The 72,089-nt window shown below is 35.7% G+C and overlaps 2 protein-coding genes and 2 non-coding genes across 7 annotated transcripts; 2 read left to right on the top strand and 2 right to left on the bottom strand.

The window, feature by feature from the left end:
* Positions 1-34,836: 34,836 nt before the first annotated feature.
* TRNAV-AAC lies at positions 34,837-34,910 on the top strand. The gene has a single exon. It is a non-coding gene; the product is annotated as a tRNA-Val (tRNA).
* Positions 34,911-34,953: 43 nt separating this feature from the next.
* On the bottom strand, positions 34,954-35,025 carry TRNAC-GCA. Its single transcript has one exon. It is a non-coding gene; the product is annotated as a tRNA-Cys (tRNA).
* Positions 35,026-46,885: 11,860 nt separating this feature from the next.
* On the top strand, positions 46,886-48,810 carry LOC116026142. 2 transcript variants are annotated; one of them, XM_031267598.1, is made up of 4 exons: positions 46,886-46,970; positions 47,059-47,912; positions 48,013-48,168; positions 48,280-48,810. In XM_031267598.1, the coding sequence occupies exons 2-4, from the start codon at positions 47,679-47,681 to the stop codon at positions 48,577-48,579; spliced, it is 690 nt and encodes a 229-aa protein (XP_031123458.1). In that variant the 5' UTR covers positions 46,886-46,970; positions 47,059-47,678; the 3' UTR covers positions 48,580-48,810. The 2 variants fall into 2 exon arrangements, with proteins under 2 accessions (XP_031123458.1, XP_031123457.1); XM_031267597.1 differs by having other exon boundaries at positions 46,932-47,912.
* A 6,121-nt stretch (positions 48,811-54,931) lies between these two features.
* On the bottom strand, positions 54,932-59,827 carry LOC116026141. Of its 3 annotated transcripts, XR_004099784.1 has the most exons (6): positions 59,460-59,827; positions 58,923-58,993; positions 58,644-58,801; positions 58,123-58,541; positions 55,622-57,525; positions 54,932-55,359 (listed from the first exon to the last, which is right to left on the bottom strand). XR_004099784.1 is itself a non-coding variant. In XM_031267596.1 (4 exons), exons 1-4 carry the CDS (start codon positions 59,686-59,688, stop codon positions 58,190-58,192), a joined length of 810 nt encoding a protein of 269 aa, XP_031123456.1. In that variant the 5' UTR covers positions 59,689-59,827; the 3' UTR covers positions 57,886-58,189. The 3 variants fall into 3 exon arrangements, 1 of the variants encoding a protein (XP_031123456.1); XR_004099783.1 differs by having other exon boundaries at positions 54,932-57,525; XM_031267596.1 differs by lacking the exons at positions 54,932-55,359; positions 55,622-57,525 and having other exon boundaries at positions 57,886-58,541.
* Positions 59,828-72,089: the final 12,262 nt, after the last annotated feature.

Genomic DNA, 72,089 nt, shown 5'->3' with positions numbered 1-72,089 from the left:
CCTACCATTATTATTTAAAAAATTTTAATTCTCCGATTCACTGGCCCTAATCCCGAATGAAATAAATAATAAATAATAAAAACCCTAAATCTTGATTCCATAGCCCCACCTCTCCCCGTCTCACCGTCTACTCATTTCTTCATTGCCATTCTCCTCTATCTCCCTCACAAACAACCAACAGCAACAACGAAACAACTTTTTCAATACCGCCCTTTGACGTAGATTCAACCTTGGTGAACAGTGACACCTTATGACTAAAGTAAGATATTCTCTTGCTTTGATGGTGTTTGTTATTAGCTTTTATATATTTGTTTTCAATTTCTTGTTGTTGATTTCATTTTTGGCATACATAAGTGTACTATGCATTTATGTTACATTGTTAATGTACTTATTTCATTTGTTTCACATTGTATTTGTGTTGATGTGGCTTGCTTTGATCTAATTTTTTCATTTTATTTTCTTTTTAAAAATTATCAGTGGGCAAGGTGGGTTGAGGTTTTTAATGAACGTGCCCTAATAAATTAATAAATTTGTTTGTGGTTTGACAAATCTATAATAGTAAGATTATAGATCTACAGAAATGTCTTAATGAATATGTAGTAGTGACTTAATCGACTTTAAGCTCATTTTTTTAAAGAGACATTAAGTTCATTTAAAATCGAAAATAAAAAACAAAATCAATATGTGTGTCGTTTATTTTTAATAATATATAGTAATTGGAGGTTATATAATATATTTGAATATGATTTGAGTTTATATTGCTAATATATTTCTTCTTCCCAATTTCCTTTTCTTGCAGGTTGAAGAATGGATGGTTTAAAACTTTAAACTTTTGATCTAATTTTGAAACACCTCGCCTCATCATTATATTACACCTAATTTAATTTAATGTCTACTCATCGTCGAATGGAAACCACACAACATGAAAGAAGGGATTTGATAAGTGAACTGCCAATAGAGCTAAAACAAAGAATTTTGGAATGCATGCCCACCCGATATGCTGCCAAAATCTCCATTCTCTCAACCCTCTAGAAGAATGTTTCGTTGCAACATGGGTGGCATTTTTTGTTCGTATATAACAAATTATTCTTTAATGGGGATAAAGACCGTAATGGAGTTGGCATGCTTCTCTCGTGCATCTCCTATTGCACAAACAAACAACAAACATAATTGGCTATGACTTAACATCTAATTGTCAAACACCCCTAAGAGTTTTCCAAATAAGGTATCTATAGAATTGAAATGAATATTACATATAAAGATTTCAAGTTTTTTATAAATTAAATAATATTCAATGAAATGAAGGGATGCAAGTATTTGTTTATATCAAAAAAATAACAACATTCTCATCAAATATGCAAGTAATGATTTGATTAAATGATCGAAATACTATAAACAAAGTAAGCTACATGTGCTAGCCCTTCATATAACTTGAAAGCCTGCCCTGCTACGTAATAAGGTAGGTGTAGATTTGGAATTTTGAGACCAGCCAAAAAGTAAGCTACATGTGCTAGCCCGGGTAAGAGGCGAGCTAGCCTGCCATTTTATTTATATAATTATATAAAGAAAAAAGATTTTAAATTCTCTAATTCACCGGCCTAAATGCCAATTCCATAGCCTCACCTCTCCCCCTCTCACCATCCATCCATTTCTACCTTGCCATTTCCCTCACCCTCACAAACAACCAACAATAACACCTAAACAACTATCGTGTGCCTATTTGATTCATATCATGTGCTTGTAATGTACACCTTGTGTGCTTGGCGTGTTTTAAAGATAAGTAGGTAATGAACACTTTACAAATTTAAAAACAAGGATAAACTCCATATATTGTGTGCCTTTACGCATATTCTCAACTTTTTTAAACATTAAACGGAATTTGTTGAATATTTTAGCAACAAAATCCAAAATAAAAGTATAAGTAAATTCATAAATCTAATTGTATTTGGAATTCAGATAGGAAATTTCTTTTGAATATAGTACTACATTTTTTTTGTCAAGTAACTAGTTATGCCTTCCCTTTGTTGTTAGGCTTTGTTTTCCTCTTCGGGTTTAGGACACAATTACGGTTATCGTGGCGGGCTGGTTGTTCACCACAAAAATGGCATTGGCTGTTTGTAAAATTGCACACCTTCATCCACTATTTCAAAACACTGCCCAATGTATGGTTTTTTAGTTTCATCACACTCCGATATAAATTCGTCTATATCTCCTTGACAACTCTGCTCCCCGGACACTTCAAAATTTCCTCGTTGTCCATCTGGGCACACAATTCAATTATCGTGGCACACAATATATCAGTAAATGGCACACAACTTTCGAACAATCATGATTCCGGGGATTGATGTATATTTAGTTTCATGTATATACAAATTGCACTGCTACTAATGAATAAGCCTCTTTATTAATTTTTTTCCCGTCTACTAAAAAATGCTATTAATTCTTGCCAATTAGAAAATCAAAAGCATCTAATTAGTCATTATTTCTAGAATCATCGTAATCAATTGTATTTCGCATCTTTATACTCATGCAACTATCTAATATTCATATTCATGTTTCCATCTTTATGCCACCGTCAATAATTTACATTTATATATCTAACACTATCAGCTCACTCGTGTTCATATGCATAAAATTATAGAACCTAACCTTGTTTTAATATTTAATGTGTTCATTGTCAACTTATATTATACTACACGCTACGCACACAATTTTTACATTTCAGGCACACAATTTTAACATTACAGGCACACAATATAAACCGTATAGGCTCACAAGGGTAAATATAAGCTGTTCTAAACAATCACCACTAACTCTATCAATTACTTACGGATTTTGTGCGTCCAAACCACTCTGCAGGACTATCGTTTACTACCATATTTATTAATTCACTCCAACTCCTTATTTGTTAATGAATCCTAATTATTATCCTACCTTAATTACAATTCATATTAAATATCTTTTTTGCCCTTACTCTAAATATGCAGCGTGAATCCATTGTGTAATGTTAGTTAATCTCAGCCATTTATTATAATGCTATGGATGGTTATGATATGTCTTCATAGTCCTTTATTAATTAGTGTCCTTATGTGAATAAGGGCCTATATATATATATATATATATATATATATATATATATATATATGTATATATATATATATATGTATGTATATACATACATATATATATCGATTCTCGTGTGGTTGGAATGCTCAGGTGCGGTTGTGTGGTGAGAGGAAAGTCATTGATCTGGCCAAAATCAACGTTCAGGATTAACAACGTTTAAAAAAATACGCGGTGACTATTTTTTCATATGGGTCAAACTTAAGGTGCGTAGGTCTTGTGCTTAAGGTGCGACGTGTTTTTTTTTTAGGTGCGTGGTTTCTGTGCTTAAGGTATGCTCAGTTGAGAACTTAAGGTGCGTATGTTTTGTGCTTAAGGTGCGTGGTTTTCCTTCTTAAGGTGCGTCAATTATTTGGTTAATACTTAAGGTGCGTCGGTCTAAACATTTAGGTGCATGGTTTTTCGTCTTAAGGTGCGTGATTTTCCTTCTTAAGGTGCGTCGTTGTATCATTTAAGGTGCGCCATTGTTATAAACTAAATGTGCGCGATGTTATAAACTGAAGGTGCGTTGTTCTAACACTTAAGGTGAATGCGTGTTCTATCACTTAAGATGCGTCATTTTTAACTTATGCTTCTTCCTTCTAAACACACGTTTTTTTTTAATAAAAAATTTCATTGATTTGAGCCGTTGATCTAGATTTGATCAACGGCTCAGATCTAACCACACCTGAAACCTCTTCCACGCCTGAACCCGTCTCTCTCTCTCTCTCTCTCTCTCTCTCTCTCTATATATATATATATATATATATATATATATATATATATATATATATATGAAATTACAAATAAATAAATAAATATTATATTGTAAAATCCCAAAAAAAAAAAAATTAAATCCCTAAGCCCTTGTTCAACAATTTGCATTTGCCCTTCAGCCTTTCGACACAACCCTGATTCGACTATATCTTTCCCTTATTGGTTCTTATTATATTTAGTCGATAATTTATGCCCCATAATATGTCAACTATCAATGTTACCCCTGAATTATTAGTGGTGTAAATGTTACTCCTTAATTTTCAAAAACGGTACAAATATTGCTCCTCCCTTACCGACAGGAGGGACAATATTTACATCATGTGAGGGATAATATATGTACCATTTTTAACAATTGAGGGACAATATTTACACCACTAATAATTCATGGGTGACATTGATAATTAGCATATTATGGAGGGTATAAATTACAATTTTTCCTTTTATATAAAGAATTTTCAACTCATGCTTAATACTTTCAATCAATAAAATAACAATTATATCAATATATAAATGATGAACCGAAATAATTTTATTAAAAAATAATTAACTACAAATTTTTAGTTTAACCGGTGTTTTTTTCCAAATTATGCACGCCCTAATCTAGGCCCAGTAACCTTCTTGCTTAGAGCATCCATATCCATATTAGTTGTTTATTAAAAAAATTTCAGTTCAGCCGTCTCTCCGTCACTCAGCTCCACCAGCGGCCGGCCTTAAATTAGTCTTCTCCGTCTGGCGTCTGCTACTCTGCTCCGTTTCCCTTCGGTTTTCCTAACCAAACCTAACATCAGAGGTGAAGAATAGAACGATTTTAGCTTTTGATTTCGACTGACGCCTCACTGCTCTTTCAATTTAATGGCAACCCTACCGGATGCAAGTAGGGATTTAATAAGTGAGCTGCCGGTAGAGGTGAAGGACAGAATTTTGGAGTATTTACCCACCCGAGACGCCGCCAGAACTGCTCTGCTCTCAAGGCACTGGAATCATGTTTGGTTGCAGCATGGGCGGCTTGCATTCGATGATGAATTCTTGGAAAGTGTCAAATAGAAAGAGTGCCAAGATGATGATGGTAGAGCCCTCGTGAACATAATCAATAATATCCTCTTTTTCCGTGCTGGGCCAGTTAAGAAATTTACTATAGACATACACACTAGATATGATCTTTCGCGGTCGCCGCAACAATCTGATTTTGATAGGTGGTGTCTTTTTCTGTCAACAAATGGTGTGGAGGAACTTAACTTATCTTTATATTATTATAAGGTGCCATATTGTTTACTCTCTTGCAGGACAATTAAAAAACTGATAGTCAAAGGTCCCTTTATTGATTTGTCTGTAAATGCTTGTGGTATATTTTCCAATGTCACTTCATTAGCTTTCTACGATGTTGTATTTAACCGCAGTGTTAAAGGAATTGCCTCTACTATTAGTATTCCTAAGCTTGAGAAGCTGGCTCTCGAGAATTGTTGTGGGATCAATAAGTTTGAGATCAGCCCTCCAAAGCTTGAAATCTTGTCTGTTATTGGTTCTATTGATCATTTTGTTCATTCGAGATGGTTGGTACCGCATTTGAAAGCGATTAAGACTCTTTGGTTGTGTGGCACTTCGTTGGAGGTGAGGATCTGCCTCGTTTTACTTTATGCAAATGGATGAATAGATGCAATTCTTTACCTTTCAGCTTGTTAAAGTTATTGTGGTGGCTAATTTTGTTTCTTAATTCCTATTTTTCAAGTATATGCTTGTATCCACGTTTCCAACTGCAATAAATCTGCGAGTGCTGAAGCTATATGAATTAAATTTTGATTATCCGGAGCAGTTCATCGTTTCTATGCAATTGCTTCAAAAATGCCCCAACCTATGTGAACTGCACATTATGGCGGTTGAGGTAGAGTATATATTTGGCAATCATGTATGATTCTTGTTGTTTTACTTTTTCAAATGTCCTCACAGTTGTGCTTGCTTTTCATTTCTTCTTGAGTTATAGATAGGTTGGAAGTATGACAACGAAATGGACGATGCTGCTTCAAGGCTTTTGGGGGATCGAAAGGGTTGCTTATTTATTCAAGAGCTGCATATGCTTAACACAATTAAGATTGAAGCATTCAGTCATCAAAATGCACTCAAAATGCTTTTTATGAAAACGCTGCTCTCAAAATCCCCTGCGCTAGAAAGAGTTGTTATTGTGAAGTCTTGGTTTATGAATGCCTTCGAGGACAGAAAAATCCAAAGGAAGTTGGAACGCTTCCCTCGTGCATCTCCAAATGCACAAATTGTCTGCACTGGCAATGACTCTGCGCGTATGAGTGAGGACTGGATGGATACCCATGGTATTAGGTTTTTAGACTGATGAGGTATTTAAGAATGTTCCTATATTTGCTTTTGTTAATAACTGTCAACTATTTCTTCTGATCTTTTTGTGGGTACATGAGGAAAGATTGAAGCTCCCACATAATATTAAACTCCTAATTGCATTAAGAATTAAACCTGCAATCCAAGCAGACAATTTGTGCCTTCAAGATGCACGAGGAAAACACAAATAGTCCAACTTGATTACTTGCAAATTTAGTGCAGTTACGTTGGAAGGTTGGTGCAACAACTTCAAGATTTTTATGCTGAAAAATAAAAATTATAATAAGACCCTTGAAAACAACTGATTTCAATGTGTTTCGTTCTTTCATGAAACACAGTTTTTTGCAATGGTGACTGCTGAATTATTATAACAAAAAACTGTTGCAGGTTTGTCAAGGTTACTTGCAAATCATTCAGCAAGTACCACAACCATTGTAGTTCACACACTGTTACAGCCAAAGACGTGTATATTCAGCTTCAGAGGAAGAATGAGAAATTGTAGGCTACTCCTTTGCTTTCCAGGAAATTAAATGATGTTTATCTTCGTATGCTCGAGGATCTCTCATTTGTTAATGTGACAATTAAGACACTCAAGTTCTGCGATTTTCTTTTTGGCTTCCCAACATCAACACTTCATTAGTTTTCAAGCACGCTTGGTTTGAGCGTGATGATGTCAAAGGAAAATTTGTCAAAATAACCTTGGAGGCTTTAACTTCATTAGTTTTGATTGCCTGATAAATGCTGCTGGTGGTATATTTCCTGGCGTCACTTCATTAGTTTTCTATCATGTTAATTTTAATAGCAGAATTAATGGAGGAGTTGTCTCCAATCTTGAGAAGCTTGTTTTCCGTTTTTGTGTTGGGATCAATAATTTTAAAATTTGTACTCCAAAACTTAAAAGCTTGGATTTGGCTTTTATTTTTCATGCATTTGAACGGACATGATTGTGGCCTCATTTGAGAGAAATTAAGACTCTTTGTTAGAAGGCTGCCATTTGTTATCTGCAGTGAGAATCTTTACTTTCTCCTTATCTTAATGCATGTATGCCCACACGAGAACCTCAATTGATGCATGTGTGGGCCCGCTCAATTGGCTGTAGATGGTGTTGGAGTTGTATGTTTCTGAGCCGTAGATTGGACGGACGATGGGAGAGCCACAATGTGGAATTTTCACGTGCGGTTTACTCCTCCACTATCATATTCTATTAGTCTTGGAGCTAGAAAAAAATAAAAAATTTGGCCTTGGCTTGTTAGAGTTCTTCTCATGTCTAATTATTGTTTCCTTTACTATTTTTAAGTTTTATGATGTTGCAGTAGTCGCACAGGTGTTCCCAACAGCAAGAAATCTGCAAGTAATCAGGGTGATATATAGATTTAGACTTTGGTCGTTGAAAACAGATCATTGTTGCTTTGGAATTGCTTGAAAGATCCCCAACCTATATATGCGAACTGAAGATTAAAGAAGAAAACATGTAATCTAGGAAATATTGTTTTTTTTTCCCCTCAAATTCCCTCACAGTGTGTTCTGGAAGATTTATATAGTATTGAGTACTCAAATAATGGTGATTTGTCAACAAGTTTTATCTAGGTTGCTTATATAGGGTGATTAAAAACATGTAAGAACGTGCATTACACACCTAGAATGGTTTGATTATTCTTTGCTTTCCTTAACATGTTTTTCATTCTTGTTAGGTTATAGTCGAGTGGGTCGATTGACAAAGATGACAAAGATGCATTTATGAAGGATTCTTGCTTTATTAATCAAGATTTGGAGATGCTTAAGACAATCAAGATTGAGTCGTTGTTTAACTAATTCATATTGGAAAAGAGTTTTTTTAAAGCATTTCTCTCAAAATCCCTTGGAATAGAGAGTTGTTATACAAGAATCTAAGCATATTCACGCTACTATGACATTCAAAATTCCAAGGGAGTTTTTGAACTTCCCTTGTATATCTCCACAAACACAACTTGTCTTCATGGAGTGCAAGTGTAGTTATAGCCTAGTTACACCTCCCTGGAAGTCTGGAACGTATAGAAATGTAATCAATGCATGGATGTGCTAGAAGCTAAGTTGACAAATTTTTGCAAGACAAGGATAGAATTTTGTTTCCTAGCTAGGTTGGTCAATAAATATTACTCCTTCCCTCCTATAAGACTTTACTCATTATTTAAAATTGAGAAAACAGTCAAATACGTCTGCTAGTAACATATCCTACGTGGCTGTTGATGTGATATAATAAAAAATATTAATATTAAATTTAAAATTGAAAAAACATAGTCATGGTTGTCATCTTCTTCTTCCCTCCTTCATCTCCAAAGTGCCCTTCTTCATCTCCATATATCTGGAGAAGAAGAAGGGAAAGTACCCTTCTTCATCTCCATATATCTGGAGAGGATGAAGGGAAACAAATAGGAGGTTGAAGGCAGCCATGGCCGATCGTATCATTGTACACTACTGAACTTATAGTAAAAATTGAGATGCATTAAATTAAAATGATTATATGTAAACAATTTCTATTTTTGTGGAGGCACGAGGGAAACATAAAAGTTCCTAGTTAAACATCCAATCTCGAGCAACGATAACCTTCTCAATTCTAAGAAAGCAACCAAGTAACGCCTTGATGAATTGCATTTAATTTCAAACCTAAACCCGACCCATTAAATTAGCTAAACTTCAAAGTGTAAAGCATATTCTGTGCTCGAGCCACACTAGTAAGTTCCTCAAAAAGTTCAAATTCCTTTCGACTTAATTGAAAACAAAATGAATAACAAAAACATAAAAATAAACAATCAATCAGTTGATAATATACATAATTAACTTTCATTAAGAAACGCAACAATAATGGATTCAATTATAATTTTATTGAATAGTTAACCCTTGTATATAAATCATGTAATGACACTTCTGAGCTGAACCATGCAAAGTTGATCCTCTTGAAGAATTTAATTTGCTGAGGAAGCTTGTTCAGGGGAGATAAGTGACCACTCTAAGACCATTTAGTGAAAATTACAGGCCGGTGTTTCCCAGGAAATTCATAATCCTATTTTGCATTCTATAGAAGTGAAACAAACGAGTATACTATTGATCCAACATACCTATCCTTATTACAATAAGCAATTAGCAAATTCGCAACTAGACCCAATTTGCTTTATGCAAATGAATGGCATTTTGTTACTATGTTATACTAATAATTTGAGCATATTTGCTTATTAGAGTCTATAATGTGCTATGTTTCTTATCATACTAGCTAGACTTAGAATTTTGTGCAATTAAATAAGCTTATGCCATGTATAAAGAGGGGATTTGAAGCAATATGATGTATACTAAAACTTTTCATGTACATGTCTTTGCATTTTCTTCTTTTGCATTCTACACAATTCATCTTGGAAAAATGATGCCATTACGTCATTATTGAAAATAAAATTCTTATACTTTTATAAAGCACAACAAAATAGCTTCATTCCTTTTGGCATGTTTGTAAATAACTAGCTAGCAACATAAGATTAATTCAAAACCAAAAAATGATTGTGTGCTAGAAGATTCAACTAGTAAGAATACTCGAGCTAATCATCAATTATATAATTCTTGAGTGTTAAACTGCCAAGCCTTGGAGCCTTAATGTTGAAATATGAGGCATTTACATGTTCGCTAACTGAGAGAGTCTCAAGCATAGGAACATCTATAGCACAATCCAAATTAATAGCACCAAAGAAAGTGCCGTCAAAACTAAGTGAAGTGAAATTCAAAAATATGCAAGGGGCATTTATTGTTGGTGCAAGTAATATTCCTGTGAGATCCAACCTCTTGATAGTTAAGCAAGAAAATATGTAATTTGGAAGCCTGAAGAAATTATTTTGTTAAAAACTTATTGGAATTGGAAAAGTTATGTCATTTCTTCAACACCTTTTTGAGTAATAAAAAGGAACCATTGATCGAAGTCAAACTTTCGAGAATTAGGCTTATCACTGATGATTGATAAGTCACCATCAAAATCTAAGGCAAATTTTCGAATAGGTCCATGGTGCCGCATGAGAACTTTGTTGATTACATACATACATGTTGATGTGCTATTATAACTGCCAGAATACTTTTCCCCAACGTAAGCAAAGAACTGAACAGCAATTCTAGATGCTTCTACGATCGGTAATAATCCCAAAATATTGCCAAAAGTATTTCTGCCGAAGGGTGACTGATTCTATCTCTCCTCCTCCCCGACATCATTTACAACTTCAACATATGCAAATTAAAGAACAAATAAATTAAAATTAAAAAAAAATCCTAAAATGAGTGTACTTGGTGATACCGTGATAGTAATTAAATTGCAACACAAAAGGATGAGTACGCCCGGGGCAAATTATATCATGGACCAAAATTTCTCTTGCATTGTGAATCCTGATAAAAAATACTCCGTAATAGATTATGTACATACATCAAGTGCATACACATAATTTTTAGACCAGGGTAACAATTGAGAGAAGAAAACACAAATAAATCATATGTCAAAATCATTTTATTCAATTTCAATAGCAATATGAACCTCTATTGAACAATTCTAAGAATTCAGTATATCACAGTATGAAGTTAGGCGGAAGTATGTATACATACACAACAGATTAGTTTTGAGAAAAGCCTATGATCGGAAAGGCAAAACGGAGAGAGGCGGCGAGCGGCAAACCAGAGGAGATTCGTTTTGAGTTGGGAGAGATTTGCTACATTTCTAACTTTCTAAGCTCCCACAGGACCACAGAAAAAGAAAAAATTAAAACCTAAAAATATATATATATATATATATATATATATATATATATATATATATATATATATATATATCAACATATTATTGGCTCGGCCCGGGCTTGTTTCGAATTTGGGTTGGAATTTTTGGCCCAAACTGGATTAAACGGGGAAATTATTCTGTAGAATGGTAAATTTTTTTTTTTTTTTTGAAAACAAACAAACATCATATATTAATATGTAACCAAACTGGAAATACAATTTGGAGGATAAAAATCCCACACACAGGACAGGAGAAGAACTAGTCGCCCGAGCAAGCACATAGACAACCTGATTCACTAACCTTTTGACATGGCGGACAACTGATATCCCCGATGTCCCTAGAAATCAACTTACATTGCTTAATAATCAAACCAATATATGAGAAGTCTAAAGAGGTAGAATTGAAACCATTACAAAAGTTCAAGCAATCTGATTCAAGAATAACATGAGCCATACCACGATCCTTAAGCCAAGTTAAAGCCTCCTTTATAGCCATTGCTTGAGCAACAAAAGGGTCACTAATACAAAGTAGACGACCCCCACATGCAGACAAATTTTCCATAAGAATCTCTAATCACCGCTCCAAGAGATGCCCCATTTTCGAATAAAGTGTTAGGATTCTGACAATCGGAAATACACAGAAAATGGAAAAACAACAACAAAGCAATACAATGATAAGAGAAATAATCCACATAGGATTAGACAATTACAGAGGAAATAATCCATAAAGGATTCGAAGATACGAGCAGGGTGAACTGTATGGACTTCGGGGTGGTTGGAAGCACGAGTCATGTTGTCACTGTCCTTAAAACCTTATTTACCGCCTCCCGAGAACAGACAATTACAGAGGAAATAATCCATAAAGGATTCGAAGATACGAGCAGGTATGGACTTCGGGGTGGTTGGAAGCACGAAAGATGGCTTGAAGGAAAGAGTGAGCGTGTTTTGTAGGTGTGTTCTGTGTAGCTTGTGTATGCAAATCAGCTGCTCACATTAAATCTGGCATTTAATTTCCCATGTGTAACCTTTCGCGAGAGGTCGACTCCGTCCGCGAGACACCGAACTACCTCTCGAGAGGTTAGTTAATTTTGATGTCTCGACTCCGTACACGAGTCAAGCCTTTTCAGGCTCAGTTTGGGATTTGATTTGCACCCCCTGTGTGTGAGAGAGAGCCTCTATGCCATACAAGTCAATTAGCTTTAAAAAGCTTATTGTATTTATAGTGGTGCAAATATTCATTCCCAACCAATGTGGGACAAAGCTACATAAGCTTTTCCACACTTGAATTCCATCTCAAATGGGTCTACTTTGAGAATCAATTTCTTATTCACCCATTATCCATTTTGAGCGTATAATATATCGATCTCTTCGTCTAAGAACGAAGAACCCGAATCCACTTTGACCCGACCCATACCGGATGTGGACCCCACATATATTTATACCACAAAATGGCCACTTCAAATGCCATTTTTAGTGCTATTTTCCAACATAAAGCAGCGTCCACATTGCATTTAAACTTGCCAGTGGGGGTGGCGTCCAAGGGTCCAAGGGTTGGTTGGAACGATTAAGACCAACAGTAGGAGTAAGGTAACTGTGTTTTCCATGTAGCAACCAGAGTGTCAACCTACCTTCTCATAGAATCAGTAGACTGTAGCCCCCCATTCCAAATCTTATCATTGTGAGCCTTCCACATATAGTCCAGAACCTCACAGCCATCAACAAAACCTGGGTGCAATCTATCGCGCACAACACGGTCTCAACAAAATGAACAAAAGGGAGGCCTTGAAGAATATCAGCAGCACCCCATAATTCACAAGCCAAAGGACATTCACATAGAATATGCGGGACTGATTCAAACACATGAGCACATAAAGTACAACCACCGCCTACGACAACCCCCTTTGTTGGATTGTGCACTTTGTGCACATTGAGGTGAAGAAGAAAGCAGAAATGCAGAGTTGAATATTATTCAAGAAGGAATGTTTGTTACAGATTGAATGAATAATGATGAAGAAGAAGGGAATGTTGGTACAATATATATAAGTAACTAAACAAATGTGAATATACAGAAATGTGATGGATATGCCCAGCTTAGGATGAAACAGAGAGAGTGTGTGTAAGGGAGAGTGTAAGTTGTTGACACAGCATCTTTCCTTATCAGGGTTCACGCTTCAAACATATATGTAGGTCAAAAAACTGATATGCCATAGGACAACATAACATGAAGTCCTTTGCAAATATAAGAGCTAGAGCTGCTAGTCTTATCCAAAAGCTCTCATTGAAAAAGGACATTCTCCACAACAAGTTTCTCAAGTTCCTTATCATCTGCAACCCTCAACATATCTACAAGCTTGTCCATTTCCACTGTCTTCCTAAATGAGTTTTCAGCATCTTGATTGGCTGGCTGCACAAATCAAAGTTCTCCTCCAGTTCCACTTCGACAAATTTTCTATAAGGAATCGTATTCAACTTCTCTCTCCTAACAAGTCCACTCCACATACAAAGGGGAAAACGCAGTGGCGATGAATGAAGGAAGTGCAGAGTAGACACATCAGAGGTTGACACAACATCTAAGCTATCTAATGCAATGCAAGCAACTTGCAACTTATGACCCTTTGGCTCCTGAATTTTCTCCCCAATTGTCAAATTCCAAACAAAAATGCTCTTCCCATACCCAGAAAGTCCCATGAGTGCAAAAACTTCTGAGAGTGCGACTCCTTTAATAACTATCTTGTAGCTCACCTAAGTAAACTTGAGGTTGATTGGTAAGGTAGGTCCAGCTGAAGTACTCCTCTTCTTCTTCGTGCCAACTTCCAGATCTTCAGGGTTCTCATCATCGCTAAATGCTTTGGAATCGGCGCTCTCATCGAACCGTACAGAAAATCTGGTGAAACCTAAGCTAGCACTGGAGGCACGGCTTAGAACGAAGCCACTGCTCAGGTCATCCAAATCCAGTTTCATTTGAGCACTTCTCAACTTCCGGATATGAGTGCTCGTGCCGGCAGCAACAACATCGATTTCATCGTTCTCTTCCTCCTGTTCCTCCTCATAGTCAAAGGCGAACCTATGGCGGCGACAGATTTTATTCACTGCCTTGAGCTCCTCCCCTTTAGCGTCGTCTAAATTCTCTGCTTTATCCTCGATTTCCTCCGAAGAGTTGTCATCGATTTCCACGGATCTGCTCTAGGAACTATAATCGAAGACTATAAACAAGGGATTAACGAGCACTCTGCTCGAAATCTTCATGGTCCGCTCCATGAACGCCATTGATCGAGGACTAACGAGCTCTGCGCTCGTGCTTTCCATGGATCTGCTCTAGGAACGACGATGGCCCTGATGAGGGATTAATGAGCTCTGCGCTCATGCTTTCCACGGATCTGATCTAGGAATTAAAGGCTTCAAATAGAAAATTAATGAGCATTATGCTCGAATTCCTCACAGATATGCTTCATGAGCTTGATTGACTTGGTTTGAAGAGCACCGCGCTCAGATTGCGAATGACTTCGCTGGATCCATCGACAAGCTTGCTGCTGACATCGACAAAGAGAACAAGCTCGGAGTCGAGGGCGGATTGAAGTACTGTCGGATGAGCAAGGATCCTCTGCGGATCAGTTGTCGACGATGAATGAAATGGTGAGTTATCCCCATGCGTTGACTCGTCGGTGCAGGAAGCTGCAGCGACATAGCTCCCTCACCGGCGCTCTGATACCATGTTGGATTGTGCACTATGTGCACAGGGAGGTGAAGAAGAAAGCAGAAATGCAGAGTTCAATATTATTCAAGAAAGAATGTTTGTTACATATTGAATGAATAACGATGAAGAAAAAGGGAATGTTGGTACAGTAAGTAACTAAACAAATGTGAATATACAGAAATGTCCTTGGATATTTTCCTCAACCGTGACTTCATCCTCCAACACCCTTCGACCGTAAAACCTCTAGCACAAGCAAGATATTCCGCGAACAACGCCACAAAAAGTTCTTTATATTTGGCGACACTAGCAAACCCCACAATTTCTTCCAATCTACAAACTCAAGACTATGACTTTGCACTACAAAATGATGGGTCTGAAGATAGTACCCATGCTTAATAGTATAAAAGTCTTTAATATCCCCTTTCCAACACCACGTATCTGTGTAGCTAGGCGAAGTCGGGGTACGGAGGATCCTGGCCACATCATGTTCATAAAAAATGTCCCTGAGCAAGTCAACGTCCCATCAACCATTATTGTCCAACAGATTACTAACATGGATATCTTTCAGCTCCTCAATACAGGGCGTATGGAGGCAAGAGTCATCCAAATCAACTAACCAGGGCCAACCCCAGACTAAAGTGTCTTTCCTATTGCCTACACGACGAATGATTCCCTCACGAAGCACCCTCTTCCCCGCCAATATACTAAGCCAGAGGTAACTCAAGTTATGACCAACATTAATTTATGCCTAGATAATTAGATTTTAATTTGAATATAATAATAATTATAATAATTATAGTGTCGAACAATTAAGCAATTGAAACTCAAAGGTTTCAATTTGGGATAAAGTATAAATAATCCGTTAGAAACAACAATTAAGCCATCAAATTCAAATAACCCCCAAATAAACCATTGAACTCGGGAAAAAAAACAATTAACATTTTTAACAGGTTAACTCCACGTTTTTGCTGACCGAATTGTCAAATATTTATTTTATTTACGTTTTTTTAATTATAATCCACCTACAAATTAATATATTTTAATTATAATCAAAATAGTTTTGTCTTGTCTAGATTTAATTTATTTATTACGGGGTATTATTTTTAAACAAAAGATCTAGTGAAAAATAATAATAAACAAATCAAATCTCGACAAGAAAAAACTATTTTGATTATAATTACTTTAAAATATAATACTATCCAAGTGGATAATAATAGTAATAATGATGAGAACTGTGTTTGTATTAATTCTGAACTTAACCAACAAATATACAAGAGACCAGGTATATATACAAGAGAGTCATAATCAGACTAGAAAAGAGAATTGTAATCTAACTCGAATATGTAGAGTCCTAATACTCCCCCTCAAGCGCAGGGTATGGCAGTAACCTGGAGCTTGTCTCGTAGAAAGGAAAAACGCGGTCCAAGAAGAGCTTTGGTGAAGATGTCAGCTAGTTGATCTTTTGTAGAGATGAAGTTTACTTGAATTTCTCCTGAGGCAACTTTATCTCTAACAAAGTGATAATCAATTTCCACATGTTTTGTGCGAGCATGAATATTGGATTTGAGCACATATAGGTCGCACCTAAATTATCACACCACAATTTTGGAACAAAAATACCTGGCACATGAAGCTCACGAAGTAGAGAGACTATCCACACTACTTCAGCACAAACATCTGCTAGAGCCTTGTATTCTGCTTCTGTTGAGGATCTGGCCACAGTTCTTTGTTTCTTGCAGACCCAGGACACAAGATTTGTACCAAGAAAAACAGCATAGCCACTGGTAGACTTCCGATCTTGAGGACAGCCGGCCCAATCAGAGTCAGAAAAAGCATGGATCTCCCTAGAGGATGAGGCCCGTATACGCAGTCCATAAGAAAGAGTGCTTTTGACGTACCTTAGGACTCGTTTCAGCTGTTCCCAATGTGAAACTGTAGGAGCATGCATCTGTTGACAAAGTTGGTTGACAACGAATGACAGGTCAGGTCGGGTCACTGTCAGATACTGAAGAGCACCAGCTAGACTTCTGTATTGTGTAGGATCATCATACAGATTTGCATTGAAGGAAACAGATTTTGAAACAGAAATCGGTGTAGCCAATGGCTTACACTCAGTCATTCCAGCTCGTTTGAGAATGTCATTCATGTAGCGAGCTTGAGACAATAATATACCATCATTACTCTTGACTGTTTCAATACCAAGAAAAAAATCAGGTTCACCCAAATCTCTAATTTTGAAAGCAGTGGATAATTTCGAGATTAAAGAGGTGACTAGATTCTGATCACTGCCCATAACAAGAATGTCATCTACATACACAAGAAGGTAAACATAGATAGAGTTTTCTGAGTAGTAGAACAACGAGACATCTGTCTTGGATGCCTGAAAGCCAACAGAGAGCAAAAAAGTATGTAAACGAGTAAACCAAGCTTGGGGAGCCTGTTTTAACCCATACAGAGACCGTTTTAACAGGCACACATGATTTGGAAATTGAACATCCACATAACCTGGCGGTTGCTTCATATACATAGTTTCAGACAAGGTACCATTCAGGAAAGCATTATGAATGTCAAGTTGTTTAACAACCCAACCTGATGAGACAGCTAAAGAGAGCAATAACCTGACAGTAGTAGGTTTAACCACAGGACTGAATGTGTCGAAGAAGCCCTGACCTGGAACCTGGGTGAACCCCTTTGCCACTAGCCTGGCCTTGTGTCGTTCAATTGTCCCATCAGCCTTCTGTTTCGTACGGAAGACCCATTTGCAACCGATTACATTCATGTCAGATGTAGTAGGAACTAGACACCATGTCTGATTCTGAATCAAGGCATTGAATTCTTGATCCATGGCTTCACGCCACTCAGGATGTTTGACTGCTTGAGTGTAATAGGTTGGTTCAGCAGGACAAACCTGAGCAGACAGAGTAGTAGGAGGAGCCTGGGATTTACTGCGAGAAGCCATGCCATGAGTACGAGTGGTCGGTGATATCTACTATTTTATACAATAATTCACCCCTTATTTTAATTTTATTTCCCTTATCCTAGTGAAATTGGGAATTGTTTGTGTTTTATATTGTCCAAGTGTTGAATTATCTACAAGGAACTACAAAGGAGGAATTTTGGAGCATTTTGGACAAGTTCTGGAAGAAAAGGGAATTACAAGGAAGGAAGAAAACAAGAATACAAATTGGAAAAGAATTGAAAGTTGCCTAATGGGCCAAGGCCCATCCACCTCTTATATATTTGACTTATTCTCTACAATTAAAGGAGGTTCCCTTACAGAGTTCTAAACCCTAGCTTTTAGTTTATATTTTCCTCAGCATAGTTTAGACTAGTTTTACATTAGATTATTTTATTTCAAGCTTGGAATCTTGGATTGAAGTTGGATTTGTTCGTTATCAGTTAAGTTTCTCTTCCCTTTTATTTCTTGCAATATTTATGATTATTTATTATTGCTTTGCTATGTTTACTTCCATCATGCGGGAGTAATTCGCTTATGGGTTTAGATTAGGGATCCATTGATAATCTTGATGTTCAATTTATGATTAATTGCATAAAGGGATTGAATCTTTTACCTAGGGTTTATGTTGATTTGGGGATTTCTTTGCACTAGTTATTGGTTTGTGGCCAGAATTAATTGCTAGTTTAGGAGAGGGATTCATCACAACGACAGTTGGGTGGAGACCTCGAGCCTTACCAATTTTAACCTAATTTTCCTGCTATGAAAGTAGAGGTAATTTTGGGGGCTTACAATGCTTAGGTGCTTAAGGTTATGATTGATGCATCACGACAGTGGGGCAATCTTAGCCTAATTCTCTTATTGATTACGAAAGTAGCTGAGTAGAATTCTTCTGTGCATTGCCCATATATCCCTTGGTTAATTATTTTTTCCCTAATCCTGAGTTTGTTAGAACATCAAGGTTACAATCCCCCTAATCTGGCCCATACCTTTTATCATACAGTTTACACCTTAATCAATTGCTTTCTTTTATTTCACATCATTCAATCTTTGTTGCTTGGATTCTATAAATTCATATACTCTAGTGTCTGGTAATTCACACAATTACGTGCCATAGCCTCAATCCTCAGCGGAACGACATTACACCCTTTTACACTCATCATTTGTGCTCATCAGTCGGCCGCACAGACTTGCCACGTGGGCGGCCACGCGGTCGAGCAATGGTGGCAGGGAGTACAGGAGGCGGTGGTGAGTCAGGCACAACTGGTAGCATCACAGATTCAGCCCAGGGTTGGGCACAAGTATCTGGTGTCACCTGCAAAGAGAGTTTAGCAGCAAAAGGGAAGCGTTCCTCATCAAACCGAACATGTCTGCACACAAAGAGTTTATTAGTCATCAAGTCCATGCACCTATACCCCCTAAAGGACTCCGGGTAACCTAGGAAGACACAAGGAGATGACCTATAATCCATTTTGTGACGATTATATGGTCTTAAATAAGGGTAGCACAAACAGCCAAACACACGAAGAAACGAGTAAGAAGGTGCAGATTTATGGAGTAAGAAATGAGGACTGGAGTTGTGCAACACAGGAGATGGCATTTTATTGATTAAATGAACAGCAGCTTCAAATGCATAATCCCAATACTTGGAAGGAACCGAGGCATGAGCCATAAGACACAAACCAGTTTCAACTATATGTCTGTGCTTACGCTCAACCCTACCATTTTGTTCATGAGTGTAAGCACAGGACTGACGATGATTAATCCCTAACTGAACAAATGTGTGATGCAACTTTTTATATTTAGCACCCAGGTCAGACTGAACAGCCTTAATCTTCCGATTAAAAGAGCGCTCGACTAGAGAACGAAACTTATCAAAAATAGCATATAGATCAGATTTCAGTTTCATAGGGAAAAGCCAGGCATAACGAGAATAGTCATCAACGAAAAGGACAAAGTAGACATTTAGGTCTCCAGTTGTTGCCTCTGCCACGCCCCCTGCTACGTGAGGACCGACCGCCGCCGCCATGCGAGAAGCCGGTGGAGTCGAACTGCTGTCTAGAACCTGCGCCGGTGTACTGCTGTCCAAAAGAACCGCCACAGCCTCTCGACTGACCGCCGGCTCCAAACTGCTGCGTTCCACGAGGCTGATGTCGACCTCTTTGTGCAGCGAAGGTAGCCAGCGGGGAACCTCCAAAATCGTCGCCGGCGATGAATTCTTGGGCTCCAAGGTGATCAGCTAATTCTTGCAACGTAACCGGCTGCCCACGAACATTAAGCGACGCAGTTAGAGCTTTGAACTCCGGACGTAACCCTCTAAATACATAGAGATTCTGATCGACGAGGCTGATCGGTCGTCTGGCAAGGGCCAAATCTTCAGCAATAACATTGGCACGACTGATGTAATCAGCGACGGAGGAGTCACCTTGCCTCAAGCTGTGCAGCTGTCCAAGAATATTCAGGGTGCGTGCGTGAGAAGATGAAGCCAAAGAAGTCTCAATAGCATCCCAAACAGCTTTGCTGGTGTCACGACCGAGAGCAAGAGTCATAGTTTCATCAGACAAGGATGACACAAGCATGGACAGTAGGGCCTGATCTTGCCGAACCCAAGAAGCATATGCCGGATTTGGAGTGGCCGGAGTGTCTTTGGTGGCGGTAGTAAGGAATGCAGCAGGACATGGATACGTGCCGTCGACAAAACCGATTAACTCATGCCCCCGAAGAAAAGGAACAACTTGAGCACGCCAAAATAAATAGTTCTTATGAGTCAGTTTAATGCTGATAAAATGGTGAGCAGCAGATAAAGAACTGAGCATCGAAGGAGCCGAAGAAATGGCAATGTCAGAGACGGTCCGTTCCGAAGAATTAACAGATCCGTCGGCCATGGTAGGAAAAACCCTAGCTAACTAATACCAGATGAGAACTGTGTTTGTATTAATTCTGAACTTAACCAACAAATATACAAGAGATCAGGTATATATACAAGAGAGTCATAATCAGACTAGAAAAGAGAATTGTAATCTAACTCGAATATGTAGAGTCCTAATAATAATAAACGTAAATAAAATAAACATTTGGAAATCCATTCAGCAACAACCTAGAGTTAACCTGTTAAAATGTTAACTGCTCTTTTTTTTTTTTTTCTGAGTTCAATGTCTTATTTGCTCTTTTTTTTTTTCTGGGTTCAATAGCTTATTTGGCTTAATTGTTGTTTCTCAAATAATTCAGTTGCTTATTTGTACTTTATGCCTTTCAATTTTGATTTTAACTGCCCTGTAAATGCTACTAGCGACACTTCATTAGTTTTCTATTAGGTTAATTTTAAGAGAAGAATTATATTAACGGATGAGTTACGTTGTGTCTAATCTTGAGAAGCTTGCTTTCCATTTTGTGTTGGGATCAATAATTTTAAGATTTGTCCTCCAAACGAGCTTTACTTTGATTTTCATTTAATGGTGATTGGTGAAGTCTGCCTTGTGATCCTAGTCATCAAAAGATTATACGAAGCTAAATCATCTTAGTTTGCTTATAACTTCAAATTAAGAATCACAATAAATAATTTTTACGATAAGTCAAAATGGTAAGTTTGTGATATTGACTTTGGCAAATTACTAATTAATAGCGAGTATGTAGTATATTATGTATAGGGAAAATGTACAAATATGCCACTGAACTATTTGGGGGATAGCAATTAAGCCACCAAACTCGAATAAGCTCCAATATTCATCCCTGAACCTAGAAAAAAAAAAAAGAGCAATTAGCATTTTTAGCAGGTTAAAAAAATACACATGGCATCCTAATCAGCACAAAGTTGTTGTTAACCTATTAAAAATGCTAATTACTCTTATTTTAAGATTCAGGGATGAATTTGGAAGTTATTCGAGTTCGGTAACTTAATTACTATCTCAGTTCAGTGGCCTATTTGTATATTTTCCCCCATGGTTGTGTTGGAAGTTGAAATGTTTCCTTGTTGTATTTGTAATCAGCAAGCATAGACTCCAAGAATGCTCCTCTATTTGCTTTTCTTAATTGTACTTGTTATTACTACTTTAGATGATGTGGGTTCTCACTGCTCAAATCAGTTGTTTCTTGTGACTACATCACAATGGCATTTCCATGAAATTTTTACTTTCTTGAAGGTTTAAGGGATAAAAGTGAAGAGAAAATATCATTTTTAATCCCTCGATTATAATACATGTATTAATTTTGGTTCATAACTATTAAAATTTTCAAAATTAAGTACATGATTCAATATATATCACATTTGCTCTTTGACTATTAACATTTTCAAATTAGGTGCACTACTATTCAATTTGTATCACATTTTATCATGCCGTTAAATTTTCTGGCCAAATATTCGACAAAGTCACTGGTTATCGACTAATTTACTTAATTTTTATTTTAAAAATCATTTTACTAATTTTTCAAATTAAAAAAAAAAACTTAAAAAAAAATGACAGTCACCCCCAACCCTCCTCCTTCGTCCCTAGTGGAGACAAATGAAGAGGGGGTTGGTTAGGGTTCTCTTCCCACCACCCCCCCCCCCCCTTCGTCNCCCCCCCCCCCCCTTCGTCTCCAGGAAGGAGGAATGGGGTGGCCGGTAACTTTTTCTTTTAATTTAAAAATTATTAAAGTAATTTTTAAAATAAAAATTAAATAAACTAGTCGGTCACCAGTGACTTTGTCGAAAATTTAACGGCAGGGTCAAATGTGATACAAATTGCATAGTCATGTGCATAATTTGAAAATGTTAATAGTCAAGGACAAAATGTGATACAAATTGAATAGTCATGCACCTAATTTGAAATTTTTAATAGTCAAAGACCAAAATTGATACATGTATTGTAGTCTAGGGACTAAAAATGATATTTTCTCTCAAGGTCAAATAGGCCATTGAATCAATTACACAATAAATTGCAACTAGGCCATCAAACTCAATAAAATTACAATTAGGTCCCTGAACAATACAAAATAATGCAATTTAACCTAAAAATGACCGGTTGACTTGGTAACATGTTGATGTGGCAGTTATTGAATTAAAAAATAATTTTTAATTTTATTTTAATAAATCTAAATTAAATAGTTATTAAAAAAAGAAAGCAACGCCTTCTCCATGAAGGCAACCCAGTGAGTCGCCTTCTCCAGTGAGAAGGCGGTGAGCCCATGGTAACAAGTCATAGATTGAATTGCATTACTAATTGTAATTTTTTTGAGTTCGATGATTTGATTGCAGTTTGTTGTGTAATTGAATGACCTATTTGATCCTTATTCTAAGATTCTATAAAGTAATTCAATTATATTGTTTTTCTTATGACAAATTTACCTCTTGTGATCAATTGAGCTGACAAACTGTGCTACCTTTTCTTGCTCTAACATTATTGAGCGGTTCATTGTGTTAGTATATATGTGCGCGCATATTATTCTGTTTGCAGTATGTGTATATAATATAAAAAGTATATATTTTATATATTATATATGAATATTTTTTTTTTTTGAATATGGTATAAAAGAAATTGTTTTTATAATTGCAGCGTATATGTGTGCTATGTGTAGTAGTTCAGATTATTGAGCAACCCATAGATAGTATTCTGAAGCATACCAGATTTACTCAAACCAAAAAGAACTTTTGTGCACCACTATATTCAATTTTAAAGGATAACCATTAGATATAAATAATGTTTACTTTTCTTAAAGCACTATTAAGGTTTTATGTATTTAAGTCAGATTATGACTCATTAATCTAGTTTTCATATGATTTTTTCATTACATATATCCTTATAATCTGTATTTTTGAGATCCTTGTAATTTGTATCTTTGAGATCATCTCATTCAATACGTACAATTCATACTGTTCTCATTTTAATTGATTCTCTCCGGAAACTACTTTTCTAATTATCAAATTCAAAGCATGATGTCCAAATATTCCACCGCCATCACTAATTACCCATCTTTTAGTTATCATTCTCCACCCCTTTATTTATTTTTTAATTTTCCAAAATAGACAAACAGTTTATCATCGTCATTAAGGTGCATGCCTGGGACTACATATGTTGATCATCGCCTTTTTTAATTCAATGCTGCGTATGCTGGCTATCGGCTTCTAGGACACAGCCCGCATATTGCATTAAATGACCGATTAATTAGTTGAGGAGGCCGGAATATGAGATCGGAGCAACTGCATTCCGGTAACGTGCGGAGAGAGGTGCAGCACCACCACCAGCGTCACGCTGCAGCATGCTTCAGGGCAGAATCTAGGCAGCGACAGTTAGAGTCGTGGTAGTCAGTATCGAGGTTAGCAGCGTGACAAACATGACTTTAATGTCAATGTCACATTTGTGATGGTTTCGGTCACACGGGAGCCAATTGTTTTCGACTCTTTGATTATCAATGTCAAATTTATAATGGTTCCGGTCACACAAGAGCCAATTGTTCTCGATGCTTTGATGATCAATGTCAAATTTGTAATAGTTTCGATTACTCGGGAGCCAATTGTTTTCAGCGTTATTCCTTCGGGTCCTCAAGCTAATTTGGTGTTTCAGGATGGTTTGGATGCTGACGCTTCGTCAAATTCTCATACTTGATTTCTGGGCATCGGAGCCACAAATCATGCATGCAACTCCGGATATAGCTGCTATTTCTACCTCGAAAAAGTACACGGATAATGACACTTTACGTCTCGGTGATGATACCTCCAAAAGTTTCAAAATAGCATCTTTAATTAACAAGTAGGTTACATCGAATTTAAGAAAGCATAGAAAATGTAAAACTTGATCAATTCAACATTTACACAACAAACTTGCTTTGATTTGATTTTATAATTTGTAACCTTACAGGTATGATGAATGCAGTGGCCAAACTTGATCAATTCAACATTTACAGAACAAACTTGCTTTGATTTGATTTTATAATTTGTAACCTTACTGGTATGATGAATGCAGTGGCCAATCGATCAGATGATAAACTCTAGATGATAAAATGGAAATGGAAAAATTAGAAGTATACTACTATATCAAACATAATCTCTAAATATTAATATCGTACTCGTGCATACATGAAATATATATAAGCTAAGTATTGGATCATATGAGAACAAGTCCGAAGAAATAAGAATCAATCTTAACTTTATATCTGGAAAATTGAACACACTAGATCAAATTAAAAAAATGCGGTGATATTTTCGTAATTATCATCGACTTTACTATGTAAACTTGAATACTAAAATATGTCATTTTTAAACTTTTCAAAGCTTGCACATTTAGTATTAATATTTTGCATATTTAGTATTAAAAGATTGCACATCAACATATATGGTCCTTGACAATACATATTTCATTTGCCTTCCATAGGCTTGTGGTATAAAACCAGCATCTAGGCGCCCATAAGGCTGCCAGTGAACCTACAATAAAGCCAACAACTACAAAGTCATACCTACTCTTTAATAAATTCATGAACAAAGAAACAAAATATAACATCATTGACAGGTTAATTGGGTAAGTACTCGACCCGAAACCACAGGTAAGTAGGCGGACACATGGAAGTCAAGCAGTCACATAGCAGTTACACTAACACATTGAAGAGAGAAGATAATTACTCCAACAGCTCCCCATTATTATTACCCAGCAATAAATGTAGGTTCGCCATTATGAGGAGTCCTTTACACTCACAAGAAGAGCCGTTACGCTCATAGTATAAATAGTAAACCTTGTAGTAGAAGGAGTATACGCTGAACATTCTATACTGAAACTATAGCAATATAATCGATTCACTTTCCTAATATACCCCAGTAACATATTTACTATCAAACATAACACATTTTATCAATAAAAAGAAACTTACGTCATCTACTATCAATCTACCCAGAATATCTAGGTATTTAGACTTCTTATCATAAGTGCGCCTAATGATACGTTTATTGAGAATTTTGCTTCACTAACACATTAGAGAAAAATTCATTGGCAAAGGGTTGACCTTTGATAGAGGATGAGAAATTTTTCCCCCTTTCTCCATGGGAACAAGTTGTATCAAAATTAAAGTTAATACAGAAATCAAAGCAAATGCATAAATAGAGAATAAAATTGAAAAATTTTCAAACATAACTAATACCTAAAATACTAATCATAAGTGCTGATTTGTCTATATTTTTCCACTTTCACTAAGTCATTTTGTTTATAGATCATTCCAAGTTTCATGAGAATTAGTGTTTATTTGTCTTATTTTGCAAGGAGTATGAGTTGGAAAGCATTGAAGCAAAGATGATCATTTTCATGCATATTTTGGTGGGCATTGGAGTCAAATGGAGACCAAATATGAAGATATGGAGATGAATGTAACACTCCCAAGGAAGCCTAAGAGTGGTATTTTCAATGGTGTTGGTTATTTGGGCAAACCAAAACAAAAGAGAAGCAAAAGATCAAAGTGTTGCAATTCTCGCATTGCAGGTCGACGTCTTAATATTTTGACCATATCTCGACCTAGAAAAGACCAAATGAAGTGATTCTTGAACCATTGGAAAGAAGACTCGATGGGCTATAATTTTCATGAAGATAACAAAGTCTAAATCAGAAAGGGAAAAGAGTCAAAATCAGCCTGCAAGTCGGATCTTCGTCGCAGGGTAATTCTCGACGTGTCGGGAATTATCCTAGACGCATCGAGAATAGGCAGAATGCCTCCTTTTTCGGTCCAAATTAGCTTGACGCATCGAGCCAAGGCCTCGACGCGTCGAGGACCCCAGATATGCAAATTTTCAGCACGTCCCTGCTCCTATTTAAGTGGTTTTCACTCATTTCTCCATGGTTCCGACCCATCTTAGAACCCTAGCTATTTTCTACTCTTTCTATTCATATTTTAGAGTTAGATTAGACTTATATTTAGGTTATTAAACATTTTGGAAGCTTGGATTGTAGCATTTAAACTTGGGCTTCAAGGTTTCATATCCATTTTCACTAGATAAGTTCTTCTACTCTTTATTTCATTTCTTGCAATTTACTTTCTTGTTTTATTGCCTTGATCTTTTATCTCGTGTTTGTTATGAAATTCATTGTTGATTATGAATCTTTTGATGTTTTTATTATGATTATGTGTGATTAGTTCTCCTTGGAGGTAGGTAGGGATGTAGACTAGGTATTTTGATACGAATCTTCGTAGGGATGATTCGTAACAAGGAGTTATTGCCCAAGATGTTCTCAAATTCAATGGATAAAGAGTTACCTTTGGTGCACACAAGATCACCCTTGAGCCCCGATTCCACGAAGGACCAAGAAACAACCCTTAGCACGCCTCAAGTTCCTCAAGAACGCAATCTTCAAACAACTAGAGTGGGTTCTCTAGTAGTTCCCTTGATTCTATGGATTGATAGGACCACAATTCCTAAAATCTAAGGTTGGTAGAATGCGGGTTTGATTCGATAGGGCCACGAATCAAGAACACTATTCGATAGGACCACGAATAGAAGAAAGAATTCTTACACAAGTGTAAAGAAAACTTGGGAAATTTTTATTGATTCTGAAATTACTTGATTCATCAAAGGAAATACACACCCTATTTATACACATGCTAGGGGACTCCAAATGTCATAAATAGTAAAAGTACATCAAGGATATCAAAAGACATCAATAGTAAAAATACATCACTATCAAGGAGATTAAATGTCATAACTTGTCTAGGAAAGACCAATAGTCTTCCTAATATGCCAAAGCTTGTCCATGTGCCTCAAAATCTGATTTTGGTGAATTATTTCAACCTCTTTTGTACCCTCCCAAGCAAAGCCACGAATTTGGACATCTTAGATGGTATTTTTGGGCTCTTCCAAATCAGCTTTAATGCAAGTAAAGTAGTTTAAGTATCCACCATCATCACTTGGACTCCTTATTGAATTTTCATGACTTTTCCACCAATGTTGCACAAACCCAATGTAAAATTGTCTTAAGAGTTTAGTCTTGGACCTTGTAATGGGACCAATAGGGACTCTTAATGGATCATATGTGGTCTGGTTTGCATCATCATCCCCTTCTTGAAAGAGATTCGACCTCGAATCAGCATCTTCAAACAAAGACAAATCAGCAACATTGAATGAATCAGCATCTTCAAACAAAGACAAATCAGCAACATTGAATGTAGAGGAAACATTGTACTTTCCACGAAGATCAACTTTGTAAGCATTGTCTCCAATCTTCTCTAGTATTTCAACAACTTTGTAAGCATTGTCTCCAATCTTCTCTAGTATTTCAAAGGGACCATCTCCTCTTGGTTGCAACTTGGACTTCCTTTGCTGAGGGAAACGCTCATTCCTTAGGTGGATCCAAACCCAATCTCCATGTTGGAACGTGATCTTCTTCCTTGTCTTGTTAACACGTTCAGCCACCTTTATATTTCTTTGCTCAATTTGTACCTTAACTCGTTCATGCATCTCCTTGATTCTTTTGGCACGAGCTGCTCCATCCAAACTCTCCCTACAATCGATAGGTATAAACCACAAATAATGTTGCTAAGTCTCCATAGCACGAATTATGGCATAAAGTTCCTTATCATATGTGGGATAATTGAGGCTAGGGCCACTCAATTTCTCACTGAAATAAGTTAAGGGGCGTCCTTCTTGCATGAGAACAACACCTATACCTATACCTGAGGCATCACATTCTAACTCAAAAGTCTTATCAAAACAAGGAAGTGCTAAAACCGGGGCAGTAGTGAGTTTCTCCTTCAAGGTTTGGAAAGCGTGTCCCTGTTTTGGACCCCAAGTAAACTTGACATCCTTCTTCACGAGCTCATGGAGTGGTGCTGCAATGGAGCTAAAGTCACATACAAACTTGTGGTAGAAACCCGCCAAACCAAGGAAACTTCTTAGCTCACTAACACTAGTTGGATTTGGCCATTCAAGAATGGCTTGCACCTTTCGAGTGTCAACTTGCACGCCTTGAGAACTTACAACAAAACCAAGAAATTCAACACTTTCAGCACAAAAACAACACTTTTCAAGTTTAGCATATAACTTCTCTTTTCGTAGTTCTTCAAAAAGTAGTCAAAGATGTACCATATGCTCATCTTTAGACTTACTATAAATCAAAATGTCATCAAAATAGACCACCACAAAAATACCAATAAACTTCCTCAAAATATGGTTCATTAGTCTCATGAACGCGCTAGGGGCATTGGTGAGGCCAAAAGGCATAACCAACCACTCGTATAAACCATATTTTGTTTTGAAGGCAATTTTCCATTCATCTCCTTCCTTCATTCGAATTTGATGGTATCCTCTCCTCAAGTCCACTTTGCTAAAGAGTTTAGCTCCATGGAGTTCATCAAGCATATCATCAAGTCTCGGGATAGGAAATCTATACTTTAGCGTACTGTTGTTGATTGCACGAAAATCAACACACATTCTCCAAGTACCATCTTTCTTTGGAACAATGAGAACTGGAATAGCGCATGGACTCAAACTTTCTCGAATGTGTCTCATCTTCAAAAGCTCTTCCACTTGTCGTTGAATCTCTTTGGACTCATCTGGATTGGTCCTATAAGCTGGACGATTTGGAAGTGTAGCACCTGGAACCAAATCGATTTGATGTTCTATTCCCCGAATAGGTGGTAATCCTTTAGGCATCTCCTTGGGAAAAACATCTACAAAATCAGCAAGCAAGTCATTAATGGAGGTATCAATTTCAACACAATCAAAAACATGCTTTTGAAAAAAAAGTAAGTAGAAAGTATCTCCCCTTCTTATTGCTTGCTTAATATCCTTTTTGATTGCAAGAAGAGATTGCTTCGTCACACCACTTGTTACATTCTTGGATTTGAATGGTGTTTTTATCTCCAAAGCGAAAGAATCAATTTTGTTTCCCTTAGTTTCATCTTTCTTCAAGACTGGTTGGCGAGCTTTATTCAATCTCAATTGTTCTTCCTCTACTTCCCTTGGGATAAGAGGTCTAAGCACATGCTTAGCACCATCACATGTAACAGTGTAGGTATTGGTAATTCCATCAAAGTAAATTTGCCTATCATATTGCCATGGTCGTCCAAGCAACACATGTGTTGCTTGCATTGGTACAACATCACATATAATCTCATCATTGTATTTACCAATAGAAAAAGGCACCAGTGCTTGTTTAGTCACCTTTATCTCCCCTGCATCAGTAAGCCATTGCAATCTATATGGATGGGGGTGATCAATAAGAGGTAATTTAAGATGACTCACCATGGCGGCACTAGCCACATTCGTGCAACTCCCCGAATCAATAATGACACTGCAACGCATCCCATGAATCCTTCCTTTTGCATAGAATATGTTTTCTCTTTGGCTCTCTTCTTGCTCAGGAATGGATTTAGTGCTCAAAATCTTTTTGACAACAAAGGCATGCTTATTGGAACCAGGTTCATCATCAGCAGCACGTGTCGGATCAAGGGGCAATAGCACATCCTCATCATCTTGCTCAAACAGCTCAATTTGTTCATCACCCTCCTCCTCAGACTCATACTGGATTGTTGCTGCCACAACCTCCATTTGCTTGGAAACTTTCATATTCATCTTATTAGGACAATCTCTAGCCATATGACCACGACCTTGACATTTCCAACAAACAAGATCACGATCCCGAGCGGGTCTTGGAGCCTCAATCACCTTTGCCTTTCCGCTATCCCTATTGTCCTCCTTAGGCTGTTCACGGGTTGGTCGAACATCCTCACGCCTCGGTGGTGCATTTGATCTTTGTGTTGTCCACCTTGAACTGCTAGCTTGAGATCTATAAGCCTTTATCTCCTTATTTGTCTTCTCAACTTGCCGAGCAGCATACAAGGCATCATCCATGGTGTAGTAACGATGCATGTTTACTACACAATAGATGTCACGATTGAGCCCTTGCAAAAATCTAGCAATTGCTCTATCTTCACTCTCACGCACCATAGCCCGAGTCTTCAAAGTCTGGATCTCCCTGTAATATTCATCAATAGTCTTATTACCTTGATGGATCCCATGTAGTTGCTTCTCAAGCTCAAAGTAGTATGTAGCAGGTCGGAACGTATGCCTAAGCATTGTTCTTAGCCTATCCCACGTAGCAACTGGTGCATCATGAGTAAACTCCCTTTCTTGCTCCTGTTGTTTCCACCAAGTAACTGCAAAACCCTTAAAAGATGAGATAGCTAGTCTAACTTTTGTTAGTTCACTATATCTTTTACAATCAAACACACTTTGTACAACATCTTCCCATTCTATATAATCTTCGGGATCACCTTCACCATTGAATTTAGGTAATTCAAGCTTGAAATTGCCCAAATCCTCTTGTAGTTCCTCCTCTTGTGGCAAGTCTAGCTCATCATGTTCAACAACTTCATTTAGTCTCCTTGGTCTAATATTAACTCTAGGTAATCGCCCTTGACGGACTTGGTTCACCCAACTTGTAGCTTCTGTATTTCTTGGTGCATTATTCACCTCAATAGGTTGATTCTGTGGACGTGCCATTAGATTGTTCACATCTTGACGCATTTGTTCCAACATCCTCATCATGGTGGTCATTTGTTGTTCTAAATTTGGTGGTTCACTCTCTTCAGCCATTGTTAGAAATTGACACAAAATAAAACAGAAAACACAAAAACAAGAAACAAGCAATTAGGAAATCAAGTTAGTATAAACAAAGATCTCTCCCTTGTTTCACTCTACTCACGGGTTTGGGGTTGTTTTAGGTTGTGAAGTTCACTACACACAGCTCACAACTCACCACTCCTCTCGTGTATCCCTCTTGATGGAAAATAGTCTCACCAGTCTTTTGAAAAGGAATGTAGAGTCGTTGCTCAGGTTGTTGTGGATTCGCCCTCAAAGTACAAAAGACTTACCTCCGGAGCCTCGTAGTCTTCGGGAATTGAAGAACAAGGGTAATCCAAATAATAAGGTAATGTTTGAGAACAACAACAAGAAATAGAGCAATAACAACAAAGAAGAATAAAGGAACAAGGAATTTCAATTCAAGAACACTGCTTTAGTCAGGAACAAAAACTACCAGATTCTGCCAAGAAGTTCACGGAATTTTCTGTGTTTATTGGAGCAACTTTTCTACCCAAAATTTTTATGGATTTCAAGTATTATAAGTTGAGGACCTCCACAAAAAATTTCAAGTGAAAAAGAGTATTGGAAGTATTGTTTTTCGAATTTCTTTCCCGACTGCGCCAGACAGAATTTCTGGGCAGTATTAACCAGAAAATTGTCTGCACTTTATGAATTTTCTGGGAACAATTGGTAAGGTATTTTTGGACCAAATTTTCCAGATATCAAGTTCAACAAGAGTAGGGATTACAGAAAAAAATTCAGATAAAAACAACGCTTAGAAGTATGTTTTGTGGATTTTTGTTTTTGACTGTGCCAGGCAGAAACTTTCTGGACAGCCACTGCCAAGTTCTCGAATTTTTTTTTTGAATAACAAGTACAAATAAACAAGGAATACAAGGAAACAATCAAAGACACAATAGATATTTTTTTGAGCTTTTTTGTTATGAATATGCAAGAAATAAGATAGCAAAGAAATGAGAACGAAACCTAAGCTCTGATACCAAATTGATACTAATCTTTGTAGGGATGATTCGTAACAAGGAGTTATTGCCCAAAATGTTCTCAAATTCAATGGATAAAGAGTTACCTTTGGTGCACACAAGATCACCCTTGAGCCCCGATTCCACGAAGGACCAAGAAACAACCCTTAGCACGCCTCAAGTTCCTCAAGAACGCAATCTTCAAACAACTAGAGTGGGTTCTCTAGTAGTTCCCTTGATTCTATGGATCGATAGGACCACAATTCCTAAAATCTAAGGTTGGTAGAATGCGGGTTTGATTCGATACGGCCACGAATCAAGAACACTATTCGATAGGACCACGAATAAAAGAAAGAATTCTTACACAAGTGTAAAGAAAACTTAGGAAATTTTTATTGATTATGAAATTACTTGATTCAGCAAAGGAAATACACACCCTATTTATACACATGCTAGGGGACTCCAAATGTCATAAATAGTAAAAGTACATCAAGGATATCAAAAGACATCAATAGTAAAAATACATCACTATCAAGGAGATTAAATGTCATAACTTGTCTAGGAAAGACCAATAGTCTTCCTAATATGCCAAAGCTTGTCCATGTGCCTCAAAATCTGATTTTGGTGAATTATTTTAACCTCTTTTGTACCCTCCCAAGCAAAGCCACGAATTTGGACATCTTAGATGGTATTTTTGGGCTATTCCAAAGCAGCTTTAATGCAAGTAAAGTAGTCTAAGTATCCACCATCATCACTTGGACTCCTTATTGAATTTTCATGACTTTTCCACCAATGTTGCACAAACCCAATGTAAAATTGTCTTAAGAGTTTAGTCTTGGACCTTGTAATAATGGGACCAATAGGGACTCTTAATGGATCATATGTGATCTGGTTTGCATCATATTTGATGGATGATTTTATATTGGTTAAGGAAAGTTGGGACATGACTTTGATGTTGTTGATTGACATGATTATTTGAGTCCCGATTAGGGAATGACAACCTAGCTTAAGTTCAAGGAGTTGATCAACCATGCTTCACCTTTGGGAAAATGGGAGTGTGTGATGTTAAGAACACCAAGTGTTTGATGAAATGCCTCTTAGACATTCTTGAGTCATGGAAATGTCCTTGAATGTTCTAGGAGTGTGGGATGACCTTGGGAAAGGCTTCCCTATTGTTATATGGCATCTATCATCTTTTGGTCCCCAATTTGGTTTCACTATCTTGACCTACCTTTAGTTCCTATTTACCTCACCTTTCTTATTATTTGTTTTCATTATAGTGTGTTGTTTGATATTGTGTTTGTATCCAAATCAACCCTTCGGTTTGGCTAGATTTCCATGAGTAACATTAGTATCTTATGCTTGGAACACTAAAGCTCTACTCCTATCGCCAATCCTTGTGAGAACGATATCCGGTGTAAGGATACCCTCTTATACATCCACTCACCCAAAAGACTACTCCATCAACTAAGAACAAATTGTTCTCTTCTTTTAGACTCATCATAAAATCAATGAAAAAAAGTGAAAAAGAATAATAACAATACCTGAATTAGTGGGAACAAATTGAACAAACTTATCCATTACATCTGCAAAAGATTGTGTATTCCGGATGGTATAGGATGAGATATTATTCTCCCTTTCTCCTTGGGAAGGAATAGTCTCTTGATTTTCTATTGAAATTAAAATTAATACAAAAATCAAAGCAAATGCAAAAATAAAATTGAAAAATTTTCAAACATAACTAATACCTAAGTTACTAAGAACAAATTGTTCTCTTTTTTCAGACTCATCATTTTGCTTCATTCCTTCTTTGGATGGCGCCCCTCCACCACTCTCCATTGCTAGACATATAAAATGAAAATCAACCAATAATAAATAGATTAAAAAAATGCAAAATATTCAACACAAGCCACCGTTGAGAACACAAAGGTCACTCCACTCCAATTCTTTGAACATTTCATCATAATTTGCACGTTTTCTGCATTTGTTGATATTATATTTGGTGAAGTCTTTACCCTTAATTAGGCCCACGATGTTTAATGACATGCAAATCAATTTTATCGTGCAATGCATTTTGGCTCCCAATTGGAATTCCGAATTACATTGGAGATAAATGAGGGTAAACACGTGTCAAGCACATCAAGGAGATTGAAGCTTTCTTATGTTTTTGGTGAACTAGTGAATACCTATTGTGTATTTTCAAATGTCACATGACTTTATCTTCATAATTTAAAAAATAATATTTTCCCCCCTCAAATTCCTAGTAAACTAGTGAATACTTATTGTGTATTTTCAAATTTCACATGACCTTATCTTCATATTTAGAAATAATATTTTCCCCCCCTCAAATTCCTAGTGAACTAGTGAATACTTATTGTGTATTTTCAAATGTCACATGACCTTATCTTCATAAATTAAGTAATAATATTTTTTTTTCCCCTCAAATTCTCTCACGATATTTTCTGAAAGGTTTATATAATGATGAGTACTAAAATCATGTTTTTTCCCTCAAATTCTCCGGGAAAGATCTTGCAATGGGGCATCAAAATCTTCCCATAAGGTCTTAGGAATTGTGTATCAAAATATCTTGGAAGTCATATTAGACTTCGACTTTAACGTTTTGAAGCACAGAAATGCGTTCTTACTATCATTAAAAAATCATAAACCTGTAAATGAAGGTGTCGTGGTGTAGTTGGTTATCACGTCAGTCTAACACACTGAAGGTCTCCGGTTCGAGTCCGGGCGACGCCAAAACTCTTTAACGAAGTGTAACATTAACATTTATTTTTTAAAAAGGGCCCAATCGGATTCGAACCTGTGACATCTTGATCTGCAATCAAATACTCTACCACTGAGCTATGGACCCCTACATAAAACTTAATAATAAATTTATTTTTTTTTTTAGAAATTACAATTGTTTCCTATATTCCTTAAATTTAATTTTCCCTTTTAATATAACTCTCGCTGAATTTTTTACAAATTTTATTTATAGAAATTAAATTAACTCCGATTATACAAAATGATAATAGAGGAAGTATTATAATGTTTTATAGTATCGCTACTAACTTCATTAAGGAAGTAACTAACCTACAACACTTATTGAAAAGCAATTGAGTTATTTACACTTCATTTTATAAAAATTAAAAAAAAACTTTGAAAATAGTATTCTTTTCAAAATCTTGTCTCTAACATATCTTAATATTATCATTACAGCTCACAAGCATGTCAATGTTATCTGTGTGTTTCAACTTTAATTTTTACACTATGAGTTTTGACATTTTTTTTTTTATTTTAGCATTTATGTATTCTTATTGATGAAAAATATTCCAATGGGTTGACCTAACACAAGCCAACGCAACAACACAAATGAGCAAGAAATCCTCATAGAGGTTCAAAACCAGAACAAAAGTTAATGGAAAAAGACTAGTGGTTGTATTCATTTGGGCTTAGAACAATGCACTTGTTAAGGTGAAAGAGAGATCTAATCCTAGATTACGATCATGTCCAAAAAATGAATTACTTATAACACGTGGTAACATTATTAGTATAAATACCTTTTATTTAATTTGAGGAGGAGCCAACTTGACAATGACTTATAGTTTAAATAATTTTTTTAAAGAATTGACTTCGTATTGTAATTTTATTTTTAGAATGACATATGTCGTTTTTGACAACCGACGTCGTATCATTTATTTATAATGTCAGAGAGAACAACGTCACAAAATAACGGATATTATATGTCAAAAATAACTAACGTTAAAGGTGTTTTTTTGTAGTAGTGGTAACACCCTTGATCTCCATTTACTCACCATTATTGTTTCTTTGTTTTCCCTAACATGTTTTTCAATCTTGTTGAGTTATAGTCGAACTGGTGGATTGGCAAAGATGTTACTTCAAGACTTGAAGGATTCTTGCTTTGTCAATCAAGATTTGAAGATTCTTAAGACAATCAAATGCCAAGTTATCTCCAAAAGCACAACTTGTCTTAACGGAGTGCAAGTCTAGTTATGGGAATCTGGTTGGCCCGATCTTCTCTTCACATTCTAATTAAAAAATAATAATTTGGATTTTAATAAGTCCTCGGCCACACCGGGTTATAAGGTGTGACGCTCGATCTCATGATCACTGCATGCCATCTGAACACAAGGTGCTTGGCAGACTTAACTCATTATTTACAATTGGAAAAATTATCAAATACACAATAGGAGAAGTCAATTAGGCCTATGAACTTTTAAAAGTTGCAATTAAACTTATCAACTTGCGATTTTTGTGCATTCCGACCAAGAACCAGTTAATTCTAGGTAATCGTCGGTAACAAAAATACGTAGTAGCTGACGTGGAATTTTAAAAATAAAATAATAAAAATATTAATATTAAATTTAAATTTATAAAAAAAAAAAAAAAAATGGCAGTCGTGGCCGCTACCATCTTCTTCTCCCCTCCTTCGTCTCCAAATCAAAGGAGGAAAGACAAAAGGAAACAATTTTATTAAATTTTTTTAAAACAATTTTATTAATTTTTTTAAAAACAATTTTAGTAATTTTTTTGGTTAAAAAAAAAAGAGGAGGTTGAAGGGGGAGGAAAAAAGAAGATGGTTGTCATCAATATATGATTGTTTTTTCTTTTTAATTTAATATTATTATTTTACTTTTAAAATGTCACGTCATCTGCTACATAGGATGTTACCAGCAATTACTTGTAATTAATCAGGAAAATGCTTCTTAGTTTTTACCTCTCCTGAATTTTCCATTATAAATTTTCCTCCTTATGTAGCTTTCACTCATTGGGTATCATGAATAGTCTAACTCACCACTAATTTTTTTAAAAGAAAAAAATAGTAATCAATTAACTAATGACACATCATGAGGGATAGATTGGTTGAAAAAATGGGAAGTGTATCTAAAATTACTCATTAATTTATTGGATCTTATAAATTCATATTACAACTTTTAAAAGTTGAAGGGTCAAATTAACTTCTTGTATAAAATTTAGGGATGTATTTGAGCCTTCTCCCTTTACAATTTAATTATGTTAGGATTAGTACTTTACAATTCAATTTTTCCTTATGGACATGCATCTATCAACGAGCTAATCATATCGATAATTTTTGGGATGAATATTTAGTTCAAATGTATTGAATTTTGTATGAGGCTCACCAAGTCATATCGATAATTTTTGGGATGATGATATGATTTGTGTTTAAAGCATGAGCGGCTGGCTTGCGTTTGACAACAACTTCTACCAATGCCTCTCAAAGTGCAATAGTGATAAAGATCAGATGCAGCCGTTAATAAATAATATTCTCTTGAACCGTGTTATAGCAGTTGAGAAAGAAATTTGCTATACAAATTGTTTAGAAGATGGTTTTGGATGATTGTGAAGGGACTCAAAGCTCCAAAACATCATTAATATGTCCTTGTCATGACATTGAAGCTACCGAAAGACGAATTATGTGAAATCCATATGGTTACATCATTAATCAAGATCTAAAAATACTTAAAGCAATAGATTGATTCATTTAGTGGATCTACACGCGAAATATTTTGTATGAAAATGTTGTTCTTGAAATCCCCTACACTAGAGATAGAGACTTGTTATTCAAAAATATAATTTTAATTAGAACATGAAAGCTAACACGGCGGGTAAAATTCATTGACAATTGTTGTGCTTCCCTTATGCATCTCCGAAACCTCATATTCTCTTTGTGGACTAGAACTCTAGGTGTAGAGTGGTGTGATACCCAAACTATTAGGGTATATAAAGTATGTCAACATTACTATTATGAGGTTGCTTTTCCTATGTGCAAGTCTTTCACTACTTTGATTTATGAGTAACCTGATGTTTTTTTTTTTTTTTGAAAAACAAAAATCACACATTATGAAATGTAGTACAGCTATTTATAGTGTAAAGAAACAACAACCAAATGCTAAACTTTAGGCTGTAGAGCAACATGTATTAACTCTCCACGCTTCACGCTCCACGAATTGCTGTGCCACCATCCACGTAGTAATTATTTTCTAACAAACTAATTACATCATGCATAACATATCATCTAATTGGTTTAACTATTATAATAATAATATTATTATAACAGTTATTGATTCTATGGATGATGTGGTTGAGTCGAGATGGATCTGCCTCGTTTTACTTTATGCAAATGGATGAATAGATACAATTCTTTACCTTGCTTGTTAAAGTTCTTGTGATGACTAATTTTGTTTCTTTATATTGCTATTTTTCAAGTGTATGGATGTTTCTATGTTTCCAACTGCAATGAATCTTCAAGTGATGAAGCTGTATAATTTATGTGTCAGTTGTGGTAAGCAGCTCACCGTTGGTATGCAATTGCTTAAAACATGCCCCAACCTATGTGAATTGAAAATTATGGCGGATGAGGTAGACTATATATTTGGCAGTAGTCATGCTTGATTTGTCTTGTTTAGTGTTTTCAAATGTTCTCATAGTTGTGCTTGTGTTTCATTTCTTATTGAGTTATAGTGAGGTCGGAAGGACGACGAAGAAGTACTTTAAGGCTTTTGGAGGATCCAGACGATTGCTTTGTTATTCAGGAGATGAAGATGCTTAACACAATCAAGATTGAATCATTTAATGTCTCTGCACTCGAAATGCTTTAATTTTTATAAGAATGTTGCTCTCAAAATCCCCTGCGCTAGAGAGAGGAGTTGTTGTTGTGAAGAACTGGGATACAAGTTCATCTGATGTGAGAAAAATCCAAAGGAAGTTGAAATGCTTCCCTTGTGCATCTCCAAATGCACAAATTGTCTGCACGGGCAATTATGATGCGTCTATGTGTAAGGACTGGTTGGATACCCATGGTTTTAGCCTTATACGAACTTGGTGAATCTTCACGGGTTCAATTTGGGTGCAACTCTGAAATGTAAGCAATGGTTGTGTTGGAAGTTGAAATGTTTTCTAAGTTGTTCAGCCTAAGGTATTTGTAATCAGCAAGCATGAACTCCAAGAATATAATGTTCCTCTATTTGCTTTTGTTAATAACTTACTTCAATTATGCTGTTTTTTTTTTTGTCTAAATTAGATCATCTAACAATGTTAAGGCGTTTGATAGTAAAAAAAGTTCATGCCTTAGATAGTCCAATTACTAGTCACTAAATCATTTTCATATGAAAGAGGCCCTCCAGCATAAGATCATCAACATAAAATTCCACTACACTTAGTAGAATCAAAATCAACATATTCAAAACAAAATGAAATGACATTTGACAATATGCAATGATTAATAGATCAACACATAGTCAATAAAGATGAAGCCTCTTTAATGTAAGGCGGAAGCATGTAATAAAAATAAAGGCGCATTTCAGTAGCTTCTTTTTGCATGACTAAACGTTACAAGTTATCAGTGTCATACAATGGACTACTATCCTCCATAACCGAGCATACCTCATCATCATCAAGAAAGTCAAATAGGTCCATAGGTCCATTGTGCTACATGACAATTTTGTTGATTACATAAATCCTAGAAAATGGCTACACATAACCATCATAGTCATAATCGTAAGTGTAATCAAAGAAGAAATATTGTCAAGAGTCTCTACCCGAAGTTCACTGATTCTATCTCTCTCTATCATAATCAAGATAACTTTAACATATGTGAATTAAAAAGCAAAAAAAAAAAACAAACAAACAAACATATTCCTTAAACGGGTGGACATGGAAATTGAAAGTAAAGTAGAAATAAGAACAATATATAATTCAAAATCCAGATTCAAATTATATTGCTTAAACACTAAATTTCTGAAATATGAATTCAAAATGAATAAATGAGTAGCAAGTTAGCATTCATATTGTAAAAAACCCTTTCGTTCAATCCAAATATGCAAAACTCTAAACATTTTGCACTATAAAATGACAATATTTATGTTATTTTAGTACATTTTTTAAAATACTATTGACTCTATTACAAGGTAATATATGTTCTATACTTTGTTTATCTATTGCAGGTTAAAGAGTCATTACCCTATTATCGAGATTCGATCCTATGACATTTTCTCAAAGAGAGTCACAAGGTGACAATATTTATGTTATTTTAGTACATTAGAAAACTAAAATAAATAAATAAATAAAAAGAATCACTGTACAAAAATCTAAATCTTAGTAGTAAGCTAATGAAATGATAGCAAATTGGTAAACTTCTTTTAAAGATATATAAATTTTAATTATCTGTTAGAAAATGATAGGTATGCAATATTGTTATTTCAAAATCTTATTATGTAGAAGGTGCTTCTAAGATGATCAAAATCCTAAGGAGTTGTTGTGCTTTTCTCGTGCATCTTCGAAAACACAAATTGTTTGCATAGGCAAAGACTATGCTTAAGGACGGGTTGGTTTAACCATGACTTTAGCCTTTAAGGAATTTACTATGGTGAAACTCCATACACTACACCAAATATGGCATTTAGCGGCGGTTATAAACCGCTACGCTTATGTTTCCCTCAGCAGTTATTCAATTGTGACTTAATAGTGTGTCACAAAGGATTTAGCGACTGTTTTTAAAGACCGCAAAATTTAAGAGGAAACTTATTTCGCAGCAGCTTTGACTGTATTTAGCCATGGTTCGTGAACCACCACTAATATTTACTTAAATATTTATAGTAAGTCTTGCTAGTAAAAAAAATACTTTCAGATTTTAGTGTTATTAGTAGCCGTTTGATAATTGTTGCTAAAATATATTTTCATTTTTTCTTACTATTTTCTTACCTAAGAATTGTTGTCCATAATTGCTACTAAAATTTGTATAGTATTTTTTGTTATATATTTTTGTAATTGCCATTAAATTACTTTTTGTCGTAAATCTTGCAAACAAAAATAAATACACCTTTAATTTAAAAGAAAATCAAATGTAACTTATATTGCTAAATACTAATTATATTTAACAATATTCAAGGAATTTTACATATTAAAAAAAATCAATTCTACATATTAAAAGAAAATCAATTGTAACTAATATTTGTCAAATAATAATATTTAACAATATTAAGCAATACATATTAATTAAATTTCATTTATAACTAAAAAGTATGTGTTATATGAAAAATATAGCGCAACATTGTAGTTCATTCAATGTGACTGTATCATGCTGAAGATTTCCCATTTTCTTTACAATGAAAATTATTTCTTTCTACTCCCTGATAAAGAATGTGTGTGTGTATATATATATTTGTAAAATTAAAAAAAAAAAAAAAATAGGGCAGTACTAATCGGAACACAATCATTGGGCACCGTATTTTTTCACTCTCCATTTTTGTCATACAAGTATGCAACAATAATAAGGAAGGAGGAACTCCATATCATCCCTCTTCTCATTATTCTCCACCTACAAATCCACACCATATATGCTACTTCAAAAAAGAAAGAGTCAGGAAAGAGCATATATTTCGATAAAGAACGTGCCATTCTTTTCAGTTTTCACCATATATTTCCCTAATTCTTCAAAAAGATTGTAGTTCTACTTCTACTTCTAACCCATAAATCAATGAAAGCTATTACACTTTATTAAAATTTTATTTATTACAGGGTATTTTAGTACTTTTGAAAATTTCTTTTTAAATTATAATATTCTTTAGTGTTGATATTTCATTTGTAAAATAAAAAATTTGATTTTAACATATTTGTGTTGGAAAAATATGGACAATGTATCACAATTGAAGATCAGATGTCATATTTAAGGAAGAAGGTATCAATTACCTATTTTGCAGATGAAATACTAAAATTGAAAAATCATAAACAATAAAGATAGTAAAATTATAAAATACCCATGTACTAAGTAAAATTTGAATAGAGTTTAATAAAAATTTTTTCTAGGAGTTAAAATTGTAACTTTTTGAAGAGATAGATTAGTATATTGCAAGTTGCAACAGTAAAAAGTTAAGAACTAAAATAACTAACAATGAAGAATTGAGGAATGAAAAATACATTATCAAAAAAGTTATCAGAAGTGTTAAATGACACAAAAAATAATTTAGGATTAAATTTGAAATTATCACTGGGTAGCTCAAGTGGCAAGTGAGCTCTCTTTGTGAGAAAGAATTTTGAGAGAACCCGGGTTCGATTCCCACAAGTGACGATTCCCCCTGGGCCACCCGTGCCCCTCGACATCGGTGACGGATGCATCCTGTTTGGTCGCTTCCTTACTTTATGCTCGACATCGGTGACGGATGCATCCTGTTTGGTCGCTTCCTTACTTTATGCTCGACATCGGTGACGGATGCATCTTGTTTGGTCGCTTCCTTACTTTATGCTCGACATCGGTGACGGATGCATCCTGTTTGGTTGCAGCATGGGCGGCTTGCGTTTGATCAGAAATTCTGGGAAAGTGTCCAAAAGCGCCAAGATAATGAAGAAAGAACCTGCGTGAACATGATCAATAATATCCTCTTTGTCCGTGCTGGGACGGTTAAGAAATTTACTCTACATATTTCATTTGCTGATCCTATGCCGCAGCAGTCTGATTTTGATAGATGGTGTTGTTTTCTGTCAAGGAATGGTGTGGAACAACTCTGATCCTATGCCGCAACAGTCTGATTTTGATAGATGGTGTCGTTTTCTGTCAAGGAATGGTGTGGAGCAACTGAACATATCTTTATATAATTATCAGCTGCCATTTTGTTTACTCTCTTGCAGGACAATTAAGCAACTGATAGTCCAAGCTCTCTTTATTGATTTGCTGTAAATGCTTGTGATATATTTTTCAATGTCACTTCATTAGCGTTCTTGCATGTTAAATTTAAGCACAGTGTTAATGGAATTGCCCCTATTATTAGTATTCCTAAGCTTGAGAAGCTGTCTTTCAAGTATTGTGAAGGAATCTATAAGTTTGAGATCAGCCTTCCAATTTCCAAAGCTTGAAATCTTGTCTGTTATTTGTTCTATTAAAGATCTGGTTGAGTCGAGATGGTTGGCATCGCATTTGAAAGTCATTAAGACCCTTTGTTTGTGTAGCTATTCGTTGATGGTGAGAACCTAACTCATTTTAATTGATGGATAGATATAATTCTTTACCTTTTGGCTTGTTAAAGTAATTTTGTTTCTTGATTGCTATTTTTTCAAGCGTATGGATCCATCTATGTTTTCAACTACAATAAATCTGCAAGTGATGAAGCTATATGAATTAAATTTTGGTCGTCAGAAGCAGCTTGTCCTTGCTATCCAATTGCTTAAAAAATGTCCTAACCTATGAGAACTGCGTATTTTGGCGGAGGAAGTTGAGTATATATTTGGCAATCTATCATGTGTCGTGTGATTCTTCTTGCTTTGCTTTTTCAAATGTCCTCACAGTTGTGCTTGTCTTTCATTTCTTGTTATGTTATAGTTAGCCTCAGAGGATGACAAAGAAGCTGCTTCAAAGCTTTTGGAGGATCGAGATAGTATTTAGGAGAGTCATTTCCATTTTTGGTTCTATTGTTATTGGGGCATTGCCAATTTTAGTCCACTTCATTAATTTTTGCCACATTGCGGCCAATCTTATTTAGTCATTGTCACTTTTAGTCCACCATTAAAATTTTCGTCAAATGGCCGTCCAAAACAGGGGTGTTTTTGGTTTATTCATGCTTTGGTCATCTCCTTGACCCTTTGTAGTGGTTTTCCTTAATAAAATCAGACTCATGAGGCAACCTACAAACATGTTCATAACAATATGTCAATATCATAGGAATGATTTTTTGCTACAATGGGCTATTTGATTATAAGAATTATTTTGAATGTTTCATCAAACTCATGAGGCAACCTACAATTTGTTGTTTGTTTTGTTCGGCTTGGAACGTTCCTAAATGCTCATTCCGAATCGTCGAGCTTGACTCATTCTGAATCGTCGAGTCTTTACTTTTGAATTATTTGTTGGAACCTTCCATCCGGCTCATTCCGAATCGTCGAGTCTTTATAGGCCATTATACCAATAATGGCCTGTGCCACAAGGTATAACGGTGGTGGTAGGTTGCCAATGAGTCATGGGTTAAAGAATGATTTGACATCTTGAAAGTATTGTGTTATGAAATAATGTTGATGCCCATGTAGCTAAAGCTAAAGTTTCTATTTTGGAGAACCTGTGTATAGTATGATGGAATTATATTACGATTTTCACCTATTAATTACTCTAAAGCTTATTGTATTTTATTAAGGCTACTTGATCCGGGGTTCATAACAATATCATAGGAAAATCAGATATTGCATCCCCTAGAATAGCAGAAGAAGAAAGAGATTAAAATGCATAATCACTTCACATAATTTCTTAATTATTTTAACTTAAACTACACAACAATAGTGAAAATTCAATTAACCTACATTAGCTCCTAATCAAGACAAGAACACATTCATAAGACTTACAGAAGCCGGAAACATATATTGTTTTCCCATGATTCCAATTATGAAATGAAGCTCATTCAGGTTAATTGCTCAATTTGACTAATATTGTCTTTAGAAGATCGAACAGCTTCCAAAAAAGTTATAAAATCATTCTGCAAACCTACCCAAACACAGTGAAAAAAAAAAAAACTTATTGAAATTCACCCGAGTAGAATTTTAGTAGAGGTCGATGTTCTGGTATTCAATTTTTTTTTCTCGATAAAGAACATAACATTCTTTTCAATTTTCAGCATATATTTCACCAACTATTCAAAAAAATTGTAGTTTTAATCCTTAAAGCAATAAAAACTACTGAACTTTATTAAAATATTATTTATTACATAGTATTTTAGTACTTTTAAATATTTCTTTTTAAATTATAATATTCTTTAGTATTGATATTTCATTTATTGTAAAATAAAAAAAAAATTAATTTTAACATGTTTGTGTAGGAAAAATATGGATAATGCACCACAATTGAAGATGGCATATATATATATTTAAAGAAGAAGGTATCAATTATCTATTTTGCTGATGAAATACTAAAATTAAAAAGTCATAAACAATAAAGATAATAAAATTATAAAATATCCATGTACTAAGTAAAATTTAAATAGAGTTCAATAATTTTATTCCTTTAGTAGTTAAAATCGTAACTTTTTTGAAGAGTTAGATTAATATATTGCAATGGTAAAAGTTAAGAACTAGACAAAAACTTGTGTGAGACCGTCTCACCAGTATCAATCCGTGAGATGGGTCGGATTTTTTATTAATGAGGTCAAAGATCTAACCTATTAATTAAAGATCCGACCCGTCTCACGGATGGAGACCCGTGAGACGGTCTCACACAAGTTTTACCCAAATAACTAGGCAAAAACTTGTGTGAGACCGTCTCACCGGTCTCAATCCGTGAGACAAGTCGGATTTTTGATTAATGAGGTCAACGATCCAACTCATTAATTAAAGATCCAACCCGTCTCACGGATGGAGACCCGTGAGACGGTCTCACACAAGTGTTACCCAAATAACTAGGCAAAAACTTGTGTGAGACCGTCTCATCGGTCTCAATTCGTGAGACGGATCGGATTTTTTTATTAATGAGGTCAAAGATCTAACCCATTAATTAAAGATCCGACCCGTCTCATAGATGGAGACCCGTGAGACGGTCTCACACAAGTGTTACCAAAATAATTAGGCAAAAACTTGTGTGAGACCGTCTCACCATGAGACGGGTCGGGTCAAGATGCAAATATAACACTTATATGCACAAATGACATTCTTATATGCTCAAATGTAATACTAATCAGAAATAAAATTTTTGTTACTTATAAGGGTAAATGTAATACTTTTAAGGGAAAATACAATACTTTTATATTTCAATTTAAAAGTATTACATTTTTCCTTAAAAGTATTATATTTGCCCTTATAAGTTAGGGACACTTGTCAACATTACTTATTATGAAAAATGTATTACTTTTTTTCTCTTATAAGTAGCAAAAATTCTATTCTTGATTAGTGTTATATTTGAGCATATAAGTATGATATTTGCACATATAAGTATGACATTTGCATGATGCTTTGACCCGACCCGACCCGTCTCACGGATAAGGATTCGTGAGACGGTCTCACACAAGTGTGACCCAAATAACTAACAATGAACAATTGATGGATGGGAAAAGTACATTTTTCCAATTATATATTTGATAAAGTAGGTTGTTGAATGTTGACTATAAATTGATAAGGACTTTCGTTGGAATTAACTGATAAAATATTAAAAAATTGAAAAGATGAAAATAACCTTGTCTAAAATGAGATTTTGCCGAAAAAGTTATGGGAATGACAAAATATTTAAAATAGGGAAAATAGTTAAATATGCCCCTAAAGTTTACACCAAAAGTCAATTAGACACCTAGCTTTTCAAAAGTGCAATTAAGTTCACAAACATGTCAAATTGAGGCAATAAATCAAAAATCGATAAATGACCTGTTATTACGGGTCATTTGCATCAGTCCGATGACAAGTAAAGGTTTCCTTCGCTGGAGAATGCGACATTTCTGGCCGCCTTCTCCGTGGGAAGGCGACTTTTTGGTCAATAGTGATGTTTTCCGGTAAGTTTTGACCGATAACCGACTTATTTGACAAAAAATAACCTTTTGAGGATTTAATAGCACTTTTGAAAAGTTTATGTGCCTAATTGACTTTTAGTATAAAGTTTAGGGGTTTATTTGACTCTTTTTTCTTTAAAATATAATAAATTAAAATGTTAAATAACAAAAATAATAGTTTAAAATTAAATTTGAATTATCATTATCATCAAATATAAAACATTTCCGATGAAATTAACCCTTTAAAAAACGTAAGAGAAATAGCATTCCGTTTCCCTTCGGCTTTCCTAACCCGCAAACTCGCATAGGCCCAAACATCAGAGATTCAGAGGTTAGGGTTTCTGTCACTTTTCCCCCAATCTCTGGTTTCTTCCCAATTCATCGCTTCCTAATTTCCTTTTATTTTCGAAATCTTGTAGAATGGAACGATTTTAGCATTTGATTTCGAGTGACGCCTCATTGTTCTTTCAATTTAATGGCTCAACATCGGCGACTCAAAACCCTACCTGATGCAAGAAGGGATTTAATAAGTGAGCTGCCGGTAGAGGTAAAGGACAAAATTTTGGAGTGTTTGCCCACTCGAGATGCTGCCAGAACTGCTCTGCTCTCAAGGCAGTGGAATGATGTCTGGTTGCAGCATGGGCGGCTTGCGTTGGATCGGAAATTCTTGGAAAGTGTCCAACAGCGCCAAGATGATCGGCCGGTTAAGAGATTCTTCTTGGATGGCAGAAGCTGCGTGAACGTAATCAATAATATCCTCTTTCTCCGTGCTGGGCCGGTGAAGAAATTTACTCTACGGCTTTGGAGTGCTGATCCTATGCCGCAGCAGTCTGATTTTGATAGGTGGTGTCGTTTTCTGTCAAGAAATGGTGTGGAGGAACTTAACATATGTTTATATAATTATCAAGAGCCACAATATTAGCTGCCATTTTGTTTACTCTCTTGCAGGACAATTAAGCAACTGATAGTCGAAGGTCCCTTTATTGATTTGCCTGTAAATGCTTGTGATATATTTTCCAATGTCACTTCATTAAAGTTCATGCATGTTGAATTTAAGCGCGGTGTTAATGGAATTGCCTCTAGTATTGGTATTCCTAAGCTTGAGAAGCTGGCTTTCAAGAATTGTGTAGGGATCGAAAAGTTTGAGATCAACCCTGCAAAGCTTGAAATCTTGTCTATTATTAGTTCTATTGAAGATGTGTTTGAGTCGAGATGGTTGGCACCGCATTTGAAAGTCATTAAGAGTCTTTGGTTGTGTGGCTCTTTGTTGATGGTGAGAACCTAACTCATTTTACTTGATGCAAATGGATGGATAGATATAATTCTTTACCTTTTTGCTTGTTAATTTTGTTTCTTTATTGCTATTTTTCAAGCATATGGATGCATCTATGTTTCCAACTGCAATAAATCTGCAAGTGATGAAGCTATATAGATTAAATTTTGCTTGCCGGAAGCAGCTTGCCGTTGCTATGCTATTGCTTAAAAAATGTCCTAACCTTTGTGAACTGCATATTTTGGGGGCGGATGAGGTTGAGTATATATTTGGCAATCATTTGTGATTCTTCTTGTTTTGCTTTTTCAAATGTCCTCACAGTTGTGCTGTTGTGCTTGTCTTTCTTTCATTTCTTCTTGAGTTATAGATCGGTCCGAAGGATGAGAGAGAAGCTGCTTCAAGGCTTTTGGAGGATCCAGACAATTGCGTTGTTATTCAAAAGCTGAAGATGCTTAACACAATCAAGATTGTATCATACCATTCATCCGCACTCAACATGCTTTTTATAATAATGCTGCTCTCAAAATCCCCTGCGCTAGAGAGATTTATTGTTAAGTTTGGGTGTATGAATGCCCCCGAGGTGAGAAAAATCCAAAGGATGTTGGAACGCATCCCTCGTGCATCTTCATACGCACATATTGTCTGCACAGACATTGACAAAGTTTGACAAAGTTTCTATGCTTAAGGAGTGGTTATATTGGTTTAGCCTTTTAGAAACTTGGTGAATCTCCATGGGTTCAATTTGGGTGCAACTTAGAAATTTAAGCAATTGTTGTAGTGTTGGAAGTTGAAATGTTTTCTAAGTTGGTATTTGTAATCAGCAAGCATTGTAGGCAAGTGGCATAATTGTTTTCCCATGATTTTAATTATGAAATGAATTGAAGTTTGTTTGTCTGTTTTTTTTTTTTTTTTTNATATTTCATTTGTAAAATAAAAAATTTGATTTTAACATGTTTGTGTAGGGAAAATATGAACAATGTACCACAATTGAAGATGACATATTTAAGGAAGGAGGTATCGATTATCTATTTTACATATGAAATACTAAAATTGAAAAGTCATAAACAATAAAGATAATGAAATTATAAAATATCCATTTACTGAGTAAAATTTGAATAGAGTTTAATAACTTTGTTCCTCTAAGAGTTAAAATTGTAACTTTTTTGAAGAGTTAGATTATTATATATATTGCAACGGTGGTAAAAGTTAAAAACTAAAATAACTAACAATGAACAATTGAGAGACGAAAAAGACATTTTTTCTATTATATATTTGATAGTGTAAGTTGTTGAACGTTGACTATGATTGATAAGGGACCATCGTTGGAATTGACTCATTGAGAAAAAAAAATTGAAAAGATGAAAATAGCCTTGTTTAAAATAGGATTTTACCGAAAAGTTATCAAATAATTAAAAGTGTCTAAAATATAATAATTTGGGGTGTTAAATGACAAAAATAATAGTCTATGATTAAATTTAAAATTATCATCGAATACAAAGGACTTGCGCTGAAATTAACTCTTCTAAAAACTTAAATTCTTTTTTTTTTTTGAGTACTACTGACTCAGTTACAATGTAGTATATGTCCGCTACTTTCTCAACCTAATGAAGCACAAAGAGTCAACAGTTGCCTCTCGAACCCACTCCCATCCATGTGGGGTGTAAACCGGGTGTCACTAGACCACAATGTCTTTGGCAGAGGCCCAAACATCAGAGGCAAGGGTTTATAACTTTCTGTCACTTTTCTCCGAACCTCAGTTTTCTTTCCAACTCTTCCTACTTTCCTTTTATTTACGAAATACAGAATCTTGCAGTTGAAGAATAGAAGAACGATTTTAGCTTTTGATTTCAACTGAAGCCTCATTGTTCTTTCAATTTAATGGCTCAATGTCGGGGACTCAAAACCGTACAAGATGCAAGTAGGGATTTAATAAGTGAACTGCCAGTAGAGGTAAAGGACAGAATTTTGGAGTGTTTGCCCACCCAAGATGCCGCCATAACTGCCCTACTCTCAAGGCAGTGGAATGACGTTTAGTTGCAGCATGGGCGGCTTGCGTTCAATCAGAAATTCTGGAAGAGTGTCCAACTGCGCCAAGATAATGAAGGTAGAACACGCGTGGACATGATCGATAATATCCTCTTTTCCCGTGTTTGGACGGTTAAGAAATTTACTCGATTTCATATGATGATCCTCATAAGCCACAGCAGTCTGATTTTGATAGATGGTGCCTTTTTCTGTCAAGAAATTGTGTGGAGGAACTTAAGATATTTTTAGATACTGATGTGGAGGAATATAAGCTGCCATTTTGTTTACTCTCTTGCAGGACAATTAAGCAACTGATAGTCCGTGGTCCCTTTATTGATTTGCCTGTAAATGCTCTTAGTATATTTTCCAACGACACTTCATTAGCTTTCTGCAATGTTGAATTTAAGTGTAGTGTTAGTGGAATTGCCTCTAGTATTAGAAGTCCTAAACTTGAGAAGCTGGCTTTCGGATTTTGTCGAGGGATCCATAAGTTTGAGATCTGTTTTCCAAAGCTTGAAATGTTGTTTGTTATTAATTCTATTTATGATGTGGTTGAGTCGAGATGGTTGGCGCCACATTTGAAAGCCATTAAGACTCTTTGGTTGTGTGGCTCTTTGTTGCGGGTGAGAATCTAACTTATTTTACTTGATGCAAATGCATGGATAGATATAATTCTTTACCTTATAGCTTGTTAAAGTTCTTGTGGTGGCTAATTTTGTTTCTTTGTTCCTATTTTTCAAGCATATGGATGTATGTAGCTGTGTTTCCAACTGCAATAAATTTGCAAGTAATGAAGCTATATGAATTAAATTTTGGTTGTTAGAAGCAACTCTCCGTTGCTTGCAATTGCTTAAAAAAAAAGTCCCAATCTATGTGAATTGTGGATTATTGCGGATAAGGTAGAGTATATATTTGGCAATCATGTACGATTCTTCTTGTTTTTCTTTTTCAAATGTTTGACAATTGTGCTTCTTTTTTAATTTCTTCTTGAGTTATAGTTTCGTGGGAAGGATGAACAAGAAGCTGCTTCAATATATACTATTATTATGGTAATTACACAATGCCATCGGAACCTAAATAAAAGAAACTTATTCAGGAACAAGAAAATGCCATCGGAATTTGGATGAAATCTCGATGAAACAATACATCAATGAGAAGTTAACTCGATAAGTTTAGTGACCCCTTTTCTTTTTCTAATAGATAGAAAAGCGAAAAATAGAAAACGGAGTTCGTCTTTATTGAAAAATCGAAGAAAATTTCGCTAGACGTCAGAAAAACCTGTTATGAAAAAAAAAGAAAGGGGCTGGAATCTATACATTGATTCTTTTTCACAATTTTTTTGAACCGTATGCGTCAAAAGGCGCATGTACGGTTCCTAAGGGAAACAATTTCCCCTAATCAACCGACTTTATCGCGAACGATTCCTGTTTTTAGTTCAAGAGGTTGATAGTGAGATCTCGAATCAAATTGTTGGTCTTTTGGTATATCTTAATATCGAAGATGATACCAAGGATATTTTTTTGTATATAAACTCTCCCGGGGGAGATGTAATATCTGGAGTAGCTATTTATGATATGATGCAAACTGTGCGGCCAGGTGTCAGTACAATATGCATAGGATTAGCCGCTTCAATGGGATCTTTTATCCTGGCCGGGGGAGCAATTACCAGACGTGCAGCATTCCCTCACGCTTGGCGCCAATGAGGTTTTTATTTGACAAAAAAAAAAGAAGACTATGCCTTCGTTATATGAATATATGAATGTCAATATAATATTAAGTAATAATAGCATGGCACTTCGAATTCGATATTCAATTTTTTTTATTGTTTTTAAAAACAAAAACATTCGATTATGTATCGAGAGAGGAGTATGAACTCAAAGGCATTTCCGATTTTCTCTTATCTATCGGGAGTCCAGTTCAGCGTCACAAACCTTTTTTGTTTTCATGCATATCAACTCATCAAATCAACGCGCAATATATATATGTTACAGAACACACCATTCTACGTACTAAAACGCACCAGAGGACCAATAAAACACACCATTCCACACAATATACCAAATGCACATATTCACTTAAAATTCATCAATATACTTAATAAAACACATCATTCTACGTATTAAAATGTACCACAACGTGCCTCATGTCAGATTATAAACATACACTATTTACACATATTAGAAAACTATTTACACATATTTGAAAACATGTGCTAAAATATGCATCATTCTACGTATTAAAATACATCACACTTATTATAAAAACATGTGTTAAAATACACACCATTTAATGTATTAAAATGCACCAGACGACGTATTAAAACACACCATTCCACAACACAGTTACACATCATTCTACGTATGAAAATGCACTAGTGGATAGATTAAAACACATCATTCCACAACACAGTTAGTGCACCAACATACGTAATAAAACGCACCACAGCATGTATTCAAACGCACCACACTATGTACTAAAATGCACCATTCCAATTCACATAATATAAATACTAAAATTACCACAATAACCCCACTTAAACATACGCGAATTTCAGTAGGATTAATGAAAGTGGATGGTGCAGATTAGGCCGCATGACCACACCGAAGCTCGCCGTCGCATTTGAACAAATATATATATATATATATATATATATATATATATATATATATATATATATATATATATATATATATATATATATATAACCATAGAAGTATCATAATAATTAAATGGAAGAATGAGAATATAATTTATGTTGTACTAATAATATTATACATTTTCTTCAAAAAATAATATTATACCTTAAATATAAAATAAGTATATTAGGCAATTTTGCTAATAGATAATTAATATAAAGAAAGTGATATTTTGGAAACATAAAATTCTATATCCTTAAATTTAATAGGAAATAAGGGCCCCAAATTGACGTCCACTTTTTTTTTTAAAGATTAATATAAAACTATTCTTTAACCTTTACATTTTTTTTTGAGTACTACTAACTCTGTTACAATGTTGTATTTGTTCAGAAGCACAAAGAGTAAACAATTGCCTCCACTAAGACTCAAACCCACTCTCATCATCCATGTAGGAGTGTTAACTGGGACACTGGGTGCCACTAAACCACAAGGTCTTTGGCTTAACCTTTACATAATACATTACCCATTAAAATTTAATCTCATAACTCAAAGGGTAGCTCAAGTGAAAATGAGCTTCTTTGTTTGGAAGAATTTCGGGATAACCTGGGTTCGATTTGCATAAGTGACAATTCTCCTTGGGCAGCTCCCGTCCCTCTCACAACGAGCGGGGGTTAATCTGGTGGATTCGGATCATTAAATGTCACGCCTCGTGGGATTACACCTAAAAAATATATATTTTTTCCAAATTGTATATTCAGCAACATTATTATTTTAATCCAAATACATGTTTTTTAGGGGTGGGCTTTCGGTATTCGATTCAGTTTTTTTTTTTTAGGTTTCGGTTTGTTCGGTTCTAAAAAAAATTAAACCATTTAGTTTAACATTGTAGTTCGGTTTGGTTTCAATTGGGTTTGAAAAAGTTCGGTTTCGGTCTGAGATTAACTCGTTTCAGTAATCGGTTCGGTTTAGGAACCTTAATTCCCAACATTTCATAGTATTCTAGCGTACATAATTAATAAATTATTTATTTACTTTTACTTATAATTTAGGTTTAAAAATCCATTTTGCATCCATTGAGTTCAATCAAGCTCATTTGCCAAAGACCTTGTAGTCTTGTGACATCCAGTTGCACCCCACATGGGAAGGGGTGGGTTCGAGCCTCAATGGAGGCGATATTGGCTCTTTATACTACATTGATAGACCAAGTCATAGTACAAAATCAGAAATATAAGGAAAATGAATAGCACATAACCATGAATAACATTTTGAATGCATTAATTATCCCGAACGCCTCGCAAGTGAGGCTTGTTCGATTGCAGATTTGTAGGCGAGTTAGGAGTGCTAGAGCTTCATCTGCAATTAGGGATTTGGATATAAAATCCGAAAGGTATTCTATTTGGTTTGATTTTTTACCAAGTCATTCGATTTTGTTTAGTTTTTTACCGTATCGTTTGGTATACAAGAACCCATTATCGTTCGATTGTTTGGTATATTACCAAACCAAACTAGTTTGGTTCAGGAAAATCGAACCGACTTTTTTCCATAATATGTTCTGCATCAAAAGATGAGATGAATGTCGTATTTTAAGTCAAATTTAGATGTATTATTTATTTATTAATAAATATTTTGAAGAGGACTTGAATTATATTTTCGTACAAGACTCCTTCTATTCAATAGTTATACTATTCACCAGAGTCCACCTACAATGTATACATACTTAATTCAAATATTTTAAGTCCTTACTTTTTTTTTTCATTTTTACTTTTATACAAATAAATTTATATATATGTAAATTATTAAAAACTCTAATTCGAAATTTTTAAATGACTCATATTGATATTTTTTCAATTTTTAAAAATAAATATATAGAGTTGTATATACAGTCATCACTTTAGATAATTTGATTTATAAAATTCACTAGTGTACATATATTCATTATTGTAGGTATATATAAATTTATTACTCTTAAGTATATTAATTTACTACTATAAATACATAAATTCACTATGGTAAGTGTATATAAATTTACTATTATTGTTGGTGTCATTTCTAAAGTTGTTTCGAAAATTGTTAAACAAGTTTGGTATCCTACACATATTGACAAATGAGTTTTTTTTTTTTTTTTTTTTTTTAAGAAAAGGAGAATTTATTAAGAACGAAAAGATCTTGGGGCAGCAAAGCCCTGGAAATCATACAGAAAAACTAATTTAACGAGTTCAGGGAGCATGTTAAACGACGAAAATAAAGTAGCTGGTGAGCATTGCAGGCCCTCTGAAGCTAAAGCGTCCGCAACCTAGTTTCCTTCGCGATAGACATGAACAATTGATGAAGACCAGGTAGCTATCCTAGAGTGAATTCTTTTGAGCGCACGGCGAATTCTCCATGGAATCAAGTGAGAGGAGGAGGAAGCAGATTGAGCCAAAACAAGATAATCAACTTCAATAAGTGTCGGGATCATAGAGATAAGCTCACACCAAGACAAGGCAAAGTCTAACGCCTGTGCTTCTGCTTCGAGTGCCGAGGAAGCTAGAAGGGGGAAGGATAATCCTTAAGCAAGCCGCTCCGTTGATGGAAAATAATGCATCAGTGTTAAGTTTTAAACGACCAGAGGGTGGTTTAATGCCATTTGATCCAAGTGATCCTGAGTCTCTTGTTCGGGGAAAAGGAGGAAACTATCCCTTCAGTAACCAGGAAATGATGTGATGAATTGCTTTAATTTTGCAAATAGGATGAATCAAACTTGGAGATGGCAGCAACTAAAGAGAATGGTATATCTTCAAAGAGTGCTGCATTATATTGTAAAGGATAAGACAAGGGAAAATATAATATAGCAGTAGAATCCTGAAGCTGTTCTTGGCTGGGCTGAAAGCCAGCATACAGTTGGGATTGATGGAGCATTATTTAGGGAGATTCCGAACATATATAGCAGCAAATGATTGCCACGCTCCATTAATGTGAGAACAAGAGTAGAGGCAATGTTCTAGTGATGCACTCGCATTAAATTAAAGCAGAATGGACAAATAGAAGGAAGGGGGGCAGATTCCAAACCTTTCGAGACAGTCTGGGAAAGACAAGGATCTTCAACTCTGAGGATCGGAGTTTCCACATGAAAATTGAGCATTTAGTTGATAAACCTGGTGCCCAGATAGATACAGTTTGAAGATAGTTCAGCCCTTCCTTAGCTTGGCCTAATTAGGTCATATGTCGTTGCTAGAGTAAAATCACCTTTTGTGGACTGTTTCCAAATAATTTCATTTTCAATCTCGCTCGCAGCTATGATTGTCCACTAGATCAGATTGGTGATCCATTTTTCCGGGCTGAGCTTTGAAGTAGCGAGCTTTCATGAACTCAGAGCAGAGGGAGTCTTTGTTTTTAAAATTAAACCAAAGTTTCGCTGAGCAAGCTTATTGAATAGCTGATAGATTACAGACTCCCAGTCCCCCTTCTTCAGTAGGCAAGCAAATTTTATCCCAGTGATATTTTTGCTTACCTTCATATATATGTTCCCCAGAAAAATGTAGCGAATTTTCGCTCTAGTTCTTTGATCAATTGGCGGGGAATAGTTTAATGAGAATTAGGTGACCTCCCGGGGATAGGAGTTTGCGCTGCCAACCTTGAAGGTTGTTAGTTGTTGACATTCTCCAAAATATACATGTTGATAAAAAATGATCGATCTTGTTTAGCCCTTGGAATAGGTTCACTCCTAAATAGCGGAAAGGTAGTGAAGATCTTTTCATACCTAGGAAAGGATCTCCTCCATTGCAGTAATGCGGTTCAGAGGGCAGTGTTTTGAGGTGACAAAAAAACCTTTTCTGTCCAGATAGCCTCTGAGACTAGGATAAAGAGTAGAGGAGAGAATGGGTCGCCTTGTTTTACACCCCTTGAAGGTTTGAAGAAACTCTGTTAACTAGCACGCACTGAAAGTCGAGTTGCGCTAAGAAAGTTCATAATCAAATTTATGAAAGTAGCTGGGAAGCCAAATCGCTGTAGAAAAGGCCAAGCTACTCGGGCAAACGCTTTTGCCAAAAACCTCCCGATTCCATACACGGATCGGAGCGCCTGCTTGAGTCTTTTAAGTTTAAATGCAAGGGCACGCATACCCCCTCCAACAACGGGAATTCACCACTTTGCTTTTACCAATTGATCAAAGCCACAAAGCAATATTGGCTGGCGCATGATCTGAGGTTGTCCTGTTTAGGAGCATAATGTTAACATCAGTAAAATAATCTCTAAAGGAAGAAGAGAGAAGGAAGGAACCTGTCGATCTGTTTCCATACTCTTCCCCTATATATTTCGGATTCCATAACCCCCAGTAGTAGCTAAATCAAGCAAAGAATGGTCTGAGAAATATGAGATGCTATTTAACTCAGGGGTTGCATTTCCTCAAATGCTCAAGATGACATTAAAATCTCCTCCCAGAAGAAGTGGAATAGAGCTTGTATGTCTCTATTATAGCATTAAGTTGTGATGTCTGCACGAGTGTGTTTTGCATATACTGCCACAAACTCAAAGTCAAAGTTCCAAGGAATGTATGATGCTCTACAGTAAATAAATTGTTCAAAATCAAAAAGAACATTAACATCAAAAGAATGAGAGCAGAGAATCCAGATTTTGCCAACTGAAGAAGCAAGCGATTATGGAAATTATTAAGTGTTCTGATGTAGGAGTCAATATTATCTTTGGCTAAAAAAGGCTCAAACAAAGAAACTTTAGCGATCTTCCCAGCAGCAAGATGAGTGATGAGAATAATCCTTTCTTGGCCTGCGTTTCTTTCGCGTGACAGTCACAAAATCCCCATTGGCCGAATCAATTTCATCAGAGGTCGAAACTGGAATTTTCAAAGCGAAACACTTACTAGATAGATTGTTTCCAAGATTCCAGCAGGGATTGTGAAAAGTTTTGGGCATTTTCGACTTCGTCGCCATCAGATAGGTGGCCAGGTAGGATTGTGCCTTCACAAAAGTAAAAAAGTTATCCTTTCAAGTTGAATGTAGTGGTGCACAAGTTCTTTTTGGTTTGAGTAAATGTGGTGCACAAAAGTAAAAATTGCTTCTGAATACTCTGAACTATCTATCGGTTGCTCAATAATCTGAACTAATACACATAGCACACATATACATTGCAATTATAAAAACAATTTCTTTCATACCATATGCATACATAATATATAATATTTTTTATATTTTATATGCATACTGCAAACAGAAATACAGAATAATATGTGCACACATATATACTCACACAATGAGCCGCTCAATGTTAGAGCAAGAAAAGGCAGCATAATTTGTCAGCTCAACTCACAGGAGGTGAAATTTATCACAAGAAAAGACAACATAATTGAATTACTTTATTAAATCTTCAAGAAAGTAAAAATTTCATGGAAACAATTGATTGAGCAGTGAGAACCCACATCATCTAAAGTAGTAACAACAAGTACAATTAACAAAAGCAAATAGAGGAGCATTCTTGGAGTCTATGCTTGCTGATTACAAATACCTATGCTGAAAAACTTAGGAAACATTTCAACTTCCAACACAACCATTGCTTACATTTCTAAGTTGCACCCAAATTGAACCCCCATGGAGATTCACCACACCATGCTAGGTTTCTAAAAGGCTAAAACCATGGGTATAAATCCAAATAATCCTCACGCTCATAGTAATCGCGCATGCAGTACTTGCCGGTGCAGACTATTTGCGCGTTTGGTGATGCACGAGGGAAGCATTCCAACTCCCTTAGAATTTTGCTCACCTCAGAGTCATTCATATCCCAAGGCTTCAAAATAACAACTCTCTTTAGCGCAGGGGATTTCGAGAGCAGCATTTTCATAAAAGGCATTATGAGTGCGGATTCACGGAATGATTCAATCTTGATTGTGTTAAGCATCTTCAACTCCTGAATAAGAAAGCAACCATCTGGATCCTCCAAAAGCCTAGAAGCAACTTCTTTGTCATCCACCCAACGATTACTAAAGAAGAAATGAAAGAAACACACAACTGTGAGGACATTTGAAAAAGAAAAAAGTCAAAAACAAAGAATCAAGCATGATATATTGCCAACTATACTTAACCTCTCCTCATCCACCATAAATCCTAGTTCACATAGGTTGGGGCATTTTTGAAGCAATTGCATAGCAACGGTGATCTGCTTCCCACAACAAAAGCTTAATTCATACAGCTTCATCACTTGCAGATTTATTGCAGTTGGAAACATAGATACATCCATATACTTGAAAATAGAAATAAAGAAACAAAATTAGCCACCACAATAACTTTAACAAGCCAGAAGGTATACAATTATATGTATCCATATATCCATTTGCATGAAGTAGAATGAGTTATATTCTCACCCGCAACGAAGAGCCACACAACCAAAGAGTCTTAATGGCTTTCAAATGCGGTGCCAACCATCTCGCACTAACTACATCATACATAGAATCAATAACAGACAAGATTTCAAGCTTTGGAGGGTTGATCTCAAATTTATTGATCCCACGACAAAGTTCCAAAGCCAGCTTCTCAAGTTTAGGAATACTAATACTAGAGGCAATTCCATTAACACTGCGCTCAAATTCAACATTGAAGAAAGCTAATGAAGTGACATTGGAAAATATACCAATAGCATTTACAGATAGCCCTGGCTATCAGTTGCTTAATTGTCCTGCAAGAGAGTAAACAAAATGGCAGCTTATTGAATTCTCGGATATAATAACTCTCTACATATATGTTAAGTTCCTCCACGCCATTTCTCGACAGAAAAAGACACCACCTCTCGACATCAGACTCCTCCGGCCTAGGATCATCATATGAAATCCATAGAGTAAATTTCTTAACCGGCCCAGCACGGAAAAAGAGGATATTATTGATTATGTTCACGAGGGTTTTACCTTCTTCACCTTCATAGCACTGTTCAACACTATGCAAGAAGTCCGAATCGAACGCAAGCCGCCCATGCTGCAACCAAGCATCATTCCAGTGGGTTGAGAGCAGAGCCATTCTGGCGGCGTCTCGGGTGGGCAAGCACTCCAAAATTCTATCTTTTACCTCTCCCGGCAGCTCACTTATCAAATCCCTATTTCCATCCGGTACGGTTTTGATTCGCCGGCGTTGATCCATTAAATTGAAAAAACAATGAGGATCAGTTCAAATCAAAACCTCAAATCCTTCTATTCTTCAATTGCAAGATTTCGTAAATAGAAGGACATTATGAAGAGTTGGGAAGAAAAGAGTGATTGGGGGAAAAGTGAAAGAAAACCTCACCTCTGTACGTGGCAATTTTAAGATATATATATATATTTGCGACTTGGCATTTACCCCTCAAAAATGGTATCCCTATCCAGCCGTTTATCTAAAATCAGATGGCTGAAATCTTTTGATTTAGTTTTTCTTCTATTACTTAACCTCATTTTTTTTTTTAAAAAAACTAGTATTTTCGCCCGTGCGTTGCACGGAATGGATTTGACTATTCATTGAATAGTATATAATAAAAATGAGAAATAGTATATGACTTGTTTGTCTACAATTATCTTAAAAAGATCGATATGTAATATGACTTATGTAATTATATTATTACTAAAATAAATATGGGAAAAATGAGAAATAATCTATTTATAATTATTATAAAAAAAAATTTAACGACCGATGTTTAGCTTAATTATCATAATAATTATTAGGCAAGTACACTAATATATGTGCAATTATACTTTTATACCTTATGTATATTCATTTTCACCATATCGCATTTAATTTTTTCTTCCTCCTCTATATTCGAATAAATTAATTTTAATTATTATAAAAAATCTAACAACACATGTTTAATTAATTTTTTTAAAGTTTAAATAATTTAAAATTTTTAAAAGGAAAGTGTATTTAATTTTTTTTAAGTTTTTAAATAATTTTCAATCAATTAGTAATATCCTTTTCCTTTTCCAATTTGCCTAGTTTTCGTCTCTTTTTCCATTAGGATCTTTTTATATTTTCAATCAATTAAAAAAATCAGCTTTCTTTTCCGTTTTATCTTTACTATTGTTTGCGAGGAAATTTTACAAAGGATGATTTTATTTTCATTAACAGTAGTATAGATATAGAAGTACAAATAAGTATTTGAATTATTATTATTGGTGTAAATAATAATTAATAAATTATTTTTTATTATAAAATTACACAAAAAAAATTTCATTATTCTCACAATTATAATGGTTTAATTATTCTCAGAATTTGGTAAATAAAATTTTGTTACCAATTAAAATTTATTAATATTTTTATCAATTAATTAATAATATTAGTTTGTGCTGGAAAGTTGAAGGGGGGATTTTATAACTTTTATTAATAGTGTTGATACGCGAATATAAAAACAATATTACCAATTAATAGATATTAGTTAATTTTCATTTTACATTTTCTTACAAAATAAGTTTTATTAATTATTTGACCAATAAAATATTTAATTAATAGACCTCAAAAGTTTTAACGGAAACATGAAATAGAAGAGTTTTACTTTTATATATAGTATAGATTATATAAAGCTTACCAAATAAAGTCATTACATGTATACATCAATCAATAATAATTTTATTTGGTAAACTTTATATATATATACATGTACAAAATATAGTAATATTTGTTTGGAATACTATAATATACATCATATAGTAATTTGATTGTTGAAATTTTTATGTGTGAATATTATCATGAGATGAATTTAATTACGTACATTAACATAATATAGTAATATTTTTTAATACTATAATATACATAAAATACTAATTTGATTGTTTGAATTTTTATTTTTTTTAATATTATCATGAGATGAATTTAATTACGTACATTAACATAATATAGTAATATTTTTTAATACTATAATATATATCATATAATAATTTGGTTGTTGGAATTTTTATTTTTTTAATATTATCATGAGATAAATTTAATTACGTACATTAACATAATATAGTAATTTTTTAAGACTATAATATACATCATATAGTAATTTGATTGTTGGAATTTCTTTTAATATTATCGTGAGAGGAATTTTAATTACGTACATTAACATAATATAGTAATATTTTTTTTTGAATACTATAATATACATCATATACTAATTTGATTGTTGGATTTTTTTTTTAATATTATCATGAGAGAAATTAAATTGCGTACATTAACATAATATAATAACATTTTTTTAATACTCTAATATACATCATATAGTAATTTAGTTGTTGGAATAATTTTTTTTGAATATCATCATGAGAGGAATTTAATTACATACATTAACATAGTAATCTATATATATATATATATATAGATTTTTATTCAAATGTGGCCGTGCTCTTACGTGTGGCCGTGCGGTTTACACCACTCAATGTTAAGAAATGCACCACTCAATGTTATGAAATGCACCACTCAATAACATTGAATGGTGTATTTCATATTTAAGAAATACACCACTGAGTGGTGTATTCCGTAACATTGAGTGGTGCATTTCTTAACATTGAGTGGTGCATTTCTTAACATTGAGTGGTGTAATTACATTAATTTCATGAGAGGAATTTAATAATATAGTACGTAATATTTTTAATGGGTTATTGTTCTTATAGTAGCAAATAGATCATATACTATAATATATATATATATATATATATATATATATATATATATATATATATATATTAAAAATACGCAAGATTAATATATTCATACAGGAATGGAATTGATTAAAATATTACATTAATTTCTGTGTATAATAAGGAATGGAATCATATTTTGAATATTTTGTCAATTTTAGCCATAAATAAGGAAGGCTATGATTTCTGATAAGGAATTATTATATAATATTATGTTGACCGATTTCAAATTTTTTGGACTAAAATGAGCGGGAAAGCTAGCACTTCTGTTTTAATATATATATAGATTACAACTTTGCCTATCATTATCTCCTCTCTTCTTTCTTTTTCCTTTCCGACAATTCTCTCACTCACTCCACTTTACTTTGTGTTATGCTTCTCTCTTCCCATTATGCCCTTTCTGTTAGGATTTAATTTTGAAGACAGATTTGATTTGGGCCCAAACTATTTGATTCATTGAATTGATGGGCTAAAAAAAAAGATGGGTTTATGGGGCAATTTATATCGTGGACCAGGATACACAATGCATTGTGCACCCTGTGCCAAAATGCTAAGAGATAAGTTCTGTGTATTCTAGGCAATCATTCTGTATATTCATGTTAGTAACACAGGTTGTGATGTGTTTGTGCATTCGAATGTTTAGGATGATGAATTCTGTGTATTTTGTGTCAATATTTTGTGTATTCTATGCAACCGTTCTGTGTATTCATGTTATTAACACAAGTTTTGATGTGTTTGTGCATTCGAATGTTAGGAAGATTAATTCTGTGTATTTTGTGTCAAATATTATGTGTATTCTAGACAAACTTTCTGTGTATTCTACGCAAATGTTCTGTGTATTCATGTTCTGTGTGTGTTTTTGTGATCTGATGAACTTGTGTGTGTTTTTTGTTCTTGCTTCTTCGTCACTGTTTTTGTTGTTGTTCAAATTACAGTTATATTTTAATTTAACAAAAAAAAAACCTGTAATACGCCGCATACGCCCGGCTCGTTTCGGACCAAGGTCCACAATGCATTGTGGACCCTAGTCCACAGTATAACGATCCGGTTTATGGCTTGTGGGCTGGTGGTCTCTTCAGTGGCCGACACAACAACTCACCAATTATTATTACATGGACCATGATCTACACAACTGTGTGAAACATAAATAAAAATACATTTTAATATACAAAAAGTACATTATTTGAAAGTACATTATTTGAGTATTGAAATTACATTATTTTAAATACTATCATTGGAAAATAATTGTGCTCCTTTAGTTTGGGTTCAAGCCGAGTTGCGCAGCACGCCTGACTCGGTCCTTAGTCTACGCGCTTATTATTCCCCTCTTGGGATTGGACTTGGCCCAACCTACGCCCATATCCCACATAGGACAGGACTCGGCTTTCACCTCACTATCGATTCGGACTCGTGACCTCGTCTCTGATACCAATTGTATTAAGGAGGGTGTATTCAATCATGACTTTCATATACTTTTAAAGACTTTTATTAACTTTAAAAGTTTGGTGGTATTCAATTTAAACTTTTAAAGACTCTTTAAAAGTCTACCGGTATTGGATCCAAACTTTTTAAAACTCTTTAAAAGTATACTGGTATTCTATTCAAACTTTTATAGAGTCTTTAATAGTCTACCAGTATTCAAAAAGTCATTAACTTTTATAGACTCTGTCAGAATAGGCCAGGATTAGTCATTAACTTTTATAGACTCTGTCAAAATAAGCCAAGATTTCTATAGACTTTTTCTTCATTAATATAAATAGATGAAATCCAACTCTCCAACCCCAAACTTTTCAACATTCTCTACAGACTTTTTTCCTCTATCTAGACCAAACAATTTTTTTATCAATTTTACGGTACGTTTCAAATGTTAGAAAAACATACATGCGCAGCGGAAGCATCAAATCGCTTTTTCATGATTCTATGTTTAAATAGGAAGTTAGAAAGGTTTACCCTTGAAGCGTGCTTTTGGCAGAATCAAAACCATCCAATCGTCCGACCTCTAGTCCGTCCACCGGTCGAGCACGCGAGAACTCCTAGAGATTTCTACGTGAAAACAATTTTCCTGACTTAATCTCTGTATCACTTCTACAGTACTTAATAAATAGGGCAAGGCTATATATATAGCCTGGTTTGGGCCTAAAGGTGCTAGCCTTTAAAAGCCCAAAACTACCCAATATTGAATTAATCCATTAATCAATTATTAATGTATTAATTCAATATCGATACCTCTTTTATATAATTTTGGAAGGGGGAAACCCAATACACTTCAAACTAGCTACAGCTATACATAAAACGCCATGAGGGATATGCTGCTACATCCTCCTCGATCAAGGGCAAAACATCATCTGGGGGATTACTTTTTATATACATACCTTTTGGAACCTTTAGCGAGGACTTTGCCATACAATCCGCGGCTTTATTTATTTCCCTAGGTACTGTGCTTAATGACCATGACTCCAAATATCCTGCCTCTTGTTTACATGCCTGAGTATATTCCATATGACGTGATTGGATACTTGGCCTGTAGACATCCCATTTGCGATCTCGCTTGAATCCCCCTCAAAGACCACTTTTCTTAAACCCATTCGTCTTGCTAGTTGAAAGCTTCTTAGCAGTGCCCAGGCCTCTGCTTGCACTGGCGAACAGGAACCTATTTTGCTGATATAGCCTCCGAGCCATGATCCTCTTGAGTCCCTAGCTATTCCACCGCAACCTGCCAAGTTGGTATTTAGGTCTACTGCTCCATCATAGTTTATTTTGATCGTGTCCTCTTGTGGTCTTTCCCAGCTGAATGTTTCCCAATTGCCCAAGTGTGAATTCCCTTGTTTGGCTTTTAATCTAGCAAAGGCTGTATTTACCTCTTTTACTTGAGAGTTAATCCACTGTATTTTCAATTGTAGGGGTTGGATTGAGTTGTTGAACACTAGCTCGTTTCTCCATTTCCAAACCCACCACAATGTGACTGCAAACACAATGTTGTCATCTTGAGGTCTATTTCCAGTCCCTCTGCACTTAATACCCCGATGAAACCATTCCCTGAATAATGCATTCCTCATTTCCCTATGATGTGTCGGATAAACTCTTCTCCAGACTTGTTCTGCTTCTGGGCAGTTGCGAAACACATGGTCGATGTCCTCCACCTTGTCTTCACAGGATCTGCATTTGTCACATGATGATAGTCCTATCTTCAACCTCCTACTATTTGTCAAGATCCTTTCATGGCGAACAAGCCACAAAAAATTCTTGATGCGATTCGGAATTTTCAGTTTCCATATTGCGTTCCACTTCGCTGCTTCAGATGAGTCAATCGGGCTATCGGATTCTGAACCCTTCATGACAATGCTATACGCGGAGCTAATCGAGAATCTTCCTGAGGTTTCATTCCTCCATCCAACGATATCTTTTGAATCCAGGTTTTCATCAATAACCACTGCCGCCAGTTTATCCAGTTGGGCTGATGGAAGAATATGAGTCAATCTACTCCAATCCCAACCACTATTTTTATCCCAGTAGTCTGCCACTACATTATATTTTTCTGTTTGGGGAATTTCTAAGATACTATAATTGCTTAGTGGCTCTTCCTCCAGCCATTTTTCGCACCAAAATTGTGTACTCAAGCCATTCTTGATCAGCTTCGTCGTCCCTTTCTGTAGACATGGGATGGTTTTCAGAATCCCCTTCCATAAATTGGAAATGTTAGCCTTGGGCCTCCACTTAGAGCAATCTGTCGGTGTACATGCATACTTCGATCTAATCACTCGAGTCCACAGACTGTCCTCATTCTGAAGCAGACGCCAACCCACTTTCATCAAGAAGGCTTCGTTCATTGCTTCCAGACTTCGTAATCCCAAGCCTCCTCTGTCCTTGCTTTTAGTCACTGTTTCCCAGTTTACTAAATGAATCTTCCTACCTTCCGGAGAGCTGCCCCATAGAAAATTTCGTATAAGCTGATCAATCGATTTTATCAGTCCTTTAGGTAGCAGTGTTGATTGCATGGTGTAATATGGTATAGAGGTTAGAACTGATTGCGCTAGGACTTGTCTCCCTACTAGAGGTAGCGTCTTTGCCTTCCAACTAGCTAGCTTATGATGGATTCGTTCAATGAGACCCGCATAGGTATCCTTTTTCAATCTTCCATGTAATGCAGGGATACCTAAGTATTTCCCCAGATCTTCAACTTTTGCTATTCCGGTCAGCTCTATAATTCTCCTTTGCAAATCTTGTTGAGTATTCTTTGAGAAGAACATGGAGGATTTCTACACGTTCACCGTCTGGCCGGAAAGATCGCAGAAAACCTTCAAGCAACGTACCATTTCTTCTGCTTGTTCCATTGTAGCTTCCCCAAATAAGTGCATGTCGTCTGCAAAAAATAGGTGAGACAAATGAGGACCTTTTTTGTTCAGTTTTATCCCTTTCCATTTACCATCAGAAATAGAGTTATTGATAATGTGACTTAGCCTTTCAATGCATAAAACAAAAAGTAAGGGTGATATAGGATCTCCTTGTCGAATTCCTCTTTTTGGTTGAAACCAGTCTGAAATAGTTCTTTCCCAATTTACTGCCAGTCTTGGAGTTGTAATGCACGTCATAATGTTCCTTCTCCAGGTATCATTAAAGCCAATTTCCACCAATGTTTGTTCAATGAAGCTCCATGCTAACTTGTCATAGGCTTTCTCCAAGTCCACTTTCATGATTAACCACCCAATAGCTGCTCTCCTAATCTTCATAGAGTTGAGGATCTCTTGAAATATGATGATATTGTCTGAAATTTGTCTTCCGGGTACGAAACTCGTTTGGTGTGGTCCGACCAGTTTCTTTGAAATTTCTTTGAGCCGAGATGCCATTGTCTTCGTTAGGAGTTTGTACGTGACATTACAAAGGCCAATCGGTCTCAATTGTTTCACATTTTCAGGATTTGGAACCTTTGGTAGAAGTGTGATAATCGTATCGTTTCTCCCTCTTGGCAGTGATCCTTGTGAGAAAAATTCTAAGGCATAGCTGATGATGCTGCCACCAATGACCTCCCAAGCTTTTTGGTAAAAACCTACACTGAAACCATCTGGGCCGGGAGCTTTGCACGGGTTCATTTCGAAAAGGGCCCTTTTTATCTCGTCCAGTTGAAATGGACGATTAACCTCTTGCCAGTCCTGTTCACTTAAAGATGGGAAATTGCCGTGTATATGATGTTGAGTGCTGATGGTATGGGCTTCTGAAAATAAACGCTCAAAATATGATCTTACATGATCAACTAGAAGTTCCTTATCTGTAATCCAGTCACCCCCTTCAGAGCGAAGGGAGTTAATTTGTGTTCTGTTTTTCTTCACTGACGTTGCTGTGTGGTAGAATTTAGTGTTGGCTTCCCCCGAGGTAATCCACTCTTCTCTCGATCTTTGGTACCATAGCATCTCTTCTTGTTGCAGAGTAATTTGTAATTCCTCCCTTAATTTCCTTTCTAACCTTAGCAGATCACTCCTAGCTTGCCAAGTTATGCATCTTTGAATTCCTTTTATCCTACTGAGGATTCTTTTTTTCCTATGATAAATGTTCCCAAAAGTTGTCTTATTCCATGCCACTAAAGCTTCTGCAGTCTTTGATTTATTGTCTTCTAAATCCTTTCCTAACTCCCAAGAATTATTGATGTAGTTTATGAAATCCTCGTGCATCGTCCACGCCATATTGAATCTAAAAGCTTTCCTCGGCCTCGTTCCTGAACCAGGATTACAATTAATCAATAGTGGTGCATGGTCAGAACTTACTATAGGAAGGTGTTCGACTCTTGCTTCTGGATAATTATTCCTCCAATTGACGTTGCTTAAGGCTCGATCGAGCCTAGCCCCTTTGAAAGAGGTCGAGTTTGTTCCTCTCATCCATGTATATTTTGATCCCACGTAGCCTAGATCGATTAGTCATTCCCGAAAGATCCATTCCCTAAAATCCAAGCATCTTGCTGTGTTAAAACATTCTGGGTTGCTCACTTCATCCATCTCAATTACTGAATTAGTCTCCACAAGCTAGCCAGCATGCGTGAGGAGTGAAGCCATTCGCTGAGAGATCCGAGAACAGTTTTTTCCACAAAGTTTGGTTAGGACTACCATAAATAATTGACAATATCCATGGAGGTGAATTGTTTTCTTCTACTTGTAGATTGATAAACTGAGGATGAGTACTCAAAACTTGTACTACTAACGGCTGGTTCCAAAAAATCCAAATACCGCCTGAGAAACCAAACGCCTCCACTCTGATCCAATCCTCAAATCCAAAACTTATACAAATTCGATTTGCCTGCTCCCCTGAAACTTTTGGTTCAAGGAGACAGACCATGTCTAGCTTATAGTCTCTATAGAATTGTTTTAGAGTACGCCTAAATGCCATAGAAGCTGCCCCTTGGCAGTTCCATATAAAGCACTTCATTAAAAATAGGTGATAAAAAACAACTGTGCTCAAGAGCACGGGCGATCGCCCATTACCAAATCACTCTGGTCCAGCTGACCACCATTATCCAACATTTGATCCCCATATTCCTCGCTCCTGTTCCCAAATGCATTAGCTATGTCGGGTGGATTATCTTTTAAGGCAAAATCAAACTCCTCCCTGTATGAGGTCCCCGGTACTTCCTCGTTTGACTGATACACCACCGTGCTTGCGATCTGCTTCCCATAATTACGACCCCTGACGACTGTGTGTTTCGCTTCGGCTGCTGAACGTCTTGGAGCTCCGCCTCTGCCACCTCTACCCCTATAGGTTCCTCGCCCTTCTTGATGGGGTTGGTTTGTCATCGTAGTTGGGAAATTGAAGTCCTGGCCCCCTGTTGTGCTTCCTTTCTGCTTTGTTTTGATTCTTGGCAGAGTCGGTAATCTATTTTGAAATGCGAGTGGGGAGCCTCCGCCTGCGTCCGGGACACCACTGCTATCCTCGTTCAAACCATTTAACACAGCAAATCGGGAGTCCGATACTACCCCCTTTTGAACGAACGCTCTTGTGGTCGCTTGAAATTTTCCATTTGTTGTGCGATCCAAAGTTTCATTCCCATTTCTTCTTTGTCCTTTCCTTTCTTTTCTTGCCACTAACATCCATGCTCCAAAGTTTGCTTTGAAGTCCCGACGCGGTGTACGGTCCTGACGAGTTCCCGAAGGTTCTACACGAACCCTTTGAGCACTATTTTGTTCATTGGTGTTGGGTGAGTTGTCTGTCCTTACCGTTTCTGTCCCTTCTCCACCGCATTGCCCCTGTTTGTGCCCGTAAATGCCGCATTGAAAGCAGACTAAGTTGATTCCTTCGTATTCAATTGGTAAAACTTCATCCTCCAATGTGAACTTGACCAACAGAGATTTGGAGAGGTCCACTTCCACACAGATTCTTGCAAACTTACCAATGGACACAAGACTGGTAGTTGTATCAATTCTTACTGGGCGACCTATTTGTTTTCCTATCTTCATCAGGAATGCCTCTTCGAAGTACTCAATTGGAAGGGCTGGGAGCCTTGCCCACACTAACAGCTTCTTGACTTCATTCTTGTGGGGATGAAAATTGGGTTCCCACTCTTGAACTGTAAGGTAGTGACCCAAGATGATCCATGGTCCTTCAAACTTCGCAAACTCATAATCCCTCATCGATTCAAACTTTGCTAGAAAATAATCTTGATCAAGTGCAATCAAATCAAAGCTTGCTTCTACTTTCCACATCTTCTGGAGTCGTTGTAAGAGGTAAGAGTAACTCATCTTTCTTCCCAGCACCTTGAGGATCAGCGAGCGACGCCACGGCTTCCGGAGACGCTCTTTTTCTTCTTTCGTCACTGGGATTCTGGGGCAATTAGGGTCTACATTATCATCATTCATCGTGTCCTCGTCTGAGACTTCTACAACGTCACTTGGATTTGTACTCTCTTTTCTATCCCAAGCTGCATTAGGTGTTTCGACTGGGGTGCCCCATTGTGTGGAATCTGGTGTTTTGTTGCCGGCAGATATTGGTGATTCTTGCATAGCTTCTTCAATTGGCGTGGGCAAGTGTGTCTCTGTCGAGTCTCTGCCCCTTTTGGTTTTCTTCGAGCTTCGTTGCGTTAGTTCTTGGTCCGCCGGCGACTGAGGGGTCGCCGACGGAGAGCCCATCTTGAATGATGGGTCCGTAGCTATTTCATTTCTTGAAGTAAATCTTGGAGAAAAAGCAAGGTCCGATACATAGAATGAAGAAATTAATATCGATACCTCTTTATCGATTTCTTTTAAAGTTCTCAGCATTACCACGAACCATTAAGGTGTAACTTTCTAGGTTCATAGTCAAACTAGCAACGAGTAATATTTAATAACTTATTATTAAATAACTCGTAAGTCATGAGTGACACCTAGCAGTATGTCATGACTACCTAGTTGATAATGAATATATTTGTTAATATATTATAATGAACCTTTCCGTTACAAATATCATGCAACATTCCTTCCACACAACACTTGTTCCGAACCAGATAAAGGTCATGGTCAAACTTAGTCAAACCCATAAACCTAGTCAATATGTCTATTCAATATTCTTATTGTCACGACATTGGAAGGGAAACTGAAAGCGACAAAAAAAAAAAAAAAAAAAAAAAANAAAAAAAAAAAAAAAAAAAAAAAAACCAAAAAGTCATCATTTCCCTCACCCGTAGCAGTCACCGGAAAAGCGCAAATAGTAGACCGAAACCGGAGAATAGGTTTCCCTCGAATCACTCCACCCGTAATCTCGTTTCCAGAAAACAAACATCAATGGCTAACTGGAAAAATGGTGCACCTACGGTTTTCAAAACCATCCCTTGCCTCTATTTTTTTTCAGCCAGTAAACAGGTGTTCTGTAGGCTAAAAAAAGGGCAATTGTGTACTTAATGTTGAGTTGAATTTTCAGTAATTCAAAACAATCACAATTAATTCTATCGTATAAAAGAATCAATTACAATAATCATCCAAATTCCAAATTATGCATAACAGTTTACTTAATTACATCAAAACCAAATAGACATATTCTGTATGCATATTTTGAAGACTTAAAGGATCATAATTGAAAATTAGGTAGATGAACATACACAAAAACCTTAATGTATATGAAAAACTTAAGAGTCATTTTTTTTGGTCCTATTGGGTAAACGAGAAGATCAAAGCATGAAAAGATCAAAATACCCCTGTTTTGGATTGTTATTTGACGAAAATTTTAACGATGGACTAAAAGTGGCAATGACAAAATAAGACTAGCCGCAATGTGGCAAAAATTAATGAAGTGGACTAAAATTGGCAATGCCCCAATAACAGTAGGACCAAAAGTGGAAATGACTCAAAAACTTAATATTGTTTTAGGCAAAAAAAAAACAATCAACTGGGCAGAGATTATAAAGGTTATGATACCAAATGTTAGATATAAATAATCTAACCATACAAAATAGTTTACGAGAAACCTGACCTCGTAATAGCGGAAGCGGAAGCAGAAGCAGTGTTGATCACCAGCCACAGTTGGTGTAATGCCTCTTGAACAGTAGACAGTTAGCTATATTTGTCTCATACTTGACTCAGAACCCTAGATGGTGTACTGGTGTCTACTGAGCAGTATGAGTACCGTGAACTGTATGTGCTATACAATGCTTATCCTGTATCCCATCAATACAGGCTTATATAGGCACATAGTCTGGTTGAATAACAACTACTAGTTATTTAGTCTAACCAAACCACTTAATAAGCCTAGTCAACTTGCACCACTTAATTAAGACCCTAATATATAATATACAATATATATATTATTAGGGAAAATTTTACATTCTCCCACTTGGTGCAAGTACTAGCACAACCCTAATCAAAGAACAAAACACACGAATGATAGTGATATGTCCTCTATTTTACAGAGTAGTATCCATTATGGTCACATGCATTTTAATTCTCC

This window comes from Ipomoea triloba, chromosome 7 (assembly GCF_003576645.1).
Source record: "Ipomoea triloba cultivar NCNSP0323 chromosome 7, ASM357664v1".
NCBI classification, from domain to species: domain Eukaryota; kingdom Viridiplantae; phylum Streptophyta; class Magnoliopsida; order Solanales; family Convolvulaceae; genus Ipomoea; species Ipomoea triloba.
The sequence above is the reverse complement of the archived record's forward strand: the minus strand, read 5'-3'. Positions and strand labels throughout refer to the sequence as shown.

Coding starts and splice junctions, on each gene's coding strand:
- LOC116026142 (XM_031267598.1), top strand. CDS start 47,679: ATGCATGTTGAATTTAAGCGCGGTGTTAATGGAATTGCCTCTAGTATT. Junction 47,913..48,012: donor TGTGTGGCTCTTTGTTGATG/GTGAGAACCTAA, acceptor CTATTTTTCAAG/CATATGGATGCATCTATGTT. Junction 48,169..48,279: donor ATATTTTGGGGGCGGATGAG/GTTGAGTATATA, acceptor CTTGAGTTATAG/ATCGGTCCGAAGGATGAGAG.
- LOC116026141 (XM_031267596.1), bottom strand. CDS start 59,688: ATGGATCAACGCCGGCGAATCAAAACCGTACCGGATGGAAATAGGGAT. Junction 58,994..59,459: donor GTGCTATGAAGGTGAAGAAG/GTAAAACCCTCG, acceptor TGTATGATGTAG/TTAGTGCGAGATGGTTGGCA. Junction 58,802..58,922: donor TGTGTGGCTCTTCGTTGCGG/GTGAGAATATAA, acceptor TCTATTTTCAAG/TATATGGATGTATCTATGTT.